Raw genomic sequence first — 72,089 nt, 5'->3', positions numbered from 1 at the left:
GAATATAGTGATTGGTGGTGGCATCAAAGCCGCATTTTGATGTAAAGAAAGACATGCACACCGTAAATGAATTTAAAAACCTATTATGAAAATTCTATTTCATTTTTACGAACTGCAAACCCGCAAGACAGTCCGCTCGTCTCGACAACATACTTACAAATGTCAATAGAGTGTCACTGTCTTCAGATGTAGCTGTCTTCGATTTATCAGACCGTGACTCAGTTTGGGTAAAAATGGGTACAGACAGGTCTAAAATGGACTCTAAGGAGTTTAAAGAGCCAAAAATAGTCATCACAAGACCAGTAACACAGGAAAAATTGTCTAATTTCACAGTCTCACTCAGTAATTATGACTGGTCACATATATGTAACAATAATACCCAGGGTTCTGCCAATACATTGTTCAATAGACATTTTCATTCTTTCTTAAATATATCTGAGACCAACTGCCCTCAATACAAATGTAAAGTTAACCCTAAAAGTAACAGTAATAGATATAGGGATAAGAATCCATGGTATACCAGTCAACTAGCCAATATGAAAAGGAGGTGGTTGTTGTATAGAGATTCTTACAGACTTCAGAAAACTGATATGGCGAAACAAAGGTACTCAAGAGCACAAAGGGAATATAAGTATGGTTTAAACAAGGCCAAAAAACAACATAATCTACTCAACATTGAGTCATCAAAAAATAAATGCAAGAAAGCATGGACTATAATAAATTCAGTAGTCAAAAGCAAGCAGAAAGCTGAGGTAGAAATTTCAGCAGATGAACTACTCTGTAAAATCTGTTAACCAAATTAGGGAAAGCACTGGGAGGCCACAATAAACTGTAGCTGATCTCATTAAACATCATAATGTAGACTACACCCTGAAAGACAGATTCCTTTTAACAGAGGTCACACCAGATGTTGTTTTAACTATTGTAAATAATTTTAGGCCCTCTGATAGTGAAGATATATATGGTATTTCTTGTAATATGTTAAAAAAGATAATTGGGTACATAGTATATCCTCTTACTAAATGTATAAACAGATGTCTAATTGAAGGAGTATTCCCAGATGTATTAAAATTATCCAGAGTAGTGCCCATTTACAAGAAAGGAGACAAAAGTTGCCCATATGGCTATTGTCCAATATCTCTGACACCTATTTTATCTAAAATTTTGGAATCCATCATGAACTCCCAGTTGTGCGAGTATCTGACATGTAATACCATTATTACTGCAGTACAATTTGGCTTTAGGAAGGGCAAATCCTCAGACCATGCCATTGACTTCATGATTAAAAAAGTGCAATGCTTATGAAGGAAAAAGTTTTGCTCATGCTACCTTTTGTGATCTTAGCAAAGCCTTTGATTGTGTGGAGCATATTTCACTCCTCAACAAACTAGTTTATTGTGGAATCACAAACAGTCAAGTTGACACCATCTTCGAATCTTTCCTCAGCAACCGTAAACAAATTGTTTGTACTGGTAAACAGAGATCACAGCTAGCTGAAGTTAAGTGCAGTGTGCCACAAGGCTCAGTATTAGAACCTCCGCTATTTATCCTAATGACAAACGTTCTAACATCTTAAATAAAAGCTCACTCCATTCTCTATGCAGATGATACCACTTATTTCAAAATCAGCTCAGCCATGGATATGCTCCAAACTGTGACAAATGACACAATATCACAAGCATCAGTCTCATTTCAAGCTAATGGGTTCCTGCTTAATGAGAGAAAAATTCAAAAGACTGTATTTAGTTTAAGAGAACTGCCAGTAGCAGACTTCATGGATAGTGTTAAGGTCTTAGGTATTGTTATAGATAGTAAATTGACTTGGGAGCCACATATTAAATGCATTAGTGCAAGGCTGTCTAGAGTGGTGTATTTGTTAAGGAATTTAAAAAAGCGTGTACCTGCTGTCTATGTAAGATTGGCCTACTTTGCTTTTTTTATTTTTCAAAGCATTATATCTTATGGGCTTTTAATATGGAGCAATAGCTCACACCTTCAGTACATTTTGGTACTTCAGAAAAAAGTAATTCGAATTATCACAAACAGTGATACACTGGCCCACTGCAAATCACTGTTTATCAACTTAAAAATATTAACTGTTATAAATTTGTATATTTACACTGCCCTACTGCATATAAAGAGCGTAGAACAGATGTACACTCTCATGGAACCAGAAATAGTAGCCATCTTGGCATACCTTACTACAGATTATCCAAGTCACTGAATAGCTACGAAATGGTGGGTATGAAGATGTTTAACAAACTGCCACTAGATGGGTAGAAGCTCCATTTGATTTATTTAAAGAAAAATTATTCAGTTGGTTAGCTGCAAATCCTTGCTACTCACTTCAGGAATTTTATGACTAAAATATCATAGTGGTACCAGTTTGGAGAGTACAGCATAAATTCTTTAACTGAGTAATTTATGATGCAATTTTTTTCGTATTATTTGATTTTAAATATTGTATTTTATAGAAAACATATTGATCTTCATGTATACATGCTGTATAACTTGTATATATGTAACTTGACTACCAATTGCTGTAATAGGTATACAACAATAAAATTAAATTAAATTCAATTCAATTCGAAAATTGGCTATGAAATGAAGTAAAATTAACCTCAATCTCGGGATATAGATTAGCAAGACATTTTAGCCAAGAGTTTTCCAAACGTGGTGGCTCTGCTATCTTTGTCAAAGTTATATTGACTCAATTGAAAAAGACTTTGAACTTTCCATTACTAAACTGTGTGAGAATTTAGTTGTCTTAGCTCTGTGAATTAAGTTAAAATCAATGACACAAAGTATGAGTGTGCACAAAATTTAATAACATGTGTGTCAGGAAGTGCTTTCTTTTACTGTTATAAGGAACCAGAGGAAGGAATCTACGTAAGCAAGTTAAATAATGCAAAAGAGACAGTGTGTGTTGTGTCTGCATCTCCGATCAGTTACTGAGGAAACAGGAATCGAAAGATCTCTGAACTGTTACTGTCGAAAACAAGCTGCAAAAGATGTTTGTGTGTGAAATTATAAATCATTATTGAAGAAGCCGCTGATAAAAAAATTCGTAACTAAGGTACATCAATTGATAGAATAAAGAAGCAAGTGAACACAACATGGTGATGAGAAATAATATTCTAGCACACCTTACTATAAAGTGTGACTATTTAGCATCAGTTGAATGTCGTAAGTGTGGTGATATTGTATCAAAAGGTATTAGGCTATGTTCAGCAACACACAGGTGGTATCGTGCATCACGTTTCGCTCGACTGGAGCTAGAGAATGTATCTTGTGATTGTGAAAAATACCATGTCGGTCGCGAGACAGCAGAGCAAAAATGTGCTAGACGTGCTGCAACAGGACCTTGCAGGAATTATAGAATATGCTGAAACATTGAATCACATGGTACAACGTTTATCAGAAACTTGTGAAGAAACAGACTCTAAAGTATATGTCCACTGCAGTTCAGGTAACACAAACTATTTAAACTGGAAAAGTTCACGAAACAAGAGTGTTTTAACGTAAAAAAACAAAGTAAATTGCCTACACAAAGACAGTAAAATTCTTGAGATAGCAAATCGTGATATAGTGAATGATGGAATACCCGATTTTCCCCATCAGGATTGTGCAAAAGAAGGATTAACTCTATCTATATGTGATGTAAAAAAAACTTTGCACAGGTGGAACGATACGAGAAGTATAATCACGATGAAAATAATTATCTCAAATGACCACTTGGACGTGAAACGCACGGTAATAGAAATCAATTAATGCAAAACATTGCGGGGAATAAAACAATAGATGACGTCTTATATTCAGATAGTAATGGAAGAGGGTTAGCAGAAAAAATACGGAATCGGAATGGATTCAGATCTACAGGTTTCATCAAACCAGGTAGGTGCCTGTATGAAAAAAATTTTAAAAGACAGTAATTATAGTAATCACACATGGCAAAATCAGCGCACAGTAATATTCGGTGGTGCAAATGATAGCTATAAAAACGAGATAAGAGAAGCTACTCTAACACTAAAGACAGTCCTAAACAGAATAAAAAAATCTAAATGTTATTGTTATAGGCTTAACTCACAGGCATGATCTAACAGAATGGTCCTGTGTAAATAAAGAGATCCAGAAAGGCAACAGGATCTACCAAAATATCTGCAGATCCATGGACAATGTTTTCTTTCTTCATACAGCTGATTTGGAAACAATGTGCTTCACAAAACATGAAATGCGCTTAAACAAGAAAGGCAAGTCCTATTTATGTGAAAAGCTTGGGGAGTTAATGAAAACAATTTCCATAAACAGTGAAATACATGACCCAATTCCACTGGAGGCAACAGAACATCCAAACAGAAGACATTCCACTCAAACATTCAAACAGCAACTGGCCATTGAAGATATTGAGGATTTAGATGCCACAGAAGAAACAGCTGCAAATGGAGCAACTTTGATAACACTTGCAGAAGGGGAATCAGTGTCAGTATCAACAGCTACTGCAACAGCAGTAACAAAAAGGAATGCAGTGAAGTGAACATAAGAACAACAATGGTGGTGGGAGCAGTGTCGTTACCACAAACAGATCAGCAAGCAATAGTGGCAACACTAGAAGATCTGTCATGTAGCAGTGTGAACAAAACAAGATCTGTGCCTCCTTCCCATCTAAAGGATTTTTTAATAGAAGAAAGGAAGAGGAAGTGCCCAATACAAGTAACTATAATTATTTAAAAATATTTCACCAGAATGTTCAGTCAATAAGGAACAAAGTGCAACAGTTAGAAATTTAACTAGAAGCCATAGCTTGATAGTCTGCATTACTGAACACTGGTGCAAAGGATCTGAAATTGAATACATAATTTTACTTTCTTATGAATTAGCATGTTATTGTAGCAGAACATTAAATAGGGGTGGGGGCTCATGTATTTATGCAAAAAAAAAGACTACATTTCACAGTTAGGAGTGATATGATTTCTTTGAGTAAAGAAAAACACTTTGAACTTTCAGTAGTAGAATCAAAAGAACAAAATACCCTTAAAAATTGTATATACTGTGTTTATATAGGTCTCCTAATGGTGATATCAAAACCTTTTTCTCTAAATGAATAAAAGTGTTGGACAAAATATGTAATCCTAAAGTAAATATTATTATTTGTGGAGATTTAAATATCAATACGCTGAAAATGGGTGAAGTCAGCACCAGGTTCTTGAATATTTTTTTACAGTTATGGCAATAGTTGTCCATATTCTAAGAGATATTAACCATAAATACTGTGAAGTAACTGTTAAAAACCTTGGGATATCAGACCACTTTGATCAAAGTGCAAAATTTAAAATATCTACAAAGCTACAAGCAAAAGTGCTTAGCTACAGAAGGTTTTTTCTAAATCAAAAAGGTGTGAATTTGCACACACATGACTGGCCAGATATGGTCAGAAATGTATTCAGGAACACATGTAAATGAAAAATTCAACAAATTCATGAATATATTCAAGTTAAAATTTGAGGAAACATTCCCTAAAGTAGTGCATCCTGTTGGGGGATCTAGTAGGAATACTTGGGTAACAAAAGGTATCAGAAAATCCTCTGAAACACTCAAATATATGAAACCTGTCAAAAATGATAAGAGTAACCAAGCCTTCTTACAAAAAGGTACAGCAATTTGGAATATAGTAAAACAAGAAACTGGTAACTCAAAATCAAAGCAGTTGAGCATAAAAATTAGAAATAAAGGTAGTTTAATAGATAATCTTAAGGGCCTGGCTAACTTTATGAAGAACTACTTTAGTAATTTAATTTTATCCATTGTTTACCAGTGTTTCGTCCGCGACTGTTTTACTTTCGTAAAATAAAGAACAAACCGCCTTCAGTCACAAGTTGCACAAGTTGCAAATACCAACTTTAGTAATATAGCAACAAAAGCTTCCTAAAACACAACACACAATGGCAAAGAACTATGTATCTCACACAAAGCTACTGCTACCCACCAATGGAGAGAAAATCAGTAGCATTGTACATAAATTCAAGAGTAAATCATCCACAGGTTTAGATGAAGCTCCAATGTGAATACTAAAAGACTGCATTAGCAGCATAAAAGAACCCTTTGCAGACATTATAAATGAGTCGTTCTTACCAGGTTGCTTCCCTAATTATCTAACGCACACAAAAATTCTTCCCGTACACAAAGAAGGTGATACAGAAAATTTAGAGAATTACAGACCAGTTTCATTGCTGTCAAACATAATGTAAGCTATTATGAAAAACAGACTTATGGACTACTTAAATAAATACCAACTCCTAGGTGAAGAAGAGTTTGGTTTCAGGACTGGAAAGGGAACAGTAGCAGCTATATAAAAATTTACAAGACTGGTTCTAGAAGCCCTAGATAAAGGAGAACAAGTAACAGGCATTTTCCTAGATCTCAGTAAAGCATTTGATACAGTTGACCATGAAATACTACTAGGTAAACCTGAAGCACTAGGAATCGGGGGTTGTAAATAAATGGTTTAGACCTTACCTTGCGGACAGAGTGCAGAGGGTGGAGATATCTCAAATTCAAGTAGCTCAAATTATTTAGTGAAACATCTTTCAGATGAACATTTGAACACTGGAGTACCTCAAGGGAGTGTGTTAAGCCCAGTACTATTTCTTATTTATATTAATGACTTCCCACAGTGGGTAACACAAGATGTAACAGTGCTAATTGCTGATGACAGCAATATAATAATTACAGACAACACCAGAAATGTTAAATGTAAAAGCTGAAGAGGCACTTATGGCAGTTCACAACTGGTCAAATAACAACAAAGTAACCCTTAATGTGAAAAAGACTAATAAACTTCTATATAAAGAACAAACCGAATACGACAAAACTTAAAGTTCAAAATGAAACCATAGAGTGTGTAGTGAGCACAAAATTTTTGGGTATGCATATTCATCAACAATTAAAATGGGATGAACTTATTAGCAAGCTTAGGAAAAAAATAGCACATCATGCTATGCCTTACGAATATTAGTCACTGTGTGCAGTAGTTCATGCTAGAGAATGACATACTTTGCACACATACATTCTATAATAAGTTACGGCATAACATTATGGGGTGCAAATGCCCAAAATGTGAAATATGTGTTCAGACTGGAAAAACGAGCCATCAGAATAATGAACAGGAGTCACAAAAGAGCATACTGCAGTGAGCTATTTAAAAAATGGGGTATTCTGACAATCCCAAGTGAATATATCTTGCAATTACAGTTTTTATTCACAAAAATATTGAGCAATATTTAGCAAACAGCTGCATACATGATCACCAAACCAGAAACAGTAATTGCTTGTACCTAGACAGAGTGAATAAAACTAAAACCCAAACCACAGTTTTACCAAAGTGTCAAGATATACAATAAATTGCCAAAAGAAATCAAAAACATAAAGGAACTCAGTAAATTTAAAGCATTCTTTAAAGAATATTTATTAAAAAATAGTTTTTACTCAATGAGAGAATTCATGCAGTATAAAATTGGCATAAATAAATAATCAGGTTAATCAATTATAAAGTGGACATTCTAGATTTTAATTTACCCATACAAGTATTAGAGGAGTCTTTTGATCTATTTCTTTATATAATAAATTTATTATATATAGCTTGTATTTCATTATCTTATTTGACAAAATAATGTACATCTGTATGCATAATGATGACATCCATACAAAGAAATTTGTTTACGGATGAATAAACTAATAAATAAAAGACATAAAAACCTACCAGGGCTTAATTTCATAGTTATTAACATATATAGAGCACCAAGTGGAAACCTGCCAGTCTTCATGAATAAAGTGGAGGTTCTGCTGAACAGGATCAGTACACAAAATATGAAGATAGTGCTTTGTGGGGATTTCAATATTGATTTTTCAAAAGACAGCAGCACCAGAGACACTTTGATAAACACAACTGACACATTCAATATGATCCCCGCAATACACTGCCCAACAAGATTAACAGAATGCACAAATTCCATTGTTGACCAAGTATCCGTCTCAGAAACAAATTACAGATTCACGAGCAGGGCACTGATCACGGGTTACGGTGATCATGAGGCGCGGCTGCCGTGTATAGCAATGCCAACGAGTGGTAGCAGTTCCGAAAAAGTAGTTTAAAAAAGAGAACGTTTTCTGAAGATAACATTAGACTTTTTAATCTCTTACTGGTGAAGGAAAACTGGGAAAGCATCGCCACTCAGAACAACGTTGATAGCATGTACACGAGTTTTCAGAGGATCTTTCGTCACTATTTTAATGTAGAATTTCCAAAAGTAGTAAAAACAGTAAAACCTAACAATAATAAGCAATGGGTAACTAAAGGCACAAAAATTTCCAGTGAGAGAGATTTCTGCAGTACTGTTGTAAGAAATATAGAGTTTCCCAATAATTTGCAGATTATTCAAAAGCCTACAAAATAATCTGTGACAGAGTAGTAACAGAGGCAGAAATTATGTGGAATGACAATTTGATAGGAAACTCATCTCACAAAATGAGATCCAAGTGGAGAGTTATAGAGAAAGAAGCCTGTAGTTCAGCGCCAAAGAAAAAGAATCTATCACTAACACTAGAAGGCTCAAAAGTCACAGACCCAAGTTCAATTGTGGAAAAATTCAATGAATACTTCACTTCACTACATGAAGACCTCATTCAAGTACACTGTCAAGAACCAGTCCCAAGTTTCTCTACCAAGTCAGTGATCTCGACTGCTACATCTACATCTACATTTATACTCCACAAGCCACCCGACGGTGCGTGGCGGAGGGCACTTTACGTGCCACTGTCATTACCTCCCTTTCCTGTTCCAGTCGCGTACAGTTCGCGGGGAGAATGACTGCCGGAAAGCCTCCGTGCATGCTCTAATATCTCCGATTTTACATTTGTGATCTCCTCGGGACCTATAAGTAGGGGGAAGCAATATATTCGATACCTCATCCAGAAACGCACCCTCTCGAAACCTGGACAGCAAGCTGCACCGTGATGCAGAGCGCCTCTTGCAGAGTCTGCCACTCAAGTTTGCTAAACATCTCCGTAACGCCATCACGCTTACCAAATAACTTTGTGACGAAACGCGCCACTCTTTTTTGGTTCTTCTCTATCTCCTCTGTCAAACCGACACGGTACGGATCCCACACTGATGAGCAATACTCAAATATAGGTCGGACGAGTGTTTTGTAAGCCACCTCCTTTGTTGATGGACTACATTTTCTAAGTACTCTCCCAATACATCTCAACCTGGCACCCGCATTACCAACAATTAATTTTATATGATCATTCCACTTCAAATCGTTCCGTACTGAAGTAACTGCTACCAGTGTTTGTTCCGCTATCATATAATCATACAATAAAGGATACTTCTTTCTATGTATTCGCAATACATTACATTTGTCTATGTTAAGGGTCAGTTGCCACTCCCTGCACCAAGTGCCTATCCGCTGCAGATCTTCCTGCATTTGCTACAATTTTCTAATGCTGCTTCTATGTATGCTTATGAAACAAACCCCAATGAAATTATAAGTAAAATTAAATCCTTAAGCAATAAAATGTCAAGTGGTCTTGATGATGTGCCTGATTTCATGTGCTCCCCACATAGCAAACCCTTTGGCAAAAATTTTCAACCTCTCTTTAGAAACTAGTGTATTTCCAGATATTTTTAAAATGGCAAAAGTTTCACCACAACTAAAAAAAAGATTCTTCTGAAAAAAAAAATCAAACTACCAACCTGTGTCACAGTTTAAGCTACATAAATAAATATGCACCTCTAACAGTACCACAACATGGTTTTAGAAAGTCTAAATATACACAGGCAGCAATTTTCGAATTCTTAGACAATTTTAAAATCCCTCGATCAACATAAATTAGCTGCAAGTATTTTTTAGATCCTTCAAAAGCCTTTGACATCTTGGACTGTAAAATTCTGCTCGAAAAATTAGAAAGGCAAGGAGTGAGAGGTGTAGCACATAGCTGATTGTGTTCGTACCTAAAAAACCGTATGCATAAAGTATCACTTCAGTACGAATTCAACAAAATGAATAAAACAAGAAACAACTCCTTTCTTTCTAGCGATAATAAAATATGGTGTACCACAGGGCTCAATCTTAGATCCAGTACTCATCTCGATTTATGTGGACGACTTAGCTGAATATAAGAGTCCCACAAAAATTATCCTGTTTGCCGATTGCACTGGCATATTGCTCACTGGATCCAGTCCAGAAACTGTGCAGTCCACAGCAGAAAGTTCTATGAAATGACTTTCTGACTGGTTCAGAAAGAACAAACTCATTATAAGTACTGAAAAAACTGTGTGTCGATTTTCATTTAATTCCTCGAACTAATCAAATGTCTATTCAAGCACGATTAAAAAATGACCCCCTAGAAAATGTAAGTGCCACAAAATTTTTGGGTCTATATGTTCAGCAAGACAAAGTGGGACACACATATAAATAACTTGTCTAGAAAACTATCATCTGTGTGCTATGGCCTAAGGCTACAACAAGCAAAACAACAGTACTGCAAGCATACTATGCACAGTTCCACTCACTAGTCTGATATGGGATCATTTTCTGGGGATATTCAACTCACAGTGTAAAGGTTTTTAGAATGCAAAAGAGAGCTCTAAGAATAATTTGTGACCTTAAAATGATGGAGTCCTGTTAATACCATTTTACTGAGCTTGGTGTTCTAAATGTTCCAAGTTTATTCACTTATGAAACTATCTTGTTCACTAGGGACTACCTCCTGAAAACAGGAAAACTGCTACAGAACAAAAATGTACACAACTATAGTACCAGAGGGAAATCAAATATATATCAAAAATATCACAGAACAACCACCTATCAGAGGAGCATAATTAACACTGGTGTAATACTACAGAATAAGATACCAGAGGAAATAAAAAATGCTACTCATCAAATGTTTAAAGCTAAACAAAAGGCATTTCTAATAAAGCACTGTTTCTATTATGTGAGAGAATTTCTGAATAAGTAACAAAATTAATCTGCTTACTATTTTGATAATACTATGTATTATTGTAACTTATCTTATATCTTATATCAATTGTACAATTTGTGCTGTATGCTAAAACTGGACCAATAAAAAATCAAATCAAATATGGCATGCACTTCTGTAGAATTTTGAAAGTGGCAGGTCAAACCATAGAATGGGACCTGAACTTATAGGGTCGAAAAATGAGAGACTCCTTTTAGTTGCCTCCAACGACAGACAGGAATGCCTTGGGCCTATTCTAACCCCCGGACCCGCAGGGGGGCAAGGTGGTAGATTATCCACTCTATTGTACAATGCAGTCCTGGACAAAGTAATGAGAGAATGGGAAAAATAACCAAAAAAACCCACAACTAGGGTTATCATGGGACAACACAAAAATCTGAAACCTACCTTTGGTAAGTCACCTGGCCATACTTTCAGCAACCGAAAAAATAGAAATACTAAAAGAACACTCAGAAAAGTTAACCTGCAGATCGCTTTCCAGAAGTCTGAAATCTTCTGTTAAAAAATTAAACACACACATATTACACACAAAACATGGCAAGATAAACAGCACTGCACATTTCAAATATCAAGGTGAAACATCTGAACCTACAGGATGAGAGAACAAAAAACTAGGACAGAATACTGCAAAATAGACGACATACGTAATAAGAAATGCACATCTATTCACACAAAGTTCAGACTCTACAACACAGTATTCATTCTAAAAATACTGTATGTAACCAAGACATATCACTCCAGGTAAAAACCGGAAGAAAGAACACAACATTACGAGGAAAATTGTCATTCAAAAGCTGACAGAAGAAGGTCCATACTACATTCTAGAAAAACACAGAAGATGTCAAATCTAGCAGCAGATGTCAGAAAAATAGGTTAATGTTTTTTGGGCATGTTGGCAGGCTACCACCGACGAGTTTCGTCGACAGAATTCTGACATACGTACAAGAGGTATTGTCAACGACATCCCTGATCGCACAAGTCAAACTTGACCCAGAACGAACATAAAAGAATCCAGTACAAACTGAAGACTGAGACACATACAGAGGCAAAGTATGCAAGTGGCATGTGAGATCAGAGAACAAAGTCCCATAGAAATGAGGGACAAAGTGGACCGAAGAGGGAAAGAGATCACACGGAGAAGAAAATGACAGAATCGTGGAAGACGAGAAGGAATTCTCAAATGAGGCAGAATCCTTTGTGCTATCCTACAGTTCTCAACACAACTAACAATGATAATAATAATAATAATAATAATAATAATAATATGAAGGCTCTACAGTAGTGTAGTAGCCATTCCACAGCTACTGTTTTCCTCTCTGTCAGTTCATTTAGTGTTGCAAAGAGAACAATGAAGCAATTTCTGCTCTATTGCAGGAACTACTTGCAACTCTGACAAGGCATTTTCATGAGATATTTGAAATATATGGCTTATTTAACTTTTATTGCCACAGATGGACGGTACACAGTATGTGTGTAGTGGGTGGACAATGTGGGAAAGATGATGTTCATACATTCATTTCAAAAGCTGAAGCCCCTCCCCCCCACAACATTGTGTTGTGTTAATGTTAATATATGAAAAAACTTTAATTACTGATGACATACATAATCAGTATTGCTGTCTTAAGAAATAGTGATAATACTAATGACCTTCTAAAAATAATTTAGCTTTGTGGCGAAAACACAATTCAATTCTTTTGTTTTAGCCCCATGGAGAACTGAATTTCATCCCTGAATTAGTGATTCCTACAGTTTCGGAAGCACTTAGTTGCATAGTGGCATATGTGCAGATTTATACTTGGTACTGGTTGCCAGCTACATAATAAAAACTGATGAGCCATCATTTATTACATTCAGCATTCTCTCTCTCTCCCTCCCTCTCTCTCTCTCTCTCTCTCTCTCTCTCTGTCTGTCTGTCTGTCTGTCTGTCTGATTTTTCTTCCCATGGAAATAGGAGAGGTGGATAATCCTAATGAGTAAAATGAATTGGTTACAGTACTGACATTCCATGATCACATGCTAAATTCACATTAGCACACAGTGACGGACAAAAATAAAACTTGCAGCTTTGCACATTTATGCTAAGATAAGACTGCTCCAGTTTGGCCATCTTCTTCTGAAAGGTCTAAAATTTAAGACTGACTCCACAGTGTCAGTCTCCGATGTCCGTCGAATGTGGTACTTCCACCTCTTTCCAATCTGTGCGGCTTTCCACGCTAAATCTCGCACGTCGAATTCTGCTCTTATGTACAAGTAACTGAGTTTATCTTCTCTGCTGCACTCATTTACACTCTGACTAACATCTGAACCAACATTTCCAATTGCCCAAGAATTTTCTTAAGTTTAGCTCAACAGTCTGCACAATGCAACATTTTTAAGTAGGAACTGCCATCACTTTAAATAATTTTGTCCGCCTCCCTAGCGAGTAATGCAGATTGATGAAACTTTGATTGTGCGTACAAAGAACTACTATAATATAGTACAGAAGTTAACTGAAAGAAGTACACAACGAGATGAACAGAAATGACACTTGTATTCAGAGACAATAATTACACAAAAGTCTTTGCAATTAATTACGGTTCCCTGGAAATTACCAAAAGCAATACACAGTTCTTCATAGGGCGTGCGATCACCACAGACGGCAGTGTGAGGTCCGGAAAACTGTTCCCATTCTGGTGACAGGGTCGTCGAGGAGTTCCCGTAGAAGGGTGATCCGTCGCCCCACCGGCATAGTCCACAACTGCCAGACAGCCACTTACGCATGTGGGTGTGTCGCAACACGTCTCCTCGACACGTCCCATGCTCACTCGACGGGAATAGAGTCGGGGGGTGGGTAGGCCAGTCGATTTGCCAGATATCCTCTCGTTCCGAGAACTGCTCCACCTGCACTGTTTGCCGTGGTCCCACTGTCATAAAAATGAAGTTGGGGCTAAATGCGTCCCCTAAAGACGCACACGGGAAAGGAGTACAGTGTCACGACAACACTCGTCAGTGAGTGCACCTCGATCACAGATCTGTAAGTCAGCACGCCCACAAACTGTCGCCTTTCTCCAGACCGCGACATCCGGACTGCCAGAACGACCTCGTTCGACAGTGTACCCAGACGTACTACGTGTTCCCACCCATTCGGCACTGTCGCACGTGTCCGTTTTGTCGGTACAAAAGTTACGGTGCGGGCAAGCATAATGTCACACCGGTCTCCAAACACGATACCCACAGCAGTCAGCATTACTGTCACACTATACTCCACTCCAGTGGGCAACTTCTCGTGGGTGCATTTGCCAGACTTAAATTTTGTAGACGATCGCACCAAATGGTGAAGGCAGTAGAGCTTCCCTACAGAACGAGAGAATAGTTGGCAAATTGAGCAATCTGCCCCCCCTCCCCCCCCCGCCCACTTCAGCCCGAGAAGCAAGCGTGAGACGTACTGTGGCACATCCACACACACACACCGACGACCGTCCGTGCCAGTGGAGGAATGGAAAGTCCTACAGTGAGAACACCTTAACTACCCCATGGCCAGAATGGGAGCATATTCCAGAGCACACACTGCCATCTCAGGTGATCACACACCCTATTAAAAACTGTGTCTCACAGCTTTTAATTTCCAGGGGACCATAATGCATCACAGTGACTTAAGTGTAATTATTGTCTTTGGATACAAGTGCCATTTCTGTCTGTCTCATTGAATATTTCTTTTAATTACCTTCTGTACTATATTGTAACAGATCAAATTTCATCGAGGTACGTTATTCGACAGTGACACGCCACATCAAAGCTACTTTTGTGCTCGAGTTCTGCACTCTGGTGTACCTTAAAGATACGGAATAATCGAAAAAATTTCATTTTCAACCTGCAAGTAAAAAAAAGAGAGATTTGAGTTAGATGTTGTTGTGGTCTTCAGTCCTGAGACTGGTTTGATGCAGCTCTCCATGCTACTCTATCCTGTGCAAGCTTCTTCATCTCCCAGTACCTACTGCAGCCTACATCCTTCTGAACCTGCTTAGTGTATTCATCTCTTGGTCTCCCTCTACGATTTTTACCCTCCACGCTGTCCTCCAATTCTAAATTAGTGATCCCTTGATGCCTCAGAATATGCCCTACCAACCAATCCCTTCTTCTAGTCAATTTGTGCCACAAACTCCTCTTTTCCCCAAATCTATTCAATACCTCCTCATTAGTTATGTGATCAACCCATCTAATATTCAGCATTCTTCTGTAGCACCACATTTTGAAAGCTACTATTCTCTTCTTGTCCAAACTATTTATCATCCATGTTTCACTTCCATACAAATACTTTCAGAAATGACTTACTGACACAAAAATTATACTCAATGTTAACAAATTTCTCTTCTTCAGAAACGCTTTCCTTGCCATTGCCAGTCTATATTTTATATCAAATCGACACCTATAGAATGGCTGCCAGATCTGAGCCTCAACTATGACACACGACTGCTCTCACAAATGGATGCAAAAACTCTCAGATAGTAAACACATAAAAAGTCCAGATGTCGACGATACAAACTGTCCACACTGGAGGACCACCCACGATAATGGCAAGAGTGGCTGTGGGAGACGAGTTAAACTGTAATAATGTGAGACTCAATAACAGATCCAACGACAAAAAAATAATTACTGTGTTACGTGCAAAAACCACTGGGATTTGACTCTCACAAAACGTGGTCAACACTGTCATTAGAACGTAACACAACAGATGCACATATTTTTTATACTGACTGGGAAAGCAACCGTGCCCACTTTGTAACAGCGGGGAACCGCAGACTGTCAGAGACACCACAGAAGGAAACCCCACGAGATCAGACATTGGTGGACTGGAAGACTTCCTGCTCGCGACTGCACAGTTGATATACTGCATAAACACCAGCACAGTCAATATACTGCAAAAATGCTCTAGATGTTTGCTTGTAGGATTTTATATTGTAACTATAATCTATTTTTTTTTTTTTTTGTCTGGCAAAAATGCCATATTATAAATGAACAAATTCTGAGGCTTCAACCAATCGTAATTTTGATAGTGAAGGGACATGTACACAGAACTGTACAGGGACATTAAGGCTGCAGTAGAAAAAGCAAGTTCACACGGATGCAGACTGGGGCAGTCTGTAGAGCTGGCCGGGTCCACAGAGAATGGCTAGCAGAGAAACAAGTCCAGTGAAAACACACTAATCACTGGCCAACAAATATCCTCCACCATTACACTGCACCTTTGTCGTCCAAACGACCTAATACTTCGTACTGGAATTTAGCTCTGTACTTATTAATCACCCTGTGCAAATTCCTCCACCTCTACAGAACTACCCCAGTCTATATCCACTTGAAACTGCCTTTTGTACTGCAGCCTTACTGCCCCTCTATAATTCTCTCTGTGTGTCCTGTATGGTAATACTTTTTGTATTTTCAAGCCTCTAATCTCAAATAATACACACTTCAGCTGTCATAGAGAATGAAAACTAGAAACAAAGAACATGGAACGGCATGTAAAATGAGCAGTAAATGAAATACATAAAAATTAAACGGTGGAGAAAAAACTTTAAGAGATTAATTTTTCACTATTTTATGTCTATGCTGTTTTAATGCAGTAATATTTTATTTCTGAACATGAAATTTTATAGTAAAGTCTTCAGTCAGTCTAACGATTTCTCACTTATCCCTTCTTATGCCTCCAGAAACTACTTGTCGATGTGAAAAGATCACCGAATCGCACCACCCTTTGGAGGCCGTGTTAAATTGCAGGTCTGACTCCCTTCCCTGATAACTTCCTGGGATAGTCACTTTGGCTCAAAAACAGCAGTAACTCAATTTTACAATACTGTACAGAAAGCACGAGAAATCAACAGACTGTGACAGTTTGACACTTTAAGGAGATGTGTGTTGCTCCAAAGGAAGACAGAATCTGTGAAGCTTCTGCTTTGTAAAGCTCTAGAATCTTCAGAATGTAGATAACCGTACACACTCAGGTCAATATCTTGTCAGTGCGTCTTGTTGCTACATTCTGTGAGAGTCTAAGCTAGTACATTTCAAAACCAGTTGGCTGTGGCAGGTATTAACAGCTCTGTAAATAAATCTACCCAAGTCTGCTACGAGAATATTATTTTTGGAATGACATATCGAAAAAAGCCACTTTGGGGCTCTAAGGATTCCTACACGTGTATTGGTACGCACGTATTCCTTAATGGTATTTGTAGTTAGTAACCAGAGCAAATTTAAGATTAACTTCCACAATTCCCGAATGCAATACTCGAATTAAAATTTTCCGTACGTATAACGCATCACTCTCCGGCACTGAGAATCACCAGGCCCCGACCCCTTACTCTGATCACATTTATCGTGAACCTCTCATCCGTCGCAGAGTTCCGAGTGACTGAAAAAAGCACAAGTGACTCCCGTATGTAGCAAAGATAAAAGAACAGACTCTAAACGCTACAGACCGATATCCTAAACACCGGTTTTGTGGCAGAATTCTCGAACCTATTCTCAGTTCAAACATAATAAATTTCCTGGAGAACAAAACACTTTCGTCCACAAATCGGCACGGTTTTAGGAAGCATTACTCATTTTGAACTCAGCCTGCACTTTTCTCATATGATATCTTGTGAACTATGGACTAAGGGCAACAGGCAGAGCCCATATTTCTAGATTTCTGAAAAGCATTTGAAACAGTGCCCCACCACAGGCTGTTAACGAAGGTACGAACGTGTGGAATAGGTTCTCAGATATGTGAACAGCTCAGACTTCTTACGTAAGAGAACCCAGTACGTTGTCCTCTGAGGTGAGACACGAGTCTTGTCAGAGAGAAGTCTGCTAGGAGTGCTGCTGTTCTCTGTATACACAAACGATCTGGAAGGCAGAGTGATCAGCAATCTGCGGCAGTTTGCTGACGGTGCCATGGTGTACGGCAAGTTATCACCGAATGACTGCGCGAGGATACGAGATGACTGACAAAATTTCTAGTTCCTGTCACAAATGGCAGCTAGTTCTATATGCAGACGAGTAGAAAAACCAAACCTGTAGTGTTGACATACAGCGTCACTGGTGTGCTGACTGACACAGTCACATCCATTAAATACCTGGGTGTAATGCTGTAAAGTGATACGAAATGGAACGAGCGCGTGAGGATTGTAGTACACAACATGAATGGTACACGTTGGTTTATGGAGAGCATTTTAGGAAAGTGTAGTTCACCTGTAAAGGAAACTGCACGTATGTCATTAGTGCGACCCATTCTCAAGTTCCGCACAAGTGTTCAGGACCCCCATCGGGTCAGATTGATGGAAGACATTGAAACAATTCAGAGGCCGGCTACTATATTTATTACCGTCAAGTCTGAACAGTATGCAAGTATTTCGGAGATGCTTCGGGTACTCAGATGGAAATCTCTCGAGAGAAGGCAACGTTCTTTTTCGGGAACACTACTGCAAAAATTTACAGAACCGATATTCGGGGCTGACTGCAGAACAATTCTATTGCTGCCAATGTGCAGTTTGTGTAAGGATAATAAGGTAAGAGAAATCAAGACTCCTACAGAGGTACACAGACAATCACTTTTTTTTCCTAAGTCTATTTGTATGTGAAACGAGAAGGGTTGGGTTGGGTTGTTTGGGGGAGGAGACCATACAGCGAGGTCACCGGTCTCATCGGATTAGAAAAGGATGGGGAAGGATGTCAGCCGTGCCCTTTCAAAGGAACTATCCCGGCATTTGCCTGGAGAGATTCAGGGAAATCGCGGAAAACATAAATCAGGATGGCCAGACATGGGATTGAACCGTCGTCCTCCCGAATGCGAGTCCAGTGTGCTAACCACTGCGCCACCTCGCTCGGTCGAAACGGGAAGGGAAATGACTCAACTGCTAGAGAGTACCCTCTGCCACACACCGTGCAGTGGCTTGCAGAGTATGTATGTAGACATATATGTTGAAATTTTAAGATCACCGAATATTAAAAAACAGCACAAAATGATAGCTCATGAGCCACTCTGGCCAAACTTTACAAAGGGACGTCCACATGCTGCACTTGCTCGTGGAAAAGAGAAGATGCTGGCAACATGTCCCTGTGTCATGTTGGAATTAAGCAATATGAGAACAGTATGTAGTCAGCTACATCTGCCTCCATGCCACTAAGATATGAATTGATCATATTTTATGGATCAGCTTGCCTTCACATTATTCTTTGGCTGCATATTGACATTTCTGTTACTGATACACATACACAGTAATCACATTAACATTTTTTTGTATTGAAATGTTATTGATGAATTCAACTAAGATGTGAATCTAAGTTGTGGTTAAAATATATGAATTATGACGGTATATCAATAATGTTTACTTTTTGGACTGTCTGATCACAACTGAAAGAATCAATTTTACGCCATACTATTCTTGTCTTTGTTCTCTGCAAGGCACCTTTAGTGGCCTGGAATATGTACGTATTTCTGAAACTTCATTTAGTAAACATCATCATTCTGCAATTGATTTCAACTTTTGTGCCACTGTAGAATGGTTTTTATCCTTTACATTTATGTAAGTTGGAATTAAATCATCCTTTGTGCATATTTTGTCAAATTTTATATGCTGAATCGTCTTATCGAGTCTGAGATGTATTTTCTTGAATTTGTACAAGTGACAGAATGCTTGGCATAGCAGTATTAACATCTTCAACTTTTGTAATCCTGTCAATATGTACAACAAGTTTAAAAAAACACATCTGAGACTCCATAAGACAATACAGCATATGAAATACGACAAAATATGCAAAAAGAACAATTTAATTCCAAGTTATACAAATGTAAAGGTTAAAAACAGTTCTACAGTGACACAAAAGTTGCAATCAGTAGCAGAACGACGTTGGTTACTAAATGAAATTAAGATGCTAAATTTGAAAAAACAGTACCTAAACAGGAATAAAAGAAATGATAAGATAAAAATCACCCCTCTCACACAAGCAGCAAAAACACCTCCCCCTCCCGTCGTCCTAAGAGCGCGCGCGTGCACGCACTTTTAAGTAGAATTTAAAATACTATTACATCATAGCAAAAACCAACCTCCAGAACAGTTTGTAACCTATAGGTACATTACCCCAATACGTAAACTAAAGAGTAAAAATATGTACATATTCCAGGCCACTGCAGATGCCTTGCAGAGAATGAAGCCAAAATGCATATGGCACAAGAATTGTGTTTCATTCATTTGTAATCAGATGGTCCAAAAAATAAAAATTATCAATATACCATAATATTACACACATCTGAGAAAGACAGGACTACAAAAGTTGCAGATGATATGAATTATTTGTTGTGTGTGAACAGCCCTTTCTGCTCTTTCCGCTTTTACTGATTACGAGAGTTTATTTTAGTGCTATATGTACAACACTTTTGCACAGAGTTGAAATATTATTACAGGCTTATTTTAAAAGTGAGAATCTACATTGTGGTGACATACTGAACTACGCATAGCCAAAAATAAGTTACCACGGAAGTTTACTTCCATCATGTATTATAATACAAACACCAAGCTATGAGAAAATCAGAAAATGAGAGCTCACTGTTAAGTTATTTACTACACGCTTATGCATATTTGCCACACAAATGACTTCTTTTACTCTCAACAACCAAGTTTGATCGAACTCCAGAATGGTATATTAATGTTGTTACGTAAATGTTCAAAAATTTTCCAGCCATCAAAATGATGATGATATTACACCACTGGCTACATTACAGATCTAATATACAGATACAATGTTATAGGCCCTATGGTTTTCCTAATCTATATAAACAATTTAGGAGTCAATCTGGGCAGCCCTCTTAGGTTGTTCTCATTTGATGCTCTGATCTACCTTCTGATAGTAATCAGAAGGTCAAAACCAACTGCGAAACAGTTCAGACAAAATATCTGTATGGTATAACAAAAGGCAAGTGACTTGAAATTAAGAAAATGTGATGTCACCCACATGAGAACTAAACCAGTTCCTTAAATTTGAGTAACACAGTTTATCATGACAAATCTGAAGGCCGTCAATTCAACTAAATCCTAAAGAATAAAGTTAAGAATAACAAACAAACAACCACATGAGTAATGATGTAGGGAAGACAAGCAAATAACTACAGTTTATTGCGAGGAAACTTTGAATGTGCAACACGTGTACTAAAGATACTTCCCTACACTACACTTTCTCGTCGTCTGCTAGGATATTGCTGTGCAGTGTGGGATCCTTAGCAGACAAGACTAATGGAAGGCACTGAAAAAGTCTGGAGGTGCACAGCTCATTTAGTATTATTGCAAAATGGGGGAAAGAGTATCACAGATATGATTCAAGATTAGGGGTGGTAATCACAAAAAAAGAGGCATTTTTCACTGAGGTCAGACCTTTCATGAATTTCTGTCATCAACTTTCTCCTCCGAATGTGAAAATATTTTGTTGATGTCAACCTACACAGGGAGAAATGATCATTGTAATAAAACACAAGAAATCAGAGTTTGTACAGAAACATTTAACTGTTCATTTTCCTGTGTCGTGTTTGAGAGTGGGACAGTGGAGAAATTGTCTGCATATGATTCAATGAACCCTCTGGCAGGCACTTACATGTGAATTGCAGAGTAGTTATGTTGCTGTAGAATTACCTGTTCTGTTATTGTAACTTCCCAAGCCTGCTAGAAACGTAAGTTACAAACATAAATTTCGAGATCAGTAAGTGGACATCCCTTGTAAAATTTCACTGCCAATTATTCTACAATGTATCTCAATATGTGGCCTCAGGGATTTTAATTGCACATAACTATAATGTTTGTTTTAAACAAAACATGACATTGCCAGTAAATAGACACCCGGTAGTGGTTCACAGATGGCCTAGATTTTTTCTTTTTTTTTTTTTTTTTTTTTTTAACCATTAAAGAACACTGTATAGCACAATGGACACCTGTATAATACTACAAACTTCTTCAGTCATACTACAGGCTGTCTACAGAAAATTATATTCAGAACAACATTACCGAAGTATACAGATAGGAATTATTTCTTTGGCAGACAGAGAAACAAGCAAAACATAACGGGAGTGCTAACCCAGGTAACATGTTTCTTTCTTCAGGTAAAAAGCAGAAAAGGTTTGCAGGAACAGAGAGTGGAAATCAAGTACAAATAGCATCAGAGTTGTTGTAAGACAACACAACATGGTACAGCAAGAAGCAACATAACGAAATGCTACTAATGTGAAAAGAAACATTTGTGTTACCTTTGCTTGTTTGTCGTAAAATACTGTGAAACTTTTAAAAATTATTTATGAATTCACTAATTAAAATTCTAATGCTTAAACAGCCTTTTTGTTTCCAAATTTATTATAAAGTTCATTATATGCACAAAAAATTGTTCAAAATGGTTCGTGTAGAGCATTTTTTTTCTTTTAAAGAGAGAAACAGAATAAAGCCAACCAAATGTTAAAGAACTGCTCATAATGAACACATCCATATATATTATTCATAGACACAAATAATGTTATTTCACACACGTATTATTTACATACCAGATCCAAAGTACAAAATCCAGACAACTGTGAATGGTTTATTAACTTCACATATATGTCAAGGACAGAAGGAATGTTAAGGTCTAAACTGCTGATGCCAAGTCCCCCAATAGTGGAACACAAGCTTATATGCCAAGAGCTCAGGCTCAAAACTGGCTTAAAAAAGAACAGCGATGGCATTCTTAAGTGTTACGCTAAACGTGGCCAACTTAAATATGGATGAGGATATGAATGTGTATTGAAATATTCAACCTTGCACAAGCAGCACACAACAACAGCACTGTAAAGTGGACATTAAAATAACATTACCAGACATAAATGATGGCTAAACTGGAAGAAACACTTGCATACCTCATTTCATTCACGGTCTAAGCTTTCCAGATTTAACTAAATATGGTAATTTTAATATGTATGTGCAGTTTAAACATTATTGTATTGATTTTGTAGCCTGAAGATTAGGTTGATACCTCAAACACATTGCTTCATTAAATAATACAAGCAGCGGTTGTCAACAAATTTTGTGAATCAGTCAATATGGCTTTAAAAGTATACCTATCATTCTACATTTTTTGTCTAACATTTCTTTGATATCAACACACAACTGATTAAAATGAGGTTTTCTCTCTCTCTCTCTCTCTCTGCAACAACAGTAGGATGCTATCCAGTTACACAAGCAATATCATATTCACAAAACATTTCTGCTTCCATATATTTAAGTGCAAAAAACCACTGAATACAAACTCTTTTCTTTGTGAATTTCAAAAGTCATTATATCACCCATAAAGAACACATGCAATTTTCCTTTACTGAACAATCAATTTATGCAACATAAGCTCTGTGACCAATAACTACGCCACATTAACCTCACTGCTGCATCATAAATATCAAGCAACACAATCACTAACGGATGAAAATGTTACAGCCGTACAACTTAAGTAATTTGAAAACGTATATCATGACCAATACTCCCACCTATTATCACAACAGTCACATTTTTGGATTGCTCAAAATTAGTTCACATTCTAAATGAGAAATATCCACTGCACAACTGTTTCCCAAAGCTAAATAGTTGTAGATGATACGAACAAATGGACAAATGTATATATACAGATAAATATCTTTGAACTGTAAATGACTTGACCTATACTATTGTGTTTAACAGTCAGAGGACAGTATCTTACACGGAGTACACACAGAAATAAAAATAAACACACAATTGGAATAAATACACAGAAATACTATACCTGAGCCAAGTATTGTGACAGATCAAATTGTTCTGTCACTAAGCTTTCGAACTTGCAGTGGATAATTTGTTATACGCAGGCTACTAAATGAATTACGTCTCCAATACGAAAATATCTGGTACGCTGAACAGAAATTTCGAGCTGGTATGAACAAGGGGCGACGGCTGAGAATTTGGGACGGAGAACTCATACTGAAATTTCGGCACGCTTTTGCGAAACCATATAGAAGGCAAGAGTCTTTGATAGCAATACATTCGAAAAATTTATCACATACTCACCGGAACATAGAATAATTCTCATCGGATGGCACTCGGTCAAGTACGATTCATGCAAGGTCAGCTGGCGTCTAGGGATCTGCAATTTCGTTGTTCGTGTAGAATTACTCACTCGCCGAAATCCTAACAAGACAAAGGAATAAATCACTACACATTGCCTTGTATCAGTTAGAACAGGCGAATGGCGGATTTTATGGAGCATATGGAATTAAACACCTATTTACACAACCTTGACATCGACAGCAGTCGACAGACGACACAATTCCCTATTTTGCTCCTGAGTAAAAATGATACGACAGGCACAAAAAACGTGTTGCTGTCTACAGAAAATTGCAGCTTTCTATTATTCTGTAATATTCGGATTATTCGTTACTTGTACTGTTCCAAAAAATTCAAGGACATTCAACCCTGTCAAGCGTCAAAAGACAAAAGATAACCTCCTCTGCGGTTTACTCACTTTGTTAACAGGTACACTCGCCGTCACATTTAATGTCACTGCACGTTGTCACAACGCATCGAATTTATTTCACAGATCGGTGAATCAAACTCGCAATGCATTGATTTTTCGGCGAAATTCGCCCCTCACCCAGCAGAGCCCAGCTTCGTCCCGCGAGAAGGCCAGAGACAGCACACAGAAAGAACGATGCCACAGGGGCGCCAACATTACAGTTTCGGGTGCACTATCGCGGCAGGCCCCGTGTCCAGGAACGGGCATAACTGAACCTATCTGTCTCAAGAGTAACTTTGCCCAATCAACTTACGCATTAGGCACAATTACTATAAGTTTCTTGCTGAAGTCGTTTCTCGGACTAGTGGAGCTCTCGATCACAGTGACGATATAAAGTTTGTGTTGGCAGCGCACCTTGTTATGACGGATGGAACTGTGTCGAACGCGACGACTTTTAAATGACAGCTGGAGGGGCAGCGATAATGAACGCAGGTTTCGAGAGCAGTCGCTATTCCCAGGGCATGGGAGCGTCGCGCGCGCTCGGCACGAACTGTTCCGCCGTGTCACCAGACTTATATGGGTGGGGTGGGGGGAGGCAGCTGTGTATTTGGGTTAAGGAGAGCGCCACGGTGAGCCCCCTGCACGCTGTCACACTGTCCCAAGCGTCGGACTCAAATCCTATTACGTACAAGCGCGTATGTAAGCCACGGTAGATTTTCAGGGTAGAAAAACCCCATAAAAAGATGTTTTAGTAACCGTAAGCGTGAATTCAGCCTTAGCGCCTTTGGATTTTTATCTGTAGTTTGACGAGAAACGCATCCAAAGCATTCGTGTAAAATATGTTTGTTAGATATAGTCATTATCGCAGCCAGAATTTTTATTTATTGCGATTGCAGTTTCGAACGTTCACCATTTTCAAGCAACTATCATATACAGCATAGTCTGCAAATCACTGCGAAGTGTGTGGAAAAGGAGGCGTGTCGTTGGAGCACAATTTAGGATTTATTCCCAGGCGATTCGCTCGCAGAGCGCAGGAACATAGCTTTGTGCACACTGTCACCAGTCAAATCACGTCTGTACGGTTCCTATGTGATCATATTCCTATATCCTTCACTTGAAACTGCTTCTCTGGACTTCATAAGTAGGGGTAGTTGGCGTTCTCCTTCGAGCACCTGACTGGTAAGATATTCGGGCATTTCCTTGATGTTCTCCCATGAGTCAAACAGAACTGTCACTTTTCAAACTGCCCAGTCACATTAATGTGACCCGCTGCCAGAAGCCTGAATGAGCTTCTTTTGCAGCGCGAGACTACAGGAAGAGTGTGAGTGAGATTCTGGAAGGTACCGACAGCAATGTGGGGCCACGCTGGAGGATCCGTGGTACGAACAGCCCGACCGCGGTGCTCCCACAGATTGTCGGGGAGTTTGGTGACCAGACGAGTACCAAACTCATCCTGGTGCTCTTCAACCACGCACTGCGAGCTGTTTTAAACGTTGTGTTGCCCTGCCTTGCTAGCAGCAAGGAACATATATGCTGCTAGCACAACAGGTACACATATATGATTCGGTTACTGCAAATTGTCAAACAATTTTTGAAATAACCACATTGTTGTTGTTGTTGTGGTCTTCAGTCCTGAGACTGGTTTGATGCAGCTCTCCATGCTACTCTATCCTGTGCAAGGTTCTTCATCTCCCAGTACCTACTGCAACCTACATCCTTCTGAATCTGCTTGGTGTATTCATCTCTTGGTCTCCCTCTACGATTTTTACCCTCCACGCTGCCCTCCAGTACTAAATAGGTGATCCCTCGATGCCTCAGAACATGTCCTACCAACCGCTCTCTTCTTCTCGTCAAGTTGTGCCACAAACTCCTCCCCAATCCTATTCAATACTTCCTCATTAGTTATGTGATCTACCCATCTAATTTTAAACATTCGTCTGTAGCACCACATTTCGAAAGCTTCTATTCTCTTCTTGTCCAAACTATTTATCGTCCATGTTTCACTTCCATACATGGCTACACTCCATACAAATACTTTCAGGAATGACTTCCTGACACTTAAATCTACACTCGATGTTAACAAATTTTTCTTCTTCAGAAACGCTTCCTTGCCATTGCCAGTCTACATTTTATGTCCTCTATACTTCGATCATCATCAGTTATTTTGCTCCCCAAATAGCAAAATTCCTTTACTATTTTAAGTGTCTCATTTCCTAATCTAATTCCCTCAGCATCACCCGACTTAATTCTATTACATTCCATTATCCTCGTTTTACTTTTGTTGATGTTCATCTTATATACTCCTCTCAAGACACTGTCCATTCCATTCAACTGCTCTTCCAAGTCCTTTGCTGTCTCTGACAGAATTACAATGCCATCGGCGAACGTCAAAGTTTTTATTTCTTCTCCATGGATTTTAATACCTACTCCGAACTTTTTATTTGTTTCCTTTACTGCTTGCTCAATATACAGATCGAATAACATCGGGGAGAGGCTACAACCCTGTCTCACTCCCTTCCCAACCACTGCTTCCCTTTCATGTCCCTCGACTCTTATAACTGCCATCTGGTTTCTGTACAAATTGTAAATAGCCTTTCGCTCCCTGTAGTTTACCCCTGCCAGCTTTAGAATTTGAAAGAGAGTATTCCAGTCAACATTGTCGAAAGCTTTCTCTAAGTCTACAAATGCTAGAAACGTAGGTTTGCCTTTCCTTAATCTTTCTTCTAAGATAAGTCGTAAGGTCAGTATTACCTCACGTGTTCCAGTATTTCTACGGAATCCAAACTGATCTTCCCCGAGGTCGGCTTCTACTAGTTTTTCCATTCGCCTGTAAAGAATTCGTGTTAGTATTTTGCAGCTGTTGCTTATTAAACTGATTTTTCGGTAATTTTCACATGTCAACCCCTGCTTTCTTTGGGATTGGAATTATTATATTCTTCTTGAAATCTGAGGGTATTTCGCCTGTTTCATACATCTTGCTCACCAGATGGTAGAGTTTTGTCAGGACTGGCTCTCCCAAGGCCGTCAATAGTTCCAATGGAATGTTGTCTACTCCGGGGACCTTGTTTCGACTCAGGTCACATTCAATACACAAATTTCTGGACATACCATGGCATTGTCATTCTATGAAGAAGATAATTACATCTGCTAAACCAATATTAAGCTTCTGAAGATGACAAATTAATTTGCCGAAACCCGTAAACCATAATAATATACATCTTCAACTTATGATTATATTTAAATTCCGAAAAATAATAATACAGCTGCTGAAAATTAAAGCCACGAATAAAAATACTAAATTAACATTGAATTTTAAATTCTCATCCGGTACCTGATTTGCTATACCGATTTTCAGCTTCATTCGAGATGCGCGTCAAATGTTTCAAGCCTTTAGACAAATCGCTTCACAAAACATTTGACCGAATTATTTTCAATTCTTTTATTTTCAAGTTTTGTTCAGAAAACATCTTTTCGACACCTCATTTGTTTTCCTACGTTCAGTTCTCAAAATGTCCTGAGCTTAGCACTTCATTTTAGGGAAGCCATTTTGACCGTTAAAAACCACACCAATGCAATTTTTGATACTTAAAACAGCGAGGCCTTGAAGACTTTTACTTTTTGAAACTTTGTTTAGAAAGCTAGTAGTAGCTGCTCGTGGCGTATTTCAATTTTCCCTCAAATCATTAAATAATATTTTCTTAATTACCCTGACTACTTTCGAGCAATTTAATACGTTTTTGTAAAAACCAGAACTCTCGCTGTTCAGTCTGTTACCCAATTTGCCTGGTCCCCGCTTTTTGTTTCTTTTTTTCTTGAACATTCCGTCGAAAATTTATTGCGCAATTTGTAGAAAGTCTTGTTTTCGCTCCGTTCAAACATTCGACGGAAAAGTACTCAGTTGACTTGCGCCGTCATATTCGAATAAAATAAGCGATTTTACCCGAATCTGACGCGGCAATTCAACCGAGAACATTTTATCCAAACATCATATCGTTCCTGTAGAAAGACAAACCTCCATCAAAGAATCAGCACGGATGTGTAACGCGGCCTGCTTTGTTCATCATACGACACCTCGCTAACATTAGACGCAACTAGCTGGACGGGTTCTATTTATCTAGGTTTCCGAAAGCTATTCCACACCCCAACATGTCGTTTAAAATTGTGTGCGTATTTATTTGTTTTTCTATTTTTGATTCAGCAGTCTTCTGACTGGTCTGATGCGATCCGCCACGATTTCCTCTCCTGTGCCAACCTCTTCATCTCGGAGTAGCACTTGCAACCTACGTCCTCAATTATCTGCTGGATGTATTCCAAACTCTGTCTTCCTCTACAGTTTTTGCCCTCTCCAGCTCCCTCGACCCCCGTGGAAGTCATTCCCTGATGTCGTAACGGATGTCCTACCATCCTTTCCCTTCTCCTTGCCAGTGTTGCATTCCTTTCCTCTCCAAATCTGCGCAGAACTTCCTCTTTCTTTACCTTATCAGTCCACCCAATTTTCAACATTCGTCCGTAGCACCACATCTCAAATGCTTCGATTCTCTTCTGTCCCGGTTTTCCCACGGGCCATGTTTCACTACTATACAATGCTGTGCTCTAAACGTACATTCTCAGAAATTTCTTCCTCAAATTAAGTCCTACGTTACGCTAGTAGACTTCTCTCGGCCAGGAATGCCTTTTTTGCTAATGCTAGTGTGCTTTTGATGTGCTCCTTGGTCCGTCCATCATTGGTTATTTTGCTGCCTAGGTAGCAGAATTCCTTAACTTCAACTACTTCCTGACCGTCAACCACGATGTTAAGTTTGTCGCTGTTCTCTATTCTGCTACTTCTCACTGGTTTTGTCTTTCCTCGATTTACTCTCAATCCATATTCTGTACTCAATCGACTGTTCATTCCATTCAGCAGATTATGTAATTCTTCTTCTCTTTCACTCAGGATAGCAAAGTCATCAGCGAATATTATCATCTATATACTTTCACGTTGAACTTTAACTCCGCTCCTGAACTTTTCTTTATTTCCGGCACTGCTTCTTCGATGTACAGCTTTTAATTCGAGCACTTCATTCTTTGCCGTCTACTCTTACTATTTCCTCTTGGCCCTTGTACATACTGTACACTGAGGAGTCAAATAAGCTGGTAGACCACCCTAATATCGTGTAGGGCCCCCGCCAGCACGCCGAAGTGCCTCAACGCGACGTGGCTGGACTCCACTAGTGTGTGAAGTGGCGCTGGAGGGATTTGACACCATGAGTCCAGAAGGGCTGTCCATAAGCCCGTAAGAGTACGATGAGGTGGAGATCTCTTCTGATAGAACGTTGCAAGGCATCCCAGATGCGCTCAATAATGTTCATGTCTGGGGAGTCTGGTGGTCAGCGGGAGCGTTTAAACTCAGGAGAGTGTTTCTGGAGAGACTCTGAAACAATTCTGGACGTGTGTGGTATGGCGTTGTCCTGCTGGAATTGCCCAAGTCCGTCGGAATGCACAATGGACGAGAATGGATGGAGGTGGCCAGACGGGATGCTTTTGACGTGTCGCCTGTCAGAGTCGTATCTAGACGTATCAGGGGTCCCACATCACCCCAGCTGCACACGTCCCACACCATTACAGCTCGAACAGTCCTATGGATTCCTGAGACTGTCTTCACACCCGTACACGTCTGTGCGTTCGATACAATTTGAAACTAGAGCCGTCCGAGCAGGCAACATGTTTCCCGTCACCAACAGTCCAGTGTCGGTGTTGACGGACCCAGGCGAGGCGTAAAGCTTTGTGTCGTGCAGTCATCAAGGCTGCATGAGTGGGATAACATACCCATATGGATGGTGTTTCGTTGAAGGGTTCGCACACTGACACTTACTGATGGCCCAGCATTGAAACCTGCAGCGATTTGCGGAAGGTCGCACTTCCGTCACGCTGAACGGTTGATTCTCTTCAGTCGTCGTTGGTCCCGTTATTGCAGGATCTTTTTCCGGCCCCAGTGATGTCGGATATTTGATGTTTTACCGGATTCCTGACATTACGGTACACTCGTGAAATGATCGTACGGAAAAAATGCCCACGTCATCATGGCTACCTGGGAGCTGCTGTGGCCCATCGCTCGTGCGCCGGCTATAACACCGCGTCCAAACTCACTTAAATCTTGATAGCCTGCCATTGTAGGAGCAGTGACAGATGTAACAACGGCGCCAGACACTTGTTGTCTTATATAGGCGCTGCCAATCGCGGGGCCGTACTCTGCCTGCTTACGTATCTCTGTATTTGAAAATGCGTGCCTATATCAGTTTCTTGGGCGCTTACCCATCTCTCGGTATAGCTTACCCCTATTTTTCCCAGGATTTACAACATGTTGCACCACTTTACACTGCCGAACGCTTTATCCAGGCTGGCAGATTATATGAACGTGTCTCGATTTTTCTTCAGTCTTGCTTACTTTATCAACCGCCACGTCAAACTGCCCTATCTAACATATCCTCAATTATTTCCATTATTCGTGTCAGCAACTTGGATGCACGAGCTGTTAAGCTGATTGTGCGATAATTCTCGCACTTGTGGTTCTTGCAGTCTTCGGAATTGTGCGGATGATATTTTTCTGAAAGTCAAATGGTACGTCACCAGACACACACATTCTACAGGCCAATGCTAATAGTCGTTTCGTTGTCGCTTCCCTCAATGATTTTGGAAATTCTGATGGAATGTTATCTGTGCCTTCTGCCTTACTCGATCTTAAGCCTCAGAAAGCTATTTGGGCCTTTTATATACATATATGTTTACGGTTGCAACGTTACGAAGTTGCAAGGTAGACAGCATTTACTGCCCTTTCTTTTATATCATTTCGTCAGTAAATTTCGTTGTTGTTGCTGAGGTTGATGCAGCTCTCTATGCTGCTCTGTCCTGTGCAAGCCTCTTCATCTACGAATAACTACTGCAGTCAACATCCTTCATCTCTTTGCCTCCCTCTTCAACTTTTACCCCCCTCCTCCCCCCCCCCCCCCCATCGTACTAAATTAGTGATCCCTTGACGGCTCAGAATATGTTCTATCAAACAATCCATTATTGTAATTATGTTGTGCCACAAATTTTTTATATCTTCTTTTTAGAACACAATCCATTCCATTCAACTGCTTTTCCAAGTCCTTTGCTGCCTGTGACAGTGTCATGAACAAACCTCAAAGTTTTTATTTCTTCTCCTTCGACTTTAACTCCTGCTGCAAATTTCTCTTTGGTGTCCTATACTGCTTGCTCAGTGAGCAAAATGAATTACATCGGGCAAAGGCTACAACCGTGTCTCAGTCCCTTCTCAACTACTACTTACCTTTCATGCCCCTCGACTCTTCTGTTTTCTGTACAGGTTGTAAGTAGCCTTTCCCTCCGTGTAATTTACCCCTTCTACCTTCCGAATTTCAAAGACAGTATTCCAGTCAATGCTGTCAAAAGTTTTCTCAGAAGACTACAAATGCTGTAAACATAGGTTGGTTTTTATTTATCTTTCAAGATAAGTTGTTGAGTCAGTATTTCGTCGAGTATTCCTACATTTCTGTGGAACCCAAGCTGATCTTCCCTAGGGTCGGCTGCCACCATTCTTCTCTAAGGAATTGCTGTTAGTAATTTTCAGCCGTGACTTGTTAAACTGGCAGTTCAGCAATATTCACATCTGTCAGCACCTGCTTTCTTCCAACACGGAATTATTATATTCTTCGTGAAGTCATACATCTCGCACACCAGATGGCAGAGTTTTGTCACGGCCAGCTCTCACAACGCTATCAGTCGTCCTGACGCAATTTCTCCACTCCTAAGGCCTTGTTTCGATTTGTCTTTCAGAGCTCTGTCAGACTGTCACAACTTTCATCTAATCTTCTTCTACGTCCTCCTTCATTTCTATAATATAGCCCCTCAGTATATCTCCCTTGTATAGAACCTCTATAAGTTCCTCCCATCTTTCAACTTTGTCTAGGACCGGTTTTCCATCTGAGCTCTTGACAATGAAATAGACGCTCTTTAAATTTTCTGTAGGCGGGATCTCTTTTTCCCCTGGTCCTGCACACTGAGATGGCAAAAGTCGTGGACACCTCCTAGTATCGTGTCGAGCTCCTTCTGCCCCGCGTAGTCACGTGACGTGTACTCAAGTCATTGGAGGCCCCTGCACAATTACTGACCAAAGCCGTCCGTAATTGCGGAAGTGTTGCCGATGCGGGATTTTGAGCCCGAAGTGACCCCCATCCTTGTTTGGAACCTGAAGTCCATAAATGGTTGCAAGTGGTCTCCAAGTAGCCGAGTATAACATTTTTCAGTCACTGATCGGTTTCCTTGAAGCAGAGAACACAGTCCACTCCATGTGAACACCGTTACGGAGCCACCGCCAACCTGCACAGCTCGGCTCCGCAGCTTCACGGGGTCACCGCCACACTCGAATCGTGCCATTAGAACCGTGTGCCGGACCGAGACTCGAACTCGGGACCGTTGCCTTTCGCGGGCAAGTGCTCTACCGTCTGAGCTACCCGAACACGACTCCCGCCCCGTCCTCACAGCTTCAATTCCGCCAGTACCTCGTCTCCTACCTTCCAAACTTCACAGGAGCTCTCCTGCGAAACTAGAAAAACTAGGATTCCTTCACAGACGAGCTTCTGTGAAGTTTGGAATGTAGGACACGAGGTACTGGCGGAAATGAAGCTGTGGGGACGGGTCGTGAATCGTCCTCGTAGCTCAGATGGTAGAACACTTGCCCGCGAAAGGCAAAGGTCCCGAGTTCGAGTCTCGGTCCGGCAAACAGCTTTAATCTGCCAGGAAGTTTCATATCACCGCACACTACGCTGCAAAGCGAAAATCTCATTCTCGTGCCATTAGATTTTATCAGCTAAACTCGGGACTTGTGTGACCGAGCCACGGTTCTGCAGTCGTCTTGGCTCCAACTGCTGTGGCCCCGAGCCCGGGAGAGGCGCTGCAGGCGATGTCGTGTTGTTAGCGAAGGCACTAGCGTCGGTCGTCTGCTGCCGTAGCCCATTAACGCCACATTTCGTCACGCTGTCCTAATGGAGACTTTCGTCGTACGTCCCACACTGATTCCGCAGTTATTTGAAAGTGTTGTTTGTCTGTTAGCACTGACAGCTATACGCCAACGCCGCTGCTGTCGATCGTTAAGTGAAGGCCGTCGGACACTGCGTTACCCGTGGTGAGAGGTAATGCCTGAAATTTGATATTTTCGAGACGCTCTTGAGACCTTAGGTTTCGGAATATTGAATTCCCTCACGATTTCCGAGATGGACTGTCCCATGCCTCTCGCTCGAACACCATTCCGCGTTCAAAGTACTCTAATTCCCGTAGTGCGGCCATAACGACGTCGGAAGCGTTTTCACACGAATCACCTGAGTACAAGTGACAGTTCTGAACATGTACTGCCCTTTTATTCCTCGTGTAGACGAAGATATCACCATCTTCGGAAGTGCATATCGGTATCCCATGACTTCTGTCATTACAGTGTGTGCTTCTATAGCCTCACATTTGTCATCTAGCCATAACTGTTTAGCCGCATTCTACTTCCTGCCAGTCTCATTCTTTAGAAATTTGGATTCCCTTTCTCCTGCTTCATTTACAGGATTTTTATATTGTCTCTTTTCTTCAATCAATTCAGTATGAGCTGTGTTATCCAAGAACTTCTACTACGCCTTGTGTTTTTACCTATTTGATCACCTGCTGCCTTCATTATTTCGTCTCTCCAAGCTAACCATTCGCGTTCTTCTGTTCTCCTTTCCCCTGTTTTTGTCAGTCGTTGCCTAATGCACTCTCTGGAACTGTCAAAACCCTCCGGTTGTTTGAACTTTTCCAGGTCATATCTTCTTAATTTCCTACCCTTTTGCAATTTCTTCAGTTTTAATATACAGTTCATAACCAAGAAATTGTGGCCAGAGTCCACATCTTTCGCTGGAAATGCCTTACGATTTAAAATCTGGTTCGCAAATATCCGTCGCACCATTATATAAGCAATTTAAAACCTTCCGGTGTATCCTGGTTTCTTCCACGTGTGCAGCCGTCCGCCACGATTCTTAAATCAATTGATAGGGACCATTAAATAACGCTCTATGTAAAATTCCAGCAAGCGGCTTTCTCTCCTTTCCCCCAGCCCATATTCATTCTACTACATTTCCTTCTCTTCCTTTGCCTGCTAATGAGTTCCAGTCCCCCACCACTATTAAATTTTCGTCTCCCTGACTGACTGAATACTCCCTGTGATCTCGCTGTACATTTCTTCAATCTGTTCATCGTCTGCGGGGCTAGTCGCCACGTAAATTGACAGCGAGGTCGCCGGATCTCCGCCCATTACGGGATGGCTTTGAAACCCGTCAAGTAACGGCCGTGGTCTTCGTGGATCTCACAGCAGCGCATGATACTGTCCATCATCGGTTACTCCTTGCGAAACTGTACAATATGATCAACAGCGCCCACCTCGTTACACTACTCAGCACCCTCCTCCAAAACCGCACGTTTTTTGTTGAATTTCAAGGACGACGCAGTCGTTGGAGAGCGCAGAAAAATGGTCTACCTCAGGGAAGCGTCTTGGCCCCACTTCTCTTCAACATCCTTACCAACGACCAGCCATTGACCCCAGCCACAAGGAGATCCTTATATGCAGATGACCTAGCCCTTGCTACGCAGAGTTAGTGCTTTGAAAGAGTGGAAAGAAACCTGGCAACAGCGCTTAGAACACTGCCAAGCTACTACAGACCAAACCCTTCGAAGACACAGGTGTGTGCCTTTCATTTAAGGAACAGGGAAGCTAATCGTGAGCTACATATTGAACGATCACGCATCCAACTCCAGCATCATCACGCACCTAAATACTTGGGATTCACTCTCGATAGAATTCTGACATTCAAAACTCACTGCAAGAACACCAAAATGAATATCTCCGCTCGAAACAACCTAATTCGCAACTAGCGGGGACACAGTGGGGACCACATCCACAAACTATTCGCTGTTCTGCACTGGCACTGTGATTTTCTACTGCTGAATATGCTTCTCCAGTCTGGTACAGGTCATCTCATGCCAGCCAAGTAGACATTGCTCTCAACGAAATCTGCAGATTGACCACAGGTTGCTTAAGACCTACCCCAAAAGATAAGCTCTGCTGCCTGGCTGGAATAGCGCCACCATGGATACGCAGAACAGTGGCTGCCGACAAGGAGAGACTGAAAGTGGAACAGGACAGTGCCCATCCACTGCACGGACATAATCCGCCACAGCAAAGCAACGGCTGAGATCGCGAAAGAGCTTCCTGAGAACATCCGAGAAGCTCACGATTTCAGCAGAGAACGCAAGGCTGGAGTTATGGAAGAGGTCGACGCCTCACCTGCAGACGCCAGAAGCTGAAGAACTGCCAGCTGGACACAACGGGAGCTGGCTGGTGTGGAGATCTTTAAACAGATTACTACCAGGAGTCGGACGATCCAGAGACAACCTGAAGAGACGCGGCTTCATAACGGAAGACACGTCCTGTGACTGTGGAGAAGAACAAACCACAAGCCACGTGCTCCAGTACCTTTTGTGCCCTACTCCTGCACGAAGAATGATCTCCTGCAAGCCACTCCAAGCGCTCTGGAGTTTGCAAAGTACTGGGCACACGTAATATAAATACAATTTGTGTATACATGTACATATTTATTGATGTGCATGGCTACTGTAAATTTGTATGTTTCTCGTTCGAGAATATATATACAGCCGTTTGGGGACTTCGAGGGTGTGGCGCGCCACGTGGACGTAAGTAATGTGGCGCCAGGTCCGACAGCAGGGCAGCCAGCGGCGAGCCGAACAGCTGCTTAGGCAAGAGGAAGCGCTACTGACTGTCTGAAACTGTAAGGATTTGTTTGTCTGCGTGCCTACATCACGTCTACCGCTTTCCGACCCATTCGTATGATTCTTCCGCGGTGCGTCTTTCTCCGTCTTAGGGTGTATCTAGGTGCGTTACACTGGACGCCGAATGTGCCACAGAAACGTAAGTGAGATCGCCGTAATGGCCCTCAATATTGATAGCCGCTGTGTGAGGCGGGGCCGGCGTCCACGGGAGAGAGCCGAGAGGCACCGCACGTAGCACTCGCTGCACGCTACACCTCGTATTACCCGAGTCCCCTGCCGGCCGCGGAAGCTAACCTCAGGCACCTCACTGAACGGCTTTGTCGACAGTGGATGACGGAAGCTAAGGGCGCACAAATGTTCTGTTAAGACCTTCATAACGTTTCAAAGGGGGCAAAGAAGGCAATTCGGTTTGCTTTAAATGTTCACGTGTGTAAAACAGTGTACTTCACAAAACGAAAAATTGAAGGTATCTGTAAGTCGGAATTCACGCAAATAGCTGCCTGTAACAATTTTGAGGGATAAAAGCACGTAAAGCAGGTGGCAGATTTCGGTTGGTTGGTAGAACAGTAAGAAAATGCAATGAGTGTAAAAAGGAGTGCTTAAAAACAATGGTGCGACACATCCTACAGTACGAACTGGGACTGACGGAGAAATCGAAAGTACAGACAGAAGGGTGACACTAATGCTCACAGGTTTGTGTGGTACGGGGGGAGTCTCACAGACACGCTGATAAAAGAACTGGCACGTGCTAGAGGACACAGACCAACCACCGACACAGTTTCGAGTGGGGGCTTTATAAACATACACGAATAAAACGGAAACTTTTCATACAATAGGAGGTACCACCTGCCACGTACTTCACACTCGTTCGCAGAATATACGTGCGTGTGTAGGAGGTCTGGTCAACAGTACGCGCAGCGCACACACCGACCACCATTGTCAAAGGAGGCAGGGAGTGTCGCGTTGGAACGCCCGGAGCTTTGCACTGTCTACGACGTATGATGACGTACAATGAGGACACAGTGCTAGGAGACCTTAATGCGAGGCACCGTCTGCTGGGAGAGACGGCTGATAACGGAAACGGTCCGAGTCTGACAACAGAGCGACGTGGACAGCCCACACAGGACCACGTGCTGTACGGACACGACATTAGAGACACAGTGTGGGCGCCGCTACCTAGTATAACGAGCGACTGGGACAAATACGTAGACGAACTCACACCACACCTACCCATACCACTAACGACGACGATCTCCAACATGGCACCAACAGAATACAGACCGCCATACATCGAGCAATACATGAAGTCATTCCTTCTGCAGTAGTCGAAAACTGAAAACAAGCCACCCTCCAGGAAGCCCTCAAACTAATCCGACAGAAAAAAACAACTGTACAGACAAATCAGACGCAACAGTAACCCAGGCCTGAAAAGACAATGGTACAGACTAAATGCTAGCATTAATAGAATCGTATCTGAATACCGACAAAGACGATCTGACGACACGTGCAGAAGACTAAACTGCAGGGAAGGAGGGAAGTTATGACAATGCTTTGGAACACTGACGGGACGAAGACAGTCAACAAACAGGACATTAGTAGCGGACAACGAGCCAACAACAAAGCCGAGACATTCAGACAACTACTACAGCAAGTGGATTCATTCCCACATGAGGCTAAATTCGATGACAACTTCAGACAACGCGTAGAGCTACATCTAACCCTAACCTTCAATACCCCAGCAACAAAGAAAATGTTCAAATGTGTGTGAAATGTTATGGGACTTAACTGTTAAGGTCATCAATCCGTAAGCTTACGCACTACTTAACCTAAATTATCCCAAGGACAAACACACACACCCATGCACGCGGGAGGACTCGAACCTCCGCCAGGACCAGCCGCACAGTCCATGACTGCAGCGCCTGAGACCGCTCGGCTAGTCCCGCGCGGCCCAGTAACAGAAACCACCAACATAGAAATCATAAACGCCGCACAGCCCCTGACGTACACCTCCAGAACGCCCCAGCGCACCTCCTGGTACCCACACCTCCTGGCTCACCGACCAAATGTTACCGACCAGCTGGAAAACTAGTAAAACAATAACGCTACGAAAACCAGACAAACCAAACCCGCGATCCTACAGACGGACATTTCTACTCGACGTCGTAGGAGAAACATACGAAAGGCTACTAATTGACGTACGTAGAACGCATATAACTGGTCCCCTCGACACAATGGGGCTTCCGACAAAATCATTCCACCAACGACCCGCTGCTCAAATTGACCGATGGAGTGGTGGTGGTGGTTGGTGTTTAACGTCCCGTCGACAACGAGGTCATTAGAGACGGAGCTGGGGGTAGGAAAGGATTGGGAAGGAAATCGGCCGTGCCCTTTCAAAGGAACCATCCCGGCATTTGCCTGAAACGATTTAGGGAAATCACGGAAAACCTAAATCAGGATGGCTGGAGACGGGATTGAACCGTCGTCCTCCCGAATGCGAGTCCAGTGTGCTAACCACTGCGCCACCTCGCTCGGTGACCGATGGAGTAACGCAACGTCTTAACAGAGGGCACCGCACGCTCGCAATCTTCTTAGACGTACGAGTAGAGCGTGCCTTCGACAAGCTGCGGCACACGGGACTGCTCTACACACTGAACCAGCTGGGCCTTCCGATCGAGGCTGCACGATTAATACAGGCGTACGCCACAAAGAGGAAATGCGAGGCTTCCTGCCACGAATTTACAGCCAGAGCAGGAGTACCGCGGGGAGGCAGCTCGTCCCCGCCTCACACGGCTGACGTGCGACGGCGGCAATTCCCACAGAAACGGCGGGCCTTTACGCTGACGACACCGCCCGCTGGTGCACAGGACTGAAGACGGCGACCGCACAGCGAAAGGCGCGGACTAGAAACACGGACGGCAAACTGGACGATCCGTAGAAACTCGTCGAAAACCCGACTACTTCTATTGAGACACAGACGTCTGACAAAAAAACGACAGGGAAACACAGATGACACACAACTGACGCCCTGGAACACACCACTGAGACATACTGACACTGACAGGTACATAGGTGTGTCTACCTAGACAAACACACCTCACAAACGTGAGACAAGAAGAAGACGAAGCTTAATCAGACGAGTACGAGGACGGTTCGACGGGTGTGACGACCGAAACGCGACGCACACGCAGGCCGGCGGCACAGCGGCTCTGCTCCTCCGTGGCTGCCGGGGAGACACTCTGACAACAAGCCCACCAGCAAACAGCCGACCAAAATTCAAGCACATCCAACCAGCGCGTAGCGCACGACGGCAGCACAGAGTAGCAGGGTCTTACCCCTGACCCGAGACACCCCACTTTCCCCACATCTCGACCAAAGACAGAGACTAACCACACAATTCACACACACCGTAAGAAACACACCCAAGCCGTACACAAGACTCTCTGTCTCTCTCTCTCACACACACACACACAAGCAATAGAGTTAACAAGTATAAAACGCAGCATAGATTAAAAAAATTACATGTGACAATTCACCACTGCCACAAAAGTCATTCCCCTAAGGTGACTAATGTTCAAATGTGAGATAATTTCTAACGGGCCAAACTGCTGAGGTCATCGGTTCCCACACTACGCACTACTTAAGCCAACTTATGTTAAGAACAACGCACACCCCATGCCCGAGCGAGGACTGGAACCTCCGCGCAGTCCGTGACACGGCACTGCAGACCGCGCGGCCCTAACGTGACAGGAGGACGCACATTACAGAACCAGCATTCGAAGGCCGGCCTGTGTGGCCGAGCGGTTCTAGGCGCTTCAGTCTGGAACCGCGCGACCACTACGGTCGCAGATTCGAATCCTGCCTCGGGTATGGATGTGTGTGATGTCCTTAGGTTAGTTAGGTTTACGTAGTTCTAAGTTCTAGGGGACTGATGACCTCAGCACATTGCTCAGAGCCATTTGAACCAGCTTTCGAAGAAGATTGTGTGTCAGGGCAGCGGACGTTAGGACTGGCGTGGACGCTGCAATTGCCAGTGAAGGGTGCAGCAAGTCAGTAGCAGCGGTGCCAAGTACTCTCCGCCACGCACTTCGAAGAGAGGACGCTCGGTCCGGATCGGCGCCTGCTCTGGCGGCCGCTTCACTTCCCGGCTGTTTCGCAGCAGCGGCCGCAGTACGCGCTCTCTCCTACGGCAGGCTCGTCCCGGCTGTCCGGTTCACTGCTCGTCAAGCTGCTTTGCTCGAGAGCGAAATACCGACTCTGCTCGACCAGCCCTCGGGCTGCGACCTTATCATTGAGCCCCCAACACACTGGCCAGACCAGGGCCGCGATACGTCAATTATTCATTTATTCCCATCATCTTCATCCTGAAAAAGAAGAAAAAAGTTTCGTAATGAGATTGCAAGAAATTGATACAGAAGAACTTTCAGTCAGATCAGTGTAGGCGTTTTCGTTAAATTATTTTATCTACATGTGTGGCATGCGCCGCGCGGGATTAGCCGAGCGGTTTGTGGCGGTGCAGTCGTGGAGTGTGCGGCTGCTCCCGGCGGAGGTTCGAGTCCTCCCTCGGGCATGCGTGTGTCTGTTTGTCCTTAGGATAGTTTACGTTAAGTAGTGTGTAAGCTTAGGGACTGATGACCTTAGTAGTTAAGTCCCATAACATTTCACACACATTTGAATATTTGTGTGTGTGTGTGGCATATATAACGTGTAACCCATGAAGCCTTGCACGAATCAGGAGGAAACTGATCATAAAAACAAGGAAAACAATAATTATTAGGAGATACAGCACTTGTAATGAACACCAAATTCGCGCATGTACCTGTTTTTTTCAAAGTGTCTATTGCAAAATAAACGTGTGTTACATTCGTAAGCGGTGCCCGGGCATCACAAAAGTTCACTGCGTACCACACACAAGTTGTTAGAATTACGTGGGAATGAAATACAAAACAGGCCACCGCGTTTAGGGCTTCCATTCAGTTCCTTGTTGACCAGTCTGTGAGTTCAAGATAGCAAAGCGAAAGCCGAAGTTTTAAATTTCTCGTTCAATAAGTCGTTCACACCGGAGACTCGAACAAACATGGCGTCATTTAACCATATATGGACGACATATTGAATCGCCAGGCCTAGATGGAGCCCCGTTCGCTTTCAGACGGCGCTGGCCCTCACCTCAGTCTCCCGCCCAAGCGACTGCGAAAAAGCGCACCTGAGTACAGTTTATAAGAAGGGTAAACGGGAGGAAACGCACAATTACAGGCCAACATCCCTGACTTCCATCTATTGCAAAACCGCTAAATATATTCTCAGTTCGAATATAATAAACTTTCTTCAGACTCAGAGGCTTATGTCCACGTATCGGCAAGGTTTTAGAAGCATCGCGCGTGCGAAACTCAGTTTGCCCGTTTCTCCTATGGTATACTGCGAACTTTGGACGAAGGGCAACAATCGGATTCCATACTTGTAAACTTCCTGAAACCATTTCACACGGTGCCCCATTGCAGGCTCTTACAGAAGCTACGAGCATATGGAATAATTGACTCGAAGACTACTTACGGAATAGAACTCAGTATGCTGTCCTCGACGGTGAGTGTTCACCGGAGACAAAGGAGCGCCCCAGCGAAGTGTCATGGTTCAAATGGCTCTGAGCGTTATGGGACTTAACTTCTGAGGTCATCAGTCCCCTAGAACGTAGAACTACTTAAACGTAACCAACCCAAAGACATCACACACATGCATGCCCGAGGCAGACTTTGAACCTACAACCGTAGTGGTCGCGCGGTTCCAGACTGTAGCGCCTAGAACCGCTCAGCCACCCCGGCCGGCGATGGTGTATTGCTAATCGCAGATACCTAGCTGCAATCGAATCGTTAACAACGCTTTCTTAAATTCAAGATGTTGTAGTGTGTGACTGACTTGTACCATAATTTCCATACTTCAGTTTTACGTCTCACCAAATCATCGCTTAAAGACGAAATATACCCTTACCTGTAGCAAGCGGCATTATTCGCCAACACAGCTGTATAATATTAGGACTGTTACAAATTCCAAAAACGTTTTGGGTGAACCTTTACAATACGTGAATGTTCGAGAAGCAGAAGCTAGCAACACGAGAGCTCACGTATTGAAAATATGAACAAGTGTTATTTCCCTCCCCCTTTTTCACAAAAATAACTGCAGCGACGAACTGGAAAAAACTCACTATTCTATGAATGATTTGCTGCCCAATTCTTCTCACAATGTTTTACGTGTAAAGAGTCAGCTTCGTCTGCTACAGAGCTCTCAGAAAACCTAAGATTATAGTCTCTCTGTCAGACTACACACCACAGTCGCGGCACTCCGTCTCCTTTTTGCTACCCACTGCGATTGCAGCGCGCCAAGCCGCCAGGAAGTTATACTGTTGAGTTCGGTAAGATCTTCTGAAAGCGAAAGCGAATAGTAACTGTTTATATTGGTCCATAGAATGATTTTTACAAGCGGCAGTGTCTGTAGCGCAATAAATTGCAGAAACTACAGGAAGAAGACATCACTTTTGTCTTTATTAATGTAGGAGGTGTGAACCGCTATATTACAGAACGGTTTGTTTACGATTTTCTTATATCCTACAGATATGTACTTCTTTAAGAACAAAAAACTTGCTAGTTAACAGCAGAAAGCGTCGTATGTCTTCTCAAAAACGTCAAGTTTCCCTCACTATACTTTTAGTCAAATCAGTGAACGTGGAACATTGCAAAAGGTATAGAATGCAATACCTACATCATTTGACGTAGTAGATAAGCTATCACAACGGTGGTTGAAGGAAAAAGCACACAGACGTGATAATAAAAGAGCAAATGCGATAAAACTTCTCAGCACAGAAGAAACCAATTCCACGATTTATTATTGCTCCATCTGAGCCACAAATGGCAAGAAACTTCAACGGATTTGCTTTTGAAGCGGAAGTAATTACTTCTACGACAATATTTATGTATTAGAAAGTCGTGTGAAATGTAAAACTGAGCGAAACATTAGGCTCACTACAAAGTTTTCATGTGTACCTATCATAATAAGAACAGACAACAAAAGAACTAGATTCATCTCACACACGAAATGCGTGTTTACATTCTCTTGTTTTCAGCGGAGTAAGGTGCAAATACACACATATTCGAAAGAATTAGTTCATCGTAAGTTATAGCTTGTCACTGAATCAGGGAGATTCGGCTATTTTTACACGAATTTCGTGATCATTCGTGTGTTTTGATAAGTTACTAACGCTCGGGACGCAAAAATGTAATAACTATTTCTCGAATTAGCTAGAAAAATAGTGAAAAGCAAACTTTAATTTTACGGCTTTCTCGCCGCACTGGTGCCCCACTGATCGTCAGACGGTAACAATTTTACAGCAGTGAGTTTCGCGACTTTATGAGTTAGACTGCGCTACACGAGCAGCAATCCTACCGGTTCTCGCTGAACTGAATTGCTATCGGTTATTTACGTTCCTGCCCGAGTTGTCTTTAGCCGTAAATAATTTCTGCGCGCGCAGTTAAATTAACGCAGAGGGGGTCGGGCTCTTCAGCGGCAACGATACGTCGGCAATTCGAGAGGCGGATCGATCGCGTCGATTATCGCAGCGGGCGACAACTCGATACAAGATGGCGGCATGAGGAGCGAGGTGGAGGCGTTGTGTGCTTGCCTGCTGCCTGCGGTGGGCGGCGTGTGCATCAACAGGGCCCTCGGCAGCGACTGCGCAAACCCGCGCTCCGGCCGCCAGCCTGGCTGTTCGGGCCCGTCTGGACTGCGCTCTACACCGCCATGGGCTACGCCTCCTACCTCGTGTGCCGCGACGGCGGCGGCTTCCACGGTACGTACGCGATATCCGCGAGCCGCGGAGGTAGAGCTGGTCGCGCGATGTGTCTGTGGATCACACGTGTTAGCCCCAGCATTACCGGCGTCTAGCAATTATGCGCGGTTGTCTAGCTGTATTTCCTTACACCGTAATCAGTTGGAATAATGCTTTCATTTTAAAAAGCGTTTATAGAGTTATTCTGAAAACATGAAGCACTCCAAAAAAACTTTAATACCCTCCAAATCTACTCTTAAATTCTGCAGCGATTGGTATTTTACAGGTTTTGCTGTACAAGCAGAAGTGCATGGGAAGTATTTGCTTCTTCGTCTATTGTCTATACCTTTCGGATGCTGGTGACAATCATAGCTATATCACTTTTGCTTTTCATTTAAAAAAAAATCCTCGTTCGCGTGTGTCGTCTATGTCCTTAAGTTTTCTTTTAACAGGCATCTTTCATTGAAGAAAGTTTCTGCAGCAGTTTATACGTTTCCATTGCTCATTACACGGCCGAGACATTATAGTTTTCTGAAATTTACTATAAGTAGGACTTCGTTTTGCGGACAATGCCGTTATTAATATAGTAATCATAATATACACAGGTCTGGCTGGTGACTAATTATATTCGTGCGACATCTTGACGCTTAATCAAACTTTTTACTAAAGTTTCTTGCCATTTCATATAATCTCTCTCTTCGTCGTACAATTTACAGCAAGTTTTATGCGAACCATCAGCGCTGCTGTTGATATTATTTTTACAGACACATCGAGATTACAAAGCTGTAGTGTAAATACCTGTGATTAAACTGGAAGACTAACAAATGAAAGACAAATAGAGGATTTTAACACGCATACGCCAAATACAGTCTGGAAATACATACACAATGCATTTTGTGTCAATTAAATATACAGTGTATAGTATACCGCGACTTAAAGTTCCGAGGAAGGTAATAAATTTGAACTCCAGTTTTTTTAATAGGGAGGCTCGTATTAGGCTAGTTGTAAGATGGGAAACAACTGCTACTCTTGCTAAATATAGCAGTTCATTGCGTTCTTTTGTATATCATCATCATTTAAGACTGATTATGCCTTTCAGCGTTCAGTGTGGAGGGGAGCGAAAACTGGGTGGATTCAGGTTACCTTATCAACAAAGTTAAGGTTACGGATATGAAAGTAGCTAGGATGATTGCAGGTACTAGTAGATGGGAACAATGGCAGGAGGGTGTCCACAGTGAGGAAATCAAAGAAAAACTGGGAATGAACTCTATACATGTAAATATTGGATGAAATTGTGGAATAAATTTTTCCTGTGCGGCAGAGTCGAAGCGAGCGAAAGATTGCAGAGATGACAGCGATAAATCGCTCGTGTGTCGCTTCTGCTGAAAAAGCATGAAGCGGTAGATAGCTCGAGATCGACGATCGCTTGCAGAGTTTCGAGATCAAGTATTAAGTGTGGCGCCCAGGAATATACTTTGCCTCCCACGTGTCGCTCCCTTAGGCAAGATTTGTTACTGTGCCTGTTATCGAGACATTTAAACTGCCATTATTACCGCGCTTCGTACGAATGGAACGGGAGAATCCGTAAAACGCAAGTACTGCCTGCCGTGCACTTGTCAGTGGTTTGTAGGTATGTACCGTATGCAGGCAGGAAACAGGAACTGAGACGAGTCTTACGAACGCAGAACGTAGACATGCGGACGACGCAGGCGCCAGATCGTAGCACTGGCAGTTTCTGTCTGTCGCTCCTGCACTCGTCAGCCGCCGCTGCTTCTGCTACGACGGGGCAGCTTTTCCCACACCAGTCGTTCTCAGCTTGAGACCTCGTGTTTACTAACGCGCTCAAATGTAGTGCTCCCAAATTTTTGTGCGACAACTTGTACACCATTTCAAGCAAAAGTTATTAAAATTCTACACCTTTATTCTTCGTGTCTACATACTTGCGGCCGTTTGCCGCTAGAGGGCTCTGAAGTGTAACGTAATTGTGTCGCTGCGCCAGAAACAGAAGGCTGTGACCGAGTTCCGTCAACACGCGGAGCAGTTCTCATTCAGTGTGACAGTACAGGACCACACACGAACGCTGCAACAATCTGATGCTTCTGGTTCACCGTCATCGATAGCCTTCCATACAGTTCCGTCTTGGCCCCATCCGATTTTCATCTGTTTCCAAAACTTAAAGAACACTTTCGAGGACTTCGCTTTGATAGTGGCGAAGCGGTGCAAGGAGAGCTGAATTTGTGCCTCCGACGACCAAGTAAAACATCCCACACTGGCAGTATCAGCTAAGTGGCCTCTCGTTCTATATGTAGAGACAAAGAAAAAAGATGTACAATGTTAGTAACATCCATTTATTTTAAAATCTTTTAATAGATATCACATACGACATTGGGAGACGTGACGCTTCAGCATACCCTAGCATTAGTGCTTACTCTTCACAAGATTTGACACGGTTTCTACCGATTTCACATCGCGAATAGCTCTTTCTCTAGAACAAACGTGGTTCAATCTGATTGCTGGATTCTGATTTTGAACACAAGTTGTAGATGGTGGTAAATAGTTGTTAAGGCTATGGTAAACAATCAACAATTTGTCAAGCTTGTGAGCGAATCTGTACGACGCGTTTGTCAAACATTGAGAAAGTTTGTTTGACGGTCTATTTGACAAGAAGTCAGAGGTTGTGTCCATTTTTTGCCGCGCATGTTTAACACAAGGTGAGGATAATTTATGAAGCAATTAAACATGACATTTTAAATTTTTATAAACGAAAAAGGGACAAAAGAGAAAGCGTAAAATTATTTCGTCATAAATACGAAGGTTTCAAACTAATAGTAAACGAACCAAATAAATAATGTGTAACTTAGACATATAGTAGCTCTGAATTCACTCCAGCCAAACAATCGCGTAGAAGGAATAAAATCTACTCGGTTTTCAAACCGCGTCAATTGCAATAAAATTCTCGAGCTTTCGATGGCTAGCTCCGCCATCGTCGTCAGACTGTAACCGTGCCGCCGCGAAGTCCTGTAGAATTATTAGTGCAGGAGTCATTCCTCTGGTATATTTCCGATGAATGGTGGATCTTCTTCAATAAGTCTACTTTACCACACAACATTTTGAAAAAATGTACACAAGTGCGATCGAAGGTCAGAGTTAGTTGCACGTAAACAAAGAAAAAAATCAAGTATTTTAAGAAATTTGATATAAGGGACATTGGTCATATTACAATATGATATAGTTTCTCCCAAGAGTCGATAGGTGTAGTTTTTCCAATTTCCATTTCTTTAATATTTTCGGTGATAAACGTAGGTTGGAACTTAAATAGTGGCATCACTGCTGTGGAGACACTATGCAATCGAGTCTGCTATTGTCGCTGATAGCGCACGTTTTTGACATACCTACCTTACTGCCGACCAAATGGACTCGCCCGTCCCACGTCATAGTGGAGGGAAACACAGTCCCTTGTGAATGATCGGTCCAACGTAACCGTGTCACTATGTTTTCGAAACAGGAACAACGGAGTTGGATCGAGATTGAACGTTCCAGAGGTCGTACAGCACGACAGTGTCTTCGAGAGGCGTGCGGGGACTCTACATTGCCGTACGGAACAGTGGCACGGTGGCTAAAAGCCTTCAACGAAGGCCGGCAAAGTGTGGCATCGGGCGTCTCTGAAGATGAAGTGCATGCTGTTGCCGCGGTAGTGGACACTGACTGACGGCGTACGATTCGTAAGCTCGCCCACGAAACCAGATTATACGACTGTGCTTCTCATCCTGAAAAGTGCGTCACGATGGGTTCCGCATGACTTGACGGAAATGCAGAAATGGATGCGTTACGACGCTGCTCACACGCACTTGAAGCGCTGTGGGCGCGAAGGAGAGGCTTTCTTACGGCGTGTCGTAACACAGCACGAGACATGGGCCACATCGTACGAGGTAAAACTGAAACGCCAATTGAACGAATGGCGTCATTATGGGTCGCCGCGAAAGTCGAAAGTGCGTCAGAGCCCCAGTACGGTGAAAGTTATGGTGATTGTCGTGTACAACACTGATGGTGTTATCGTAACGCATTACGCTCCTCCGCGGCAGACCGTCAATGCACAGTATTAGTGTTCGTTTCTGGAGCATCACCTGCGACCAGCTTTGCGAAAGAAGCGGCGAGACTTTCAGCGCAACCCACCCATCATTTTGCACGACAATGCAAGCTCTGTTCGGTCGATGGGACTGGGAAGTACTGCACCATCCACCACACTCCCCGGACTCGGGTCCTTGTGACTTTGATTTGGTTCCGAAGATGAAGGAACCACTTCGTGGCATTCGTTTCAGTACCGTTCCAGAGATTCGACAGGCAGTAGACCGCTCCGGCTCTGCTACGGCTTCCACGTCGCTGGCAGCGCGTTCTGCACAGCGCTGGCGCTGTGGACAGTAACAGGTGGAAACATGAAACTCTTTCGTGTCACTTGTGAATAAATAGTTGCCACTATTTAAGTTCCAACCCTCGCATATTGTTTAATATACACATACTCATCATACAGAGCAGTATCGTCTGTCATAGATGAAGGAGCCATTTCACTAATGAAATCTTCAGTATTTTGTTTGTGCTTCCATTGGTGTGCTCCTGCCATGTGTTAGCCAACTGCAGTCCTGCAGATTCTCGGTGGAATAAGACCACTTATTTAGATATTCAGGTGCTGTTTGATAAAACGTATGGACATACTGTCCAGCCGTTCCAACCTCCGATAATAATTCCTCATTTTACAATTTACCGAGAATTGATCTGTCAGCTGATCTTACCTCCCTTGGAAGCTAAATTTAACACAGAAATTATTCGGAAACTGTAATTGTTTCACCCTCTACTCTTTGAACTGCAGTGTTACAAGTTGTTTGGTTGTAAACAAAGGGCAGCCAAGTTTCTGATAAAGGATTTTCAAAGAATAATTTCATAACAAATGGACATTTACTGGGAAATTCGATATATGATTTCATAGGAACAAACACAGTTAGAAGACGTTCCGCTGCAGGGACTGAAAGAAGCCACCTTGTTTTGCTACAGCCTAAAACTTGTTTGTACTCGTGGTCAACAAATTTAGAAAATTCTTTTAACATTTCCAACTCTTACAGTATACACACAGAAATAAGAATAATTTAGAAACAATGCCTTCAATATCGGTTGCAAGGATATCAGAAGCCATCTGGATGGTATTGTGGATTATATGAGCAGAACACTCAACCGAAAGTAAGTTATGACCTAAATCTCCCTTGTCCTTCGTGAAGACGTTGTCGACGCCCTTTTTAGATAAACCACCAAAATTACAGTTCGTATTATTTGCACAAAGAGCGAGTGTTTTTCTGTTTTGTTTCAAGTTGTAATTCGCTATTTGTGCATCAGATTCTAGTTCAGAAGTGGCAAATGGAGTTAGAACACGATTCACGACCCATCCTCACAACTTTAATTCTGCCATTACCTCGTCTCCTTCCTTCCCCAGTTCGAGCCTCGGTCCGGCACACAGTTTTAATCTGCCAGGATCTTTCATATCAGCGCACACTCCGCTGCAGAGTGGAAATTCTTTCTGAGAGTTAAAACATTTAATCTAATTGCCTCGGATTTGGTACGGGCACAAGCAAATTTGTTTCAAAAGGACATCGGGCAAGTTTAGCAGTATAATGGTTGATCTGAAAGATTGGTTGAGGTGGACAGTATGGTAAGCGAACGCTCCTTCAACAGCTGTTGATTTCATATCTTTATGACCAAAACTCTCACTTAAAAAAGAAAGAAATTGGTCATTACGATGGTAGAAGAAACACTTACACGTAAAATTGTTGTATGTTTTTCACTGTTTTATGTTCTGGTTTATCCGATCGCCCCCTATGGCAGTAGATCCACACACATTGTGTCGAATATCTGAGTCAGAATTTATTTGTTATTAATGTATGGGGTCACAGTACTGTCTTCTACCAACGTCACAAGCGTAATGAATTTCTTTTGACTCCAAATCGTGCGAATGCGTTTAGAGTTTTCGTTATAACTGATGGCGACATTCACATCAAACACGAGTGCAGACCGGCACACTCCAGCCGTCTCCCGTACAACATGCAGGGGGAAGCGCAACAAAATGAAAATTGAATTAAAGTTGCCGTTATCATCAGGTTCCGAGTGCAATATTTCCTTTAGCAGATTTCTGTGCATATATGTCTCCCCCAACTTCAATCATTTCCTCAACCAGCGTCTAGTTTCCTTCTCATTTTTATGCGCAGTGCTAAAGTAAACGCTTTGTCTGCATCAGTAACGATTCGCAAATACTTCGCGACAGGTACGTATAGCGTGACAGCTGCTTCGAAAGAGAGGTTAAACTGGACTCTGTGCGCTTATTTGAGAAACCCGAGGGTAGATCACAGAGAGTTTGACGAACAAGTGTTATCGTTACCGGGGCCTCTAGATATAAAAACGGTCTCATTTTGCAACATGCACAGATTCATTTATTTCGTAAACTCAGTTCCGTAATCTGAAGTGTTCGACACTAATACCACTGACAGAACGGTACTTCGTTTCCCTTCGCCAAGGCACCGTTTCATATGAAGACTGCTGATGTTTCCTTTGAGATGTATGTGCGTACGTTCGTACCTTAAGTAAAGTTTTTATTATTTGGGTGTATTTTATGTGAATGTGTACAGAGAGAACTGTAGTGTTTTCAAAGGACCTAATGCCGTCCAGGAAAGGTTGGAAATATCAAAGGCAGTCGTCGGCGATCTTCTTGCATTTCCTTAACTTGGTTTCGTCTCAGCACGGCGACTGACCATTTAACGTAACAAAGCGCTCCGTGTGCATATTTCGACAACGAGTCGGGGTTCCACCGAGTCAGTAAGAGAGGAAAAACGCTGAATACCGAGCTTCGGCGCGAAGCCGAATGGCCTCGCCTGCCATCTGCCGGCGACCCGCGGGGACTGCGGCGGCGAGACTTACGTAACGGTCGCGGCCGATTAGCCTTTGAAATGGAGGGAGCGCAAACAGTATTGTAAGCTAATGCGGTGTCGCGGCGCGGAGCAGTCGAATGCGCGGAGGGACGCCAGCCGGCGGCAGTGTGTTCTGCAGCGAGATGCTCGTCTCGTGCCCGGCCGTGGTCGCGTGCGCCGTGCCTTACACGGTGCCAGTATTGCAGGCGGCGGTGTTCCGCCCGCTGGTCCGCTCCGACTGGTACGACCGCCTGAGGAAGCCCCGGTGGACGCCGCCTCGCTGGGCGTACGCGCCCGTCTGGAGCGCCCTCTACGCCGCCATGGGGTACGCCTCGTACCTCGTCTGGAGGGACGGCGCCGGCTTCCCAGGTACCGACCTGGGCACACCGAACCATTTGGCAAAACCGACTCAGAATCAAATTCCGTGCGACTTGATTCCTGATTTCCTTTCACTTCGTAATAACTGACGGGAAGTCATCGCGTGAAAAAATGCGATACCTGCCGTTGCCTGGGAAGCCCTGTGCTGTATGTAATCTACGTATACTGGTGGCCGTCCAACAGTTTTGCTCTGACACTACGAGGAACCACCTCGGATCGCACACGTTCCTGTGTCTACATCTACATCTGCATTTATACTCCGCAAGCCACCCAACGGTGCGTGGCGGAGGGCACTTTACGTGCCACTGTCATTACCTCCCTTTCCTGTTCCAGTCGCGTACGGTCCGCGGGAAGAACGACTGCCGGAAAGCCTTCGTGCGCGCTCGAATCTCTCTGATTTTACATTCGTGATCTCCCCGGGAGGTATAAGTAGGGGGAAGCAATATATTCGATACCTCATCCAGAAACGCACCCTCTCGAAACCTGGACAGCGAGCTACACCGCGATGCAGAGCGCCTCTCTTGCAGAGTCTGCCACTCGAGTTTCTTCAACATCTCCGTAACGCCATCACGCTTACCTAATAACTTTATGACGAAACGCGCCGCTCTTCTTTGGATCTTCTCTATCTCCTCCGTCAACCCCATCTGGTACGGATCCCACACTGATGAGCAATACTCAAGTATAGGTCGAACGAGTGTTTTGTACGCCACCTCCTTTGTTGATGGACTACATTTTCTAAGTACTCTCCCAATAAATCTCAACCTGGCACCCGCATTACCAACAATTAATTTTATATGATCATTCCACTTCAAATCGTTCCGTACAGAAGTAACTGCTACCAGTGTTTGTTCCGCTATCATATAATCTTACAATAAAGGATCCTTCTTTCTATGTATTCGCAATACATTACATTTGTCTATGTTAAGGGTCGGTTGCCGCTCCCTGCACCAAGTGCCTATCCGCTGCAGATCTTCCTGCATTTCGCTGCAATTTTCTAATGTTGCAACTTATCTGTATATTACAGCATCGTTCGCGAAAAGCCGCATAGAACTTCCGACAATATCTACTAGGTCATTTATATATATTTTGTGAAAAGCAATGGTTCCATGACACTCCCCTGTGGGACGCCAGAGGTTACTGTAACGTCTGTAGACGTCTCTCCATTGAGAACAATATGCTGTGTTCTGTTTGCTAAAAACTCTTCAATCCAGCCACACAGCTGGTCTGATATTCCGTAGGCTCGTACTTTGTTTCTCAGGCGACAGTGCGGAACTGTATCGAACGCCTTCCGTAAGTCGAGGAAAATGCCATCTACCTCGGAGCCTGTTTACAGTATTTTCTGGGTGTGATGAACAAATAAAGCGAGTTGGGTCTCACACGATCGCTGTTTCCGGAATCAATGTTGATTCCTACAGAGTAGATTCTGGGTTTCCAAAAACGACATGATACTCGAGCAAAAAACATGTTCTAAATTTCTACAACAGATCGACGTCAGAGATGTAGGTCTACAGTTTTGCGCACCTGCTGGACGACCCTGTGTACGTGAGTCAGGGCGTTACGAGCCGTAGCGAGTCGGCTGCACAGCCGGCCTGCGAGTTCTCGTGGTCAAAAGTCTGCGCCATTCGGGACATTTCACGTCGCCGGTTCTCTTTCTCAGATCGCTGCCGCCCGCAGTTGTGACACTGTACTTGCCAGTTGCGCTGTTGTCAGTGCCAGCGGACTGTGCTTATATTTAAATCTGTTATGCAGTATGAGACACCAAATGTTCTGAACTCCTCTCTCACTGCGTCGTACTACAACAGCCTTAATTCAATTTCATATTCCTCGCTACTGGTAAGTGCCGCATTTGAATAAGAGCGTCTGTGAACTTCCGTGTCAAAATTTTCACCTCAGTAGCTGATCAACAGAAATTGCGAATACCCCTGAACTGGCGGCACCAGAAGACAAACAATACAACTTTCCGCCCCACATATCGTCATGTTGCAGAGGCCGCCCTACCTACTCACACTTCTCCGTGCGATAAGCGACCACCGTTACTTAACTCACGGTCGAATTCACCAACGCCAATTACAATTAAGTACATCTTGAAACATTACTGTGTCTCAGTATTTTTGTTCGTTAGTAAGGACTCGTGAGAACCTCTTAACGTCAGTTGACGCTCGTGGCTTCGGCTGTAGCCTGCCAGACGCCCGTTGCTGTGAAACGCGCCTGAGAACAGCCGGCTGCGGCTGCCGGACTCCTGTACAGGGGGACTGCGACACGCAGCCGTCTCAGCCTGCTGCTGACGCTGCTCTCGCTTACCGCCTCCTGCAGTCGCCAGTAGATCAGTACCAATTACAAAACGAGTCGGATAAGACGTCTGTACGGTGCCAGAATTGACAACTGACCCTGAACAATGAAACGTGTGAGGTCCTCCGCGTGAGTACTAAAAACGATCCCCTAAATTTCTTTTACACGACAAATAATAGAATTTACAGCCAGTCGATTCAACTACATACCTAGGGACTAGAATTACAAACAACTGTAATTGGAACCACCACATACAAAAAGGAAAGTTGTCCGGTGGTGTGTCACATGTGCTCGGTTGGAGGCAAATCTGATGACGGATCTGCCGAGGCGACACGGCGACAGTGTGCAGAGATTGCTAGGTCACAAGAACGCCGTGTGGGGCTCGGAATGTCGCAGCACGAGAGGTCGGATCACCAGAGTTACGTACAAATGTGCAGTCAGGGCGCGTCCTGCTGGCACCCGAATGCACACTTCAGACCGTGACAGCAGGTGCGGGCCCAGCGCGTTCACCACCCAGACAGGTCGGTTGCACTCCTCGCCGACACACGGCCACCACTGGCAGCGAGGCGGAACCAGCTTTCGTCTGAAAACACAACACACTCCACCCTGCTATCCAACAAGGTCTCGCTTGACAGCACTCCAGTCGCAAATTGGGACGGTTCGCGGTCAGTGGGACGGACGCTGCGGGCTGTCTGAGTCGGAAGTGCCTTCCAGTTACGCTGTTTGTAGAAGTTGGTCGCGCCGAACACGGTGGTCTTCCCACGTGGCCGCCCTCCGCTGCCAGCAGCCGTCTACAGTGGACACGCCGCTCCCTCTTCGTGCAGTATCGCGGGGCCCTGTTACTCGACCTAGCCCGACCTCGAAGGCACTCTCGACTAACAGCGACCGACCGCATCCAACGGCAAGACGGCTACAGCGTGTGTTCAAAGCCAACCTCATCTGCATCCTCATTGTGACGCTATAGTCGCCACTTCTATCGAGTAGCGGGAAATCTGAATCGACATCATCTTTGCCATGTAGAAACACGCTTACCGACTTTAATTGATATCGCACAACCCTTTCACGGTGTTGCGATTTTTGTCCGTCACGGTATTTTGTCGGCTGCCACATACTCGGGAAGAAATGGCCGTCGTAATAAAGCGAGAGAAATCAGAACTCGCACGAAAAGATTTAGGCGTTCCTTTCCGCCAGTGCTAATCGGGAGTGGATCGGACGAGAAATAGTCCGAGAGTGGATCTGCGAACGCTCTGCCATAACTTTATCGTGAATTACAGAGCAGAGTGGCGTATATGTAGACAAGGTACTTACGCGAAGGAGCGTAATGACGTGCCCGAAGGAACGGCGAACGGCGGCACTGCTGCATAGCGGAGTGAAGCAGGTGCGGTGTGGAGGCGTTTGCTGAAGTTGCGGCTGGCTCAGTGTGGTCGAGGCGGAGCTGGAGGCCGGGCTCAGGGCACAGTGGACCGGTCGCTATTCGATCCCCGGCCTTTCGCTTTCCAGGCTACAATACCAGCATCTCACAATATATACTTTATTTTCACGTCTTTGTCACTTATTAGTTACACTGTTATGTGCACACAGGTCATTTTTCGACGTTCAGTTACATTGCAGAAAGCATCTCAGTAGCTCCTTATTGGCCGGTGAGGATCTTGTTACGACCACAGTTTCTTCCTGTCCTGCGTTTCCAGTATTCCTGTCTCTTCTCTCGTGTTGTCGTGTTTTCTTCCGTTCGTATTGCCTCTGATTGGCCCACAGAAAAGCGCGTTCGATAAGCAAGCGCGGAAGCGCCACCGCGTTGCCGGGCGCCGTGCTTAGCAGTTGTAACGCGCTGCCTCGCTCCCCACGACGCACACTCGTGCAGGGGCCTTGAAGGGAAAGCCAGGGAGCTGAGCAACCGGGGAAGGTGGGAAGCGACGCTCGTGGCGTTTCTCCATGAGCTTACTATACAAAACGGATGTACGTAAGAGACGACTCGTCGATAACATATTCGGCTTCTTTACTTACAACTGCGTGCCAAAGCTAGGGTAACTCTTCGACTCTGCGTCTGTAGATATCACTCGGTTTTCAGGCGAAAGACCCGTGGAGCCAGTCTCGGAACGCGTTTTCGTCCGGAAAGGAACTTCCTCTGAACCGTCCCCATTGTATGCAGATGTCGCACGACGGTGCATCAAATCCGCCAACTTCCGAGTACAGTGGCGTGGATAATTGAGGATTAATGCGTTTGAAAGATCTCCGTCCAACAGCACAGGTCTCCCTGTACGTGGAGAATCCATAAAACGAGGAAACCACTTTCTTGCCCTGCTCTGTACAGTGGCGTTTCCCCCGTACACGGCCCTCTGCTGAGTGTGTGCGAATTGTTCCGATTTCTCCACTTGGCCCTCCATTTCCTGGCTCACTATCTGGGAATGGCAACATTTAAGCTCAAACCGCTACAGCGAACTACAAATAAAACTTGACAGTCCATAACTAAACCCACGTGCAAAACAAAAAAGCTATCAGCTTATGCAGCAACCTAACAGTGTGCCTCGGTGATATGATGAGTTAAGCCTGAGACTGCGACCTGCAACGGTCCGGCGTTCAGCGTTCAGTTCGCCAAGGGACCCTCTCTATCACGTATTGCCAATACACGAGATTATTCCAAGCTGGCCCAAGGATTCTGCTTCTGGCACTGATTTAGGATTGTGAAAACTGAAAGCTGCGCCGCGGTTAGCAGTGGACGCGGAGGAAGCGGCGTACCATCACTCCCTGTAGGTCTCTGTCTGCAGAACACCAGCAACGTGGTGTCCAGGTATTCCTCGCAGTTAGTGATTTTATCTCAAAATAGTGCATGTAATTTCTGATGTTTTAACATAGGTTCCTCTGGGTATTATTTATTACTCCTATAAAAGTGCTGAACTTGTTGCTCGCTCAGTCTGCCCTCACTCGTACTGCTTTAACTTGGCACTGTCCTTAACGGCCGATGCTTTCTCCATTTGTTTATTCCATACGATCACAGTAACGTGGAGCGCGTCATTACATTCAGTAGGTACCGTAATGACAGACTACATTAGTATAGCTTCCTCCGCTAAAGATGCCGTGCTGTATATGAATTCGTACCATCTCATGAGACACACTCAAGTAATCGACACTTGTCAAGTGACGCAACAAAAAGCTAAGGCGCCGTTCTGTAAATACAGACCATCCCTTGACTGTACACTCGTAATTGTAGTTTAATGTAGCACGACAGACCGGATACCACAGAAGCGGGAACCCACTGACCTACGTGCTTCACTAAACAGAAACATGCAAAGCACATATTACCAAAAAATAAACTGGCTTTCCAAATCAAGCAATTACTAAAATACTACGTTCCCAAGGCGTTATATCAAGCGCACGAATCATCCACAAGAAAAATTCAAAAAAATCTCTCTGTGATTGCTCTTACAGCGCTTATCAAGAAAGTTCAGGGTTTTCAGTGCCAAAACGTTTACTACGGCGTTTCCTGTTTGGGGGATGATGACCTGAGTTCTCTGAACTGAAGAAAAGCAGTTGTCATTCTGGCTACGCAGCCACAAATGGCAGCAGTCCCACGCGACGTGGATAAACATTTCACGATCGCCTCAAGCCGCCGAGACGAGGTTATCAAGTCGTTACGTAATGGGGCGACCACTCTGGTGTAGCCTAATCTTCCTGTCTGTTTTTCTCTGCAGACAAACTGAACCAAACGCGTTCCTTAAATGAAACTATAACATTTTCATCTGCATTGCGCCAGCCACGTTACGGTGTGCGGCGACTGGTATACGGCCTCTCCTGTTCCATCCGCGATCGACGATCGGCAAGCTCGTAGGACGACAAGCTTTTTTTTTTTGTGAGCTGCCTTTTGGATACCGTGGACGAGCAGAGTGAGTTGAATTTCTCGGGCATAAAACGTGTCCCTTAATTCTAGAACATGCTGGCAACATCGCTGTAACCGCATTATGACGGGCACGTATCCGACGACCCTTCTGGAAACCCGGAATCTCCCTCTCCTGCTCGTTCCGCCTGTCCCCTTCTCCCAACGTTAAGTGGCAGCACGCGCTTCTTGACGCCCGCAGGACCTGTGAACGCCGTCTGCTGCGTCCAGAGTAAGTCTCAGGTCTGAGTTTGAGGACGTTCTCTGCGCCCACCTGACCCGGGACTCGGGTACCAGCCCGGTATTCGACCCGATCGAATATGGAAAACGGCCTAGAAACCACATCCAGTCGCCTCGCCCCTGTCGAGTGATTCTGTCGTTTCGGCGTTTGTGCAGTGACTGAAGGGAGAACCGTATTACGATCTTCGTCAGCGAAACCATTTTGGAAGATCGAACTGGATATCTGGACTTCCTGTCTGTGATTTTCTGTTCGAACTTCAGACACTGGGCGCCTCTACAGGCGATTTTTGTCCTTTTATTGACACTGCACAAGTAAAGATTTCTTAGTATTTTTCGTCGCTTTGGTCGCCAAAATTTTACTTTCCAATACGTTGAGCACTTCTTCACTTTCTTCTCATTACGGATTCGTTCAGCTTTTGTTGTCAACAGAGCTCTGATTTGATTTTAACATCTGAAGCACCTCACTTTGCTTCCTGCCACGGCTACTGAACTGTGACGAGTCTTTCCCATCTCTCGGCACCTAACTTGTCTACAGCGTACTATTAATTTTTTTCCTTAGATTCTGCGTGTCATTGTCTGTAGAGATGACTATTTCACGTCAACTACTCAAATAATTTGCAGCGTACGTCCTGTCGATCTCGCCAGTGCGTCCCACGTAGGACGCACGCTGTGTGTCCCGCACTGAGCGGAGACCGGTAGCCGTGCCTCTAGAGAGGACTCACTGGCTCCGACGCCTTCTTGTTCCTCTCACTGTGCACGTGCCACAACGGCCATATTTGTCTAGTTAGAAGTGGCCCCGCAGCCCGAGAACACAGTTGTGCAGTTCAGCACTTTCAGCTGGTGTACCGGAAACACCCGATCACAGGGTTGTGGACAAACTGAACACTGGTGGCACTGCATCGAATAACAAGTCAAGTACCGTCCACTGACGTCAGTACCGTAAGTGGCTGTTACAGTCTGTGTTCGATGCAGGAATGACTATCCTGCCATCAAAAACACCTTTGTGATACTGTCGTGCGAGCACCGGTGACGTGTGCCCTTGTACTGTCCAGAATGAAACAACATTACCTCTTTTCTGGATTGTCGGTTCTCTGAAGGAAGGCCACAGTACAGCCCCGTTATCTGATGAGAAGTACCCAGACACGTGTTCACGATGGGGACACTTTTGGGGAGGTGTCTGAATGACTGTGGAGGAGTCGCTGCTCCTTCTTCCTCGAGATCCGAAACCAGAATGGCTCTGAGCACTATTTGACTTAACATCTATGGTCATCAGTCCCCTAGAACTTAGAACTATTTAAACATAACTAACCTAAGCACACCACACACATCTGTGCCCGAGGCGGGATTCGAACCTGCGACCGTAGCGGTCACACAGTTCCAGACTGAGGCACCTAGAACCGCGCGGCCACACCGGCCGGCTGAAAAGGCATCAGTGTCGGACGCTGTGGTCTGAAGTCGACATCCCCCTGCAGGTCCGGGATTAGAATAGGCTCGAGGTATTCCTGTCTGTCGTCAGAGGCGACTAAAAGGAGTCTCACTTTTCGGCCCTTTGAGTTCAGATCCCATTCTATGCGTTGACCTGCCACTTTCAAAATTGTGGAGAAGGACGCCTTACACAGTGCACGGGTTATCCGTAGTGCCCGCGATTCCGATCTCCCGAATCTCTCGTCATCGCTTTGCATCTCCACCTGCGATTCGACTATTTGGGTGAGGACACTTTCTGGGGTATGTTATCTTCTTCCGTTGTCTCCTGTCCTCTTTCGCCCCCGAGACTATATTGGATTTCTCTGTGCCCAATATCTGGCACGGTAGCCACTACGTTGTGATGGGGCTATCGTGTACCCATTTGTCGGTAGCCCCCCTGACGACACAGGGGTCACACTGCCTGAGCTGTAAACTCCCCACTTATGCCAAGGAGTATATGCCTGTCTCCCTGGAGCATCAGCACTCCCCACCGTGCCAGTTGGCCTCTGCTGTGGCCGGATGACGCCTGTGCAGGGCGTCCCCGATCAGAATGGGTGGCATCGGGCCAATGACCCGCAATGAAGCGCACTGAGTCATCTCTTTCCGGTGACCGTACCGCACCAGCAGTCTCTCTATGAAGCCTCAGTTTTTCATTGAACACCTTGAGGATAAGTTTGAAGAAGTGACAGCGCTGTCCACGATGCGAAACGGATCAGTCTCTATTCAGACAGCATTCTCAGCCCAGTCCGATCCCGAGCGTTACTTGCCTATCGCAAGATGGCTACCCATAAAAGCCTCAACATGTTACAGGGGATTATTTTCCATCGTGCAGTCTGACGACGAACTCTGCGCCAATTTAGAACAGCAGGGTGTTCATTTCATCCAACACGTTTACAGGGGACCCAGTGATAACAGGGTTGCTACCGGTGTCTTCATCTTGGCCTTTGTGGGTGATTCATTGCCTGAAAAGGTCAAGGTGATGGTTTACCGCTGTGATGTTAAACCATACGTCCCTCCCCCTATGCGGCGCTTTCAGTGCTGGAAGTTTGGACACATGTTTACTACTGCACTTCTAGCACCACATCTCGAGACTGTGAACGTCCACTGCACCCAGATACTCCATGTGCGCCACCTCCCACTTGCATCAACTGTGTCGATCACTACTCTCCCTGCTCGCCAGACTGCCCAGTACTCAAAAACGAGTGGAAAATCACGGATTGCAAGACCCTGGACCAGTTGACTTACAGAGAGGCTAAACGTAAGTTTTAAAGATTACACCCCATTCATGGTTGACGTCAACATATGCCGCAGCTATGTGACCGTTACTGTCCCAAGTGCAACTGGTTCTTCACTCTGTGCAACAAACAGTGGACCCTCTGGGCCACCAGAAAACATTTGCCCCTTTGGTGGTAAGAGACAAATCTTCCTCTGTTGCTCCCAAAGCAGCTACTTTGGGAGCAAGGCCCCCCCCCCCCCAAATGCAGGGGACATCGGTCCCCTCCTCCCTAGCGGAGAAGCAACAGCCTCTTCGAGATCCTCTCGTGCAGAAAGGGGACCCTTGGGGCCCTCGCTTCCAAGGTCCTCAACAAAGCCATGGCAGACACTCGACAGTGGCTCAAGGAGCCAAAAGCTGCTGGACAAAGAGCTTCACTGTCTTCCTCCGCGCCTGAAGCTACTTCGGAGAAATCTTCCCACCGAGCCCCTAAAGAGAAGTGAGAGAGCAAGCAAACTAAGAGGAAGTCTGCTAAGAAATTGGACCCCCTGGTGGCCCCAACACCACCGCTCCCTATCAATTCTGCATCTGAGGATACTGTGGAGATCTTAGCGTCTCCTGTGGTCCTGGATCTCACTGATGCCTCATCCACCATAGAAATGGCTAGAAACACTCAATCGGTGGCGGCAGGTGACCCTAAGGCATAACCTGCCTTCTTGTGCACTTCATACCTTCCCAGCCTCACGATAACGTCATCCTCCAGTGGAATTGCGGCTGTTTTTTCCACCACCTGGCTGAATTAAGGCAACTCTTAAAGTTTTACACCTGCTTTCACCATTGCAGAGACGAAAATATACTGTCACAACTCGACTTCTACCTCTTAAATACACGTGCCCCACACATTTCAGTGTCACACATGGCATATATTCGGCCACTGATCTCTCGGTTTGCAGTCCTGGCCTTCTCTCGTCTATCCACTGGAGAGCACATGACGACCTGTGTGGTAGTGACCACTTCCCCACCTTTCTGTCACTGCCCCGGCGTCAGGCCCACGGACGCCTGCCCACGTGGCCTTTAAGGCAGACTGGGAAGCCTCACCTCTGCCATCACCGTTGAATCTCCCACACATGGTAACATTGATGTGGTGGTTGAGCAGGTAACTACAGCGATCGTTTCTGTGGCAGAAAACGTGATGCCTCGTTCTTTAGGGTGGCTCTGGCGAAAGACAGTCCCTTGTTGGTTGCCGGAAGTCGCTGAGGCAATTAAGGAGCGTCGGTGAGCTCTACAGTGGCACCCTTTCCTGGAGCACTTCATTGCCTTTAAACGGCTCTGTGCCGGTGTTCACCAGTTTATCGTAAGACGGAAACAGAAGTGTTGGGAGAGATACGTTTCGACCACTGGGTGCCATACGTCGCCTTTCCAAGTCTGGGCAAAGATCAAACGAGTTTTTGGGTACCAGACCCGGTGTTAACATAAATGGCGTGTTATCTACCAATGCAAACGCGATTGCCGGGCACTTTGCTGAGCACAATGGTTACGCCTCTGCGTCAGAAAATCACCCTCCAGCCAATCGCGGATAGAAGGGAAAGTCACTCGTTCACTACACCGCCACAGTGAATCCTATAACGCCCCATTTACAGAGTGGGAGCTCCTCAGTGCCCTTGCACATTGCTCCAAGACAGCTCCTGGGCCGGATCGGATCCACAGTCAGATGATTAAACATCTATCGTCTACTAGCGACATCTCCTCATGATCTTCAACCGGTACTGGTGCAATGGCGTCTTTCTATTGCACTGGCGGGAGAGCACCACCGTAGCAGTGCTCAAACCCGGCAAAAACCCACTTGATGGGGATAGCAATCGGGCCATCAGCCCCACCAACGCTCTTTGTAAGCTGCTGGAATGTATATTGTATCGGCGGTTGGGTTGGGAGTCACGTGGCCTACTGGCACCTGGAACGGTCCAGTCGTTCAGTGGTGGTTGTGTGGACCCCAAGACGCGTCAGAATCCCAGGCAACAAACTTGCTGACTAAACATGCTACAGGGAAACCGCTTATGGAGATCGGCATTCCAATAACTGACCTGTGTTCCTTTTTACGCCGCCAGGTTTTTCGGCCTCAGTACGCACAACATGCTGGCCCTGTATTGGCCACGCTTTGGCGACCCACGGCCACCTCCTGCGCCGTGGAGACCCGCGTCTCTGTCGGTGCGGCGCCCAGTTGACAGTGGCCCACATTCTGGTGCAATGTCCCACTCTGACTGCCCTGTGTCGAAATCTTCAGTTACTGGACTCGTTGCCCGCTAATTTTATCTGACAACGCCTCATCGGCTGATTTAGGTTTACGTTTATTCGCGAGGGTGGGTTTTATCATTTGATCTAAGTCTTAGCGAATGTCCTTTGTCGCTCTGTGTTCTCCGCCCTAGTGCTTTTAGGGCGGAGGTTTTAATGTGTTGCAGAGTGGCTGGCTTCTCCTTTTTATTCTCATGGTCAGCCAGCCATGGTAATCTGTTTTCTCATTTTAATCTCTTCTATCTGTTCCTTCTCCCCTTTAGTCGATTTAAGTGTTTGTTGCCCTTTTGTCATTCTTGTGGTTTTCCGTTTCTATCCGTTTTCTGTTATCAGTGTCGCTTATTTTATGCTCAGCCTTGTGGCAGGGACGGATGACCTACCAGTTCGGTCTTCCCCCTCACCCCCTGCTCCTTTAAACCAACGGACCAACCAGAAGTCGACATTCTGACTCATTCCGAAGGTGTTCTCGTGCGTTTACGTCAGGACGAGGGGCACACTCTTTTTCAGGAACGTTGCTGCCGGCAGACAGTTGCCTCAGAGACGTTCCGCACTGCCATGTTGACACAGCAACAATCGCCGTCTGCCCACTGTTCCTCTCCTGCACACGATACACTGTACTGTAAAATGTGTTGACACACCTCCCCGCCTAGCGTTTTCTTAACAGCTGTAACGGCACTGCACTCTGGTAAAGAGGAACACCCCCGTACCGTAAGACTACCTACATCTGAATCTACATACGTACTCCGTAAGCCAGCGTACGGTGCCCGGCGCACCGCTACCTCTCACTTCCTTTCCTGCTGCGCTCACGATTAGAGCGAGCGGCAAACGACTATCTGTATGCCTCCGTAAGAGCCCTAACTCCTCTGATCTTCTGGAAGCGGCAGTGGAATTGCTTTACAGTCAGCTTCAAATACCAGTTCTCTAAATTTTCAGAAGTGCTTCTCGAAAAGAACGCCGCCTTCCCTCCAGGGATTCGCATTTGAGTTCCCGAAGAATCTTCTTAATACTTACATGTTGTTCGAATATACCGGTAACAAATCTAGCAGCCAACCTCTGGGCTGTTTCGATGTCTTCCTTTGATCCGACCTCGTGCAGAGCAGTACTCGAGAACAGGTTGCTTCTCCTCCGCATTAACTTACATTTTTCTGCATTAGAGCTAGCTACCATTCATCATAGCAACTAGAAATTTTGTCCAAGTCACCTCGTGTCCTCGTAAAAGCACTCCACTTCGACATCTCCCCGTGCACCACACTTCACCGGGGAACAACCGCAGACTGGTGATCACCTTGCCTGCCACATCATTTGTGTGCCTCGAAAATAACAGCCGTCGTATCACACTTCCCTGGGGCACTCCTGACACTGCCCGTCTCTGGCGAACACTCACAGTCGAGACAGCATACTGGCTTCTGCTACGTAACACGTTTTCGAGCCACTCACATATACCTGTAACCTATTTCGTATGACATACCTGCGTTAAGAGTCTGCAGTGGACATTGTGTCAAACGCTTTTCGGAAGTCGAGGAATTTGAAATCTGCCAGTTCCCTTTCGTAGACAGTTCACAGTATATCACGTCAGAAAAGGGCAAACTGAGTTTTGGACGAGCGATGCTTTCTGAATCTGCGCTAATTTCTGGACAGAAGGATTTTCCGTCTCAAGAAAATGTATCGTATTCGAACTAAGAACACGTTCGAGAATTCTGCAGGAAACCGATTTTAAGGATATTCATCTGTGAATCTGCAGGACCGTTCTTTTACGCTTCGCATGTACAGCAGTCACCTGCCTTTTCTTCCAGTCGCTCAGGACTCTGTGCCGGGCGAGAGATTACTGTTCCGTGCGGACCCGTCCACTTATTTGTTTTCAGCTCTCACAGTGGGGCGCTTCTTACTCGCCATCCGACACTCAAACGACAGGACGTTTGTACAGAACAACTATTTTTTTAAAAGTGTAATTTAAAACTTCACCTTTCCATTTGCTACCTTCTACTGGCACATCAGACTGGTCGAGGAACCACTGGAAAGAAGCTTATCGATTGTACGTAGGGTGAGAATTTCCTTAGATTTTCACTCTTGGCTTTACGTAAGGTTCTCCAGGCGTTGACCGCAGTACGTCCCTCGAACCCTCACTCCAAATCACTCGCATCCAGTTACTGGCTGCACACTGCTGTTGCTCTTTACACCACCTCAGACGCCGGTGACTGCCGGATTCAGAAGTGCGTGGCTCACGGTGATCTGACGCAGGCAAATCCCCACTCTGTCTCTCGACAGCCGCCACCCGCAGTGCTCTGCAGGCACTGTGCGTCTGTCTGGTTCCGCCCGAGTCTGCTGTCGCTGCTTCTCTCCTCGTAACAACGTATTCCCAGCCTTCTCTTACTCTGGCGGATCTGCTTCTCACGATGTTCTACTGAGTTACTTCTACGTGATGCAGGGCGGCCATCGTACTTTCGGTCAGATAAGGTACATTGTTGACACATATGCCCGAAGTTACGGCTCGGTGGAAACAGATAAGTCCAGTAATCTGTGTCACTAATTGCACACCTCGTGCCTCGATGTAACCGAAGAGGACTTACGGAATTCCACTCGTCGTCTACTACGGTGCGTGCAGCCGCGGTTTATCAGGGAAAACAACTTGCGGGATCAGCCTGTCCGTCGTGCGCGAACAACGGTGGCGCTGCCGGCGGGCAGGTGCTGCCGAGGCGCTCACCTATTCTCTCTGGTGTCGGTCCCAACACTTCCACTTCGGCCGCAACAGATACGCCACCTGCCCCAGTCCGTAGCGGGGATGGCGGCTGGTACCCGAGCAGGTGCTGCCGAGGCGCCGAATGGCGCTCACCTGTTCTCTCTGGTGTCGGTCCCAACACTTCCACTTCGGCCGCAACAGATACGCCACCTGCCCCAGTCCGTAGCGTGGATGGCGGCTGGTACCCGAGCAGGTGCTGCCGAGGCGCCGAATGGCGCTCACCTGTTCTCTCTGGTGTCGGTCCCAACACTTCCACTTCGGCCGCAACAGATACGCCACCTGCCCCAGTCCGTAGCGTGGATGGCGGCTGGTACCTGAGCAGGTGCTGCCGAGGCGCCGAATGGCGCTCACCTGTTCTCTCTGGTGTCGGTCCCAACACTTCCACTTTGGCCGTAACAGATACGCCACCTGCCCCAGTCCGTAGCGTGGATGGCGGCTGGTACCCGAGCAGGTGCTGCCGAGGCGCCGAATGGCGCTCACCTGTTCTCTCTGGTGTCGGTCCCAACACTTCCACTTTGGCCGTAACAGATACGCCACCTGCCCCAGTCCGTAGCGTGGATGGCGGCTGGTACCCGAGCAGGTGCTGCCGAGGCGCCGAATGGCGCTCACCTGTTCTCTCTGGTGTCGGTCCCAACACTTCCACTTTGGCCGTAACAGATACGCCACCTGCCCCAGTCCGTAGCGTGGATGGCGGCTGGTACCCGAGCAGGTGCTGCCGAGGCGCCGAATGGCGCTCACCTGTTCTCTCTGGTGTCGGTCCCAACACTTCCACTTTGGCCGTAACAGATACGCCACCTGCCCCAGTCCGTAGCGTGGATGGCGGCTGGAGCCCCCCTGTCCCTCGCGTCTCTCTTCCCGCCGAACGCCGGACGCGGTCTTTGTGACGTATGCCAGGTATGTCGTATTGTCCTGCCTTTGTTAATAGTCCTCTTGTAGTCACCGACGCTATGACAGAATTACGGCTACCGATTCCCTCGCCGATCAGAACTGAGTTTATTAATTGTTATGAGCTCTAAGATGTTGCACTCATGAGTGAGTTTTTCAACTAGTTGCTGAGCAAAGATGTTCAGAACAATCCCACAAAAATTCTGTGCTCAAAAAAATTGCACAGTTCTCGCATTCTACAGCCGGCAATTTTTAGTCTCTCCCGTTAGATAACTACAGTCAGGAAATTTAGTCACAATGTTCTCCGGGTTTTCCCTGAAGCGCTCTATCACCTTATTTTGTACTCGTAATTCGTGGTAACTATTAAGAAGTTTGTCAGCATTTTTTTCCCTGTAACTTACAAACTAGTAAGTGAAAGGAATATTTATTTAGATAAAGAAATGTAACAAACATTACTCTTTCTGCAAAGTTTGAATGCAGTTGCTTTAGTTATTGTCCTGAAAGTTACAGCAGTTAGTTATATCTTTTTTCACTGGAGTACTACTTTTTCTGCCATGTAGGTGATGTATTTAAACTAAGTCAATTTCAGTAAAATCTGTGCCGGTTTCCGTTAGGGAGCTACAAACACTCAGTGTTTTAGGGATGCAACATACTGTATCTACATAACTGACTGTATGTAGACAAATGTTCAGGTAGCGGAATGGCCTTGTAATCGACGTCTTCAAACCGGTGCCCACTTTCCACGACATGCAACTCGGTGCACCTTCTAAACGGCCCGTGGACGAGATGAAAAGTTGCCGATGTCACACGGTGACAGGTGTTTGTACCCCCTCCCCGATAGGATAATTTTGTATGATCAGATTCTACAATTGATGTTCACTAAAATGTGTAATAAATAAAGAAATACCTGCTTCAAATGGCTCTGAGCTCTATGGGACTTAACTCCTGAGGTCAACAGTCCCCTAGAACTTAGAACTACTTAAACTAACGACATCACACACATCCATGCCGGAGGCAGGATTCGAACCTGCGACCGTAGCGGTCGCGCGGTTCCAGACTGTAGCGCCTAGAACCGCTCGGCCACTTCGGCCGGCATACCTGCTTCCTGAAGTTTAGCTTATTGTAAGATGTCCTAATAAATGAATGCTACTACAGTTCCTTGCCGAAGTTTCTAGATGTTACTATAACATTAAACAGCATTTCATTCGCTCACTGCAGATTAGCATGTGACGTTCATCTGCAAGAAATGTTTTCTCCAAACATTCTGATGGTGATGGAAAGAACAGAGGTATGATGGAAGCAGTAGTTCATTCACAATCACTTTCACACTAAGACAATTTCAGCCTGCCACTGACAAGGTGCTTTTCTAAAAGAGCTTCTGCTTCCTTTTTATCGTCTCAAGACGGTCAGTAATGGCTGAACCTTGATAATTTCTTTTACGAAAGACTAACACAATAACAATAACAAGGCACATGCACATCAGCGATAGCTATTACCGTAGTATTTTTTTAATTGCAGTGTATTGGTTCATTGATTACCAGTTTGTTCCATTTCAAATCTATTCTAGTTGCAGCACATATAACTGTCGCGTTGCTCTGCTACTGCAATAAATCTGGGGTGTTCTGAAGTGAAGTGGAATGAAACTGGTAACCATTACAAACACAAATGCGACACTAGACTCAAACAAAATACATATATAAATGATTAATGGAAAATCTCATATAAAGATGTGAAACAAACACTAACAAAGAGATACAGGGGCTGGCCAGTACTTAGTTCAGCTCAGTACAGCCGATAGACACACAAAACAGAACAGAAAATTTACATTCCTAACTTTCGGAACTCCGTTTCTTCATCAGGGAGGAGGGAGGGGAAAAAAAGGGAAGAAGAGAAAGTGGATTCAGTTCCAACTCAGGTTATGAAGCAACAGGGAAAGGTAAACAGGGAGGGTAGTAAGGACTATTTAAATTTAAGTCCTCCATTTGCCTTCCCTAATGATTATTTTAAGTACTCGACCTACTTCGTATCCCTTATTAGTATTACCTCTAAATACTAATACAATGTGACGTGTCCGAGATGTTCCACCACCGATCTATAAACCGGACACTATTGGGTTGTCTCTCTTATTTTATATGTATTATGTCGCACTTATATACATTCGTTCCGACCTCTCACGACACCGTGTCGCCGCGTTCGCAGGGCCGGCGAGGCTGCCCCTGGTGCTGTACGGGTCCCAGCTGGTGCTCAACTGGCTGTGGGGACCCATCTTCTTCGGGGCGCGCAACATCCCGTGGAGCCTGGCCGACATCACGCTCCTGTGGGCCAACGTGGCGGCCTGCGGCTACTCCTTCTACGGCGTCAATGCGGTCGCCGGCTACCTCTTTGTGCCCTACTTCCTGTGGATGACTCTGGCAGCTGCCCTCAACTACCAGATCTACAAGCTCAACTGCACGGATAAAGGCAGCAAGGACTAGGGCGGCGATCCGTAAAATCTGGAGTCCCGTGGCGCCAGCTGCTTTGGTCAGGTATACTGTACTGAGAAAACGTTAAAAAATATCGCTCTCTGCTTCCTCCTCTCGTAACTGTTCTCGCTCAATTCGATCGTATATACTTTCTTAATATCTGGCAATGTGGTGCTATATCTGCAAACAACTTTTCACTTATTGTGCTGCGATTTTATGAGCCGAGCCGATCAGAGATTAAATTGATGGAGCACATAAGTGACCCCTTCCTTCACGTACCGATGGTGAAGATATATCGATACCAGTGGTGAAGATATTTCTTTCTGTAGCACTCCAACTACATTCTATTGCATCGTTTGACGTTCTCCCGGTAATCTGATACGCGCACCTATTAAGGAGAGTGTAACGTGTAATTCTACAATAAAGTCCACAGCAAATATTCTCTCTTTGCCACTCGTATTTCACACTTTTTTATTGCAATTTGTAATACAGAACAGGAAGTAAAATCAGAGCCTAAATATTATTTTATAGTTTCCTGTTGCAAATTGGAATGACAGACAAGTAACTTTTCACTAACCAGTGAGAATCAGACCATCACTCTTCACAGCACAATTGAAAGAGAAAGCAGAAACAATTAAGGTAACTTCAGGTAGGCCCAGCTGTTAATCTTAGTGGTAATTCGTGTAATACAATACAGCTGGTACACTCCAGCATACAGTCTATCCCATGGGGCTGTTACTAAGCTGAGAGTCCTTAAGACAGATTGTAGAGATCATTTACAGTTCCGTACGCCACATCTCGTAGTGACCGGTCCGTCAGTAATGCGCGGGCAGTTACACCTTTCTGTGGACAGGAAATTGTTAGTAAATACTGAATGAGATATCCTTTAATCACTCCGCATTTATCCTTCTCACATCAGATGTTCTGACCTTATTCTAACCCTACATCTGCTTAAAAATTCTTACTGTGCATCATAATGTGGAGGCCTTACAAATTTAAGGAATCAGCTATTTTTTTGAACAACAGATCCGAAAACTTTTCATTCGTGTACTTGTAGATCAACTTGCTGAATATTTGTGCTGATCGGGGATTATGTAAATTTGTGCTAAACAGTGATAACAATACTGAAAGAGTTGCGACAGGAGGGCAGCAGTTCAAATCCTCATCCAAACTCCCAGATATACGCTTCTTGCGGTTTCCCTAAATTACTCGTGCCTCTTTTTTGCAGTGCTGCCACTACAGCAATGCTTTGTGCTGTGTACTTACCCCAGTGTGGACAGGAATCATTCTTTCCTAAAAGCAAGTTGTTGGTGGTACCCACAACAGACTGGTAAACTACCTTGCAACTCATTCTAAATCCTCCGACGAAGTGTTCGGACATAGATGATGGAGACTACAGTAAACATTATTATTTGATGGTAAAGGCTGGTAGCGGGCACAACAAAACACTAGCCTTCTCACTTGTACCAATTCATAACCAAAGAATCCAGTTCTCAGAAAATGTTTTGCAATATTCTTATACCAATTGGAACAGTAATGTTCATGATTCTTAATTGTAACCACTGAAAATATTTAGTGCATTAGTTTTGCATTATTCGTATAACGATTGTAACAGTAATGTTCGTGATTTTTAACTGTAACACCACTAAAAATATTTAGTGTATTACCAATTTATCTTCTACTAATAACGTAACAAAACAATATTTCTCAAAACTATCTGATACTTACAACAGAAAGTAAACTTTTAATGAGCCTAAGATACCACACACCTCAGACAAATGATAGTGATATCTTAAAACTTTTGTTCTCTTGCATTTTCTATTTAATCATTCAGCAGTAAAGGGAAGAAATAATTCTCAGAATTGCTTACAGGAATTTTTAAGCTACAAGCTCTTTGTATTCTTTATTTCTTGTCTATTATTCTTGTTGTTAGCAATTTACAAAAATATTTTGATGTTTGTACAAAAAAATCTCATTTTAAATGTACATGTAGTGGTAGGATATGTCCTTATAATAATGCTATTTTCACAATAAATTTTATTATACTGTTCTCACAAGCTATCTCATATCATGGTGTAGTTACAAATTCAGAAGAAACTTACCTGATGCATGTCAGCAGTTTGAGGTGTTCATTTTCTGATGGAGCACATCATGTAACATAAAAAAGGTAATTACAACATTTTTACTCGAGAATGTCACCAAAATCTGCACTTTTGCTCAAATGTAGAGCAGTGAATAGCTAATATTTGACAGGTGCAAAATGTGAAAAGAAATAATACTGGCATTATTAGAATATTTTGCAGCAGTTTTGATTATTCTCTTAGATGGCTTCATTACGTGGGCAGATTGACTTCACACTCCATCCCTGGAAATATCATTTCTTGCAACCCTTTCCTCTCTTGCTGTAGTAGGGTGTCTGTCATTTTAGAGCCAGCACTTGCAACACCTTTTTTATGTTAGTATTTGCTGTCATGTGGTAAGTAGAATGTTTCTTATCCATATTTAATTATTGTGACAGATCATTTTCTTTGTAGATATTCATGTAATTTGTGGAACATATGAACTAAATTTTGTCGCAGAGATGGCACTGAGACAGAAAATATTGTTCAGGGGAATACATAGCAAATAAATAGTTTATAAGTACGATTTCAGAGGAAGTATTAACTTCAGGCAGTGCTCGACTTGTGGGAGCCCACTTTTGGCTCGTACATTCTTATTGTCTGGAAACTTAACTTCTTCCATGATGTATGAGACTGGCAGATCTCTCTTTTTTTCTGAAGAAAGCTTTCAGAGGTGCTTCTCGTCTTGCTCACTTTGGGCACCTGGCGATATTATGTCTTTGCTTAGGCTTCATGGTCGACTGATGCACTCTGGTGTAAAGGTATTGGACTAGCTTCCATGAAATGTGAAGCAAGAGTTTGGGACACCCAATTAAAAAAATAATAGTAATAATAATAATAATAATCAAATTACACCATTTGATCTGCAAATGATCCAGTTGTATGGACTGAAAATTCTAGTTAGCTGCTTGACTAATAATGGTGACCTTTACAGGTGCAGATGATATTAAAAAAAAAATAAAAGTCCAGATATATAAATAATAAGTTACCGTAGCATCTTCAGTTCTAAGTTATCAGG

General features: G+C 43.8%; 1 protein-coding gene across 4 annotated transcripts; it reads left to right on the top strand.

Moving 5' to 3' along the window:
• The first annotated feature begins 51,175 nt into the window (after positions 1–51,175).
• Positions 51,176–71,001, top strand: LOC126293554 (translocator protein-like). Of its 4 annotated transcripts, none has more exons than XR_007552305.1 (3): positions 51,188–51,492; positions 68,689–69,014; positions 70,180–71,001. XR_007552305.1 is itself a non-coding variant. In XM_049986826.1 (2 exons), the coding sequence occupies exons 1-2, from the start codon at positions 51,222–51,224 to the stop codon at positions 68,961–68,963; spliced, it is 546 nt and encodes a 181-aa protein (XP_049842783.1). In that variant the 5' UTR covers positions 51,176–51,221; the 3' UTR covers positions 68,964–71,001. The 4 variants fall into 4 exon arrangements, 2 of the variants coding, with proteins under 2 accessions (XP_049842783.1, XP_049842784.1); XR_007552306.1 differs by having other exon boundaries at positions 51,209–51,448; XM_049986826.1 differs by having other exon boundaries at positions 51,176–51,492; positions 68,689–71,001.
• Positions 71,002–72,089: the final 1,088 nt, after the last annotated feature.

The sequence above is a fragment of the Schistocerca gregaria genome, chromosome 10, assembly GCF_023897955.1.
Source record: "Schistocerca gregaria isolate iqSchGreg1 chromosome 10, iqSchGreg1.2, whole genome shotgun sequence".
NCBI lineage: Eukaryota > Metazoa > Arthropoda > Insecta > Orthoptera > Acrididae > Schistocerca > Schistocerca gregaria.
The sequence above is the reverse complement of the archived record's forward strand: the minus strand, read 5'-3'. Positions and strand labels throughout refer to the sequence as shown.

Bases quoted from the DNA above. Each gene is read 5' to 3' on its own strand.
- LOC126293554 (XM_049986826.1), top strand. From the start codon at position 51,222: ATGCGCGGAGGGACGCCAGCCGGCGGCAGTGTGTTCTGCAGCGAGATG. The intron at 51,493-68,688 runs GTACCGACCTGG...CCGCGTTCGCAG, and splicing joins GGACGGCGCCGGCTTCCCAG to GGCCGGCGAGGCTGCCCCTG.